Source organism: Cajanus cajan, chromosome 3, assembly GCF_000230855.2.
Source record: "Cajanus cajan strain Asha chromosome 3, NIPB_CcT2T_4, whole genome shotgun sequence".
NCBI classification, from domain to species: Eukaryota; Viridiplantae; Streptophyta; class Magnoliopsida; order Fabales; family Fabaceae; genus Cajanus; species Cajanus cajan.
In genome coordinates this window covers 58,303,324-58,375,412 of record NC_138519.1, presented here as the reverse complement: position 1 = coordinate 58,375,412, position 72,089 = coordinate 58,303,324, and the positions used below count along the sequence as shown (strand labels likewise).

Sequence of the window (72,089 nt, the reverse complement as noted above, 5' to 3'; positions counted from 1 at the left end):
AATAAGCGATTAAGCCCAAATCAACAATTAAAATAAGTATAAAAAGATAAATAATTAAGGGAAAATAATGACTCATCACATGTCTAACAATTCACCATGCCATGTCCATATTGTGTGGTTTTTAGAAGCTCATCACACAAAATGTACTCTCATATAATGTTTATTGACTACCTTTGCAATATGAAAAAATTCACACAAGGATAGTAGAACCTTCCATTACTGTTTGTAACATTCATTTGTGCAAACTAAAGACACTCTTCCACTCCATTCTTTAATTCAACACTTGTGTGTAAGCAATTCATCTAGCTTCATGACTACATGTGTTCGTCTAACATAAATCATGTTAACCTCACTTTTTAATACAAGGTGTGACCTTACCCATTCAAAAAGATAATTCTATATACTTGATTAATACATAAAGGTAAAGTCTCATACATTAAATTTGACAAAATTTTGGCAACATTTCATATTGGTCTTTAAGTACACAAAATGAAAATGGTGACTTCAATTCCACCATAGTCAAGTATGGACCCAAAGGACAACAAGAAATGTAGTTAATTGAAATCTTATCAAATTTAAAATGAGACTTAACCTCTATATATTAATCAACTATAAAAGTATATATCTTCCCAAACTTTTCAAACAAACAATCCAAGATTCAATACAATGATTATACATTAAATGTGTAACCATTGTATTCAATCTCAAATGGAAAACTAAGGTTCACTCAAATTCTATCAATTAATATTCCTAAAAACTATAAAGTATGTTAAATAAACCCAAGTCATGTTATAGGTTTATTTAACTATGTACATTGGGTGTACACATATAACATTTTTAAATTTTGTTAAATTAATCAAACATACTCTAATAGAGCAATATAAAAGTCAACTATAACTACTAAAGAGGATCTCAAATGAGTCCCCAAAATGGCCCATTACTTTGTAACAAAATAACCACATTAATCACCAAAACAACTTTACTATAGACACCAAAAAAAATCCTCATACAACTACCCCATTATAATCCCAAACCAACACATTTTATGAACTAACAAATTAGCACATTGCATAAAGACACAATTTCAAAAAAATTATGCACCTAAACCATATCAACAACATCTCAACAACACTTTGCATCCCAACAAAAATCATAAACACAAAAAAAAAACTCAAAAAATAGGACAACACAGAGTTCTCAATCAAATAGTACCAACAATACCAACTTCTTGTCAACAATACATGGCAACACAAATCTTGAGTACCAAAATACAAGAACAAACATGAAAGCAAGACAATGGCTAAATAAAAAGGCCTAAATGGAGCAAGTAATGGTTGAACAAACCTGAATAGAGGGACAACATCATTAGATGACCTTTCGGGCAGCTAGCCCCACTATACTTGGGGATGTTGGGGACTTTAAACTTCGAAGGGAATTGTATGTCCTATACTAGGCACATCTCGGCAGCTTCCTTAACATCAAAGTTATGGCCTTCGATGACCCTCAACCTCTCCTCTAGAGCATTCAGATGATCTCTAGAGTTTTCCTCGACATTGTTGGTGTTGTTGCCATCGTGTTGCATTTTGGTTATAGCCTCGAACATCTTGGCCATTTGTTCTTTGATTTGTGTGAGCTCCTCAAAGAGCTGGTGATTTCTTTCCTTTAGGGCCCCCATTGCTCTTTCCTTTTGAGCTCTTGTGAGAACGGAGTGTTGAAAAGCCACCTTCAGGGAATATATTTTATTAGACCTGTATGAATGAATGGATGAACACAGAAAAGTTTCTAACAAAGACTAAATTTCGAAGAAACCTTTGTTTCTTAAAAAATAAAGGTGATTCATTACACTCAAAGTGGATGTTCCTTTTCGTAATAATTTACAATGTGACAAAGGTTACATTAACTAAGGCCTATCAGCCTTTGTTAGAATTTTTTTATGGTGACCTTAAATGAGTTATTTAAAAAAATGCATGAGATGCATGTCTCTCACTGATTTTATTTTTTTCACACTAGGTTTTTTCCCTCATGATAATGCATTTCATTTCGGTATTTTGAGTGTTTTCTTTATTTTAAGGGAATTATTCAAAACATCAAACAATGTACACAAACAAATGCACAAGCATATGCTCAATCAATGTACACCCATGAACAGTCATGTTCATTTCCTTGGGTTGAGGTCCCTGCAAAGAAAAATGTATAGTGTAAAGTGGTTCTAATTGTTCTCACTGGTCTCAAAGGCCCTCGAGGTGCCCCCATTATAAGGACTTGGTATCTTTGTTGTTGTCAACTGGTAGACGTCGATGGCCTGTCCAAGTATCAAGCTAGAGTAACTCGTTATTACCTTGAGCGTGATTTTTTACCACGACCTGTTGGTAGCTAAAACCTTTTTTATGGCCGACTATATATCAACCACTCCCTATGGTCATAACTCTTTTGCCTCTGGGTATAGAAGGAATTGTTGTGTGCAAAGGTTGTATATAGGGATGGAAATGGGACGGGTCAGGTACGAGTTTCATGATACCTGTCCCCGTCCTCGTCCCTGCAACTCAAACCCATCCTTGTACCCGTACCCGTCGGGTATTTAATTTTTGTCCCCATCCCCGTCCCTATCGGGTATCGGGTATACCCGTACCCGTAAAAAATTATTATTTTTTTTTTTACAAAAAAAAGTACACAATATTTTTAAATTATTTTTTCATTATATTATAATTATAATTAAATTATTTCTCTATCTCATATTTTAATCAAAATATTTCTTAATAATTAAATAACTATAAAATGTTTCACATTATAATAAATAATTACACATAATAAAATATTAATTTTTTTTAACATAATTCAATCGGGGACGGGGATGGGTACGGGGCGGGTATGTATATACTCGTACCCATACCCGTACCTGTACACGGGTATGGGTTTATTTGTCATCCCTAGTTGTATACAATTTATTTTCAATCAAGTGTGGAAATTTAAGCAAACATGTAGTTATTAATGTCACATTAAAAAATAGATATTCACAAATGATGCAAAAAGGGTAGAATTTTGATTAATCTTGTTTTGCTAAATTTGTGAGAAAATGGGTCTGACCCCCTTTTAGCTTCTCCAGCAGAGTCACCATCTGTCGGAACCCAAAAACTTTTGACCTTGCCAACATACAGTTTGGATCTCCAATTTGAAAATCTCATCAGCTTTAGACTACCCAAAAATCATATTGATAGTCCATCTAATGGTTTTGAAAAGAGTTTAAAGGAGTCGTCATTGATAGTCTATATAAAATATCAGAAAAAGAAAAGGCTTTCGAAAAAATCAATTTTGGCCATCATAGCCAGTCAGGTTTGGTGGTCAATTACGTGTGAGGAAGGTGTTAAGCACCCCAAAATGCCCAAATCCGGTACCTTATGACAAATTTAGCATAATAATAGCATAATTAAATTCTACCCCTTTTACTTATTAAGCATAAAATGATTTAGTTGTCTACATTATTCCCAATATACAATATACATTCTACTTTATTATCTACTTGATTCCTACTCTATTGCATACAAGAAAAATGATAAATAAAGTGGTAAATAATATAAAAGAATTCGGGAACCTCAGAAGCGAGCTTCTATAACCCTTATTGTAAATCAACACAGTGACACTTTTTAGCAGTCTCTTCACTCTAGAAGAACCTCACTACCACTCAAAATTCTCAAGGAGGGGGAAGGAATCTAGTGTGTGGAAAAATGATCCCCTAGCATGTTTTTATAGGCATCCAGGGAAGGAGAACGACTGTTCCCTACACTGGAACGACCGTTCCAATGTTGGGAACAGTCGTTCCCCTTCCCTACCCAAGTATTTTATGCCAAATCCATCTTTTACCTTCTTTAGAAACCAAACAATTTACAATTTGTTTGTCTATGTCATCTAAATTAATCTCATATAGATTGTTCTTTCTACAAGCAGTAAAAAGCATAGATTCATCATTTTGTTTGATTATGCATGAATCGTTGTCCAAAGATACAATATATCCACTATGACAAAATTGACTTATGTAAAGAAAATTATACTTTGATCATTTCTCCCACCATGTGTTATGAGTAGCCATTGTCTTGGTACTAGTGTGAATCGTTCCTTTTTCACACCAAGGATATATGTAACAAAAATTATTTCAGACCTTAGTACCAAAAAAAATTTTGGTCTTTTTTTTTGTTAGTACCCTTGACCTTGGACTTTCTTCTCTATTTCTATTTCCTTTTGCATCTACTAGGATGATGATTACCTTTTTTTGTAAATGTTGAGAGAAAAGTCTTAGATCTGGTGGATGATGTCTTTGACTCCATTATATCAAACTCAAGACCAATTTTGTCAAATGACAATCTTCTATGCTTTAGAAGCATATTTGTTTTAGAAGATCCATCCATAAACTTTGCATGATTCTTTCTGAGTTGTATATTTTCATCTTGCAACGTTGTAACCTCAAGTGGCTCATTGCTTATGCTTTCATGTTTGAGAGTCTGAATCTCTTTCGTAGTGTCCATTAGATCATTCTTAAGTTTTTCATTTTCTATTTACAATAATGTGCACTTTTCTTTAAACTTTTTGTACTCAAGAGTGACCATGTGAGAGTTTTCCAAAAGATTTTTAGACATTTCCTTCATCAGAACTTTTAATAAAACAAGAATTAGAGTTGTATTCTACCTCCAATTTTGTTTTGTCTACATCTTCCATGAGACAAATGTTAACATTTTCATCGTCTGAATTATTGTTGCTGCTATCAAGATCTTCATAGGTGTCCATCAAACTCTTCTTGACCTTTTTCTTATTAGTCCATTACTTTCTAACTGTAGGGCATTTAACCTTTATGTGTTTAGGTTTTTTGTACTCATAGTAGATGACTTCTCTGCTTTGTTCTTGGATAAGTATTTTGAACCCTTTTTTTTGTGAAAGCTCCTCAATCTTCCTTTCTTTCTAAGTATGTTCTTAAACTTCTTGGAAATGAGAGATATCTCATCATCCCTTAAGTTTTCAGAACCATCATCTGAGTTTTTATACTCATACAACCTTTAGAGCTTTTCCCTTATCCCTTTTCATACTAGTTTCACTAGTCCTTACAACAACAAAATCATTAGCCTTCAAATGATCCCTATTGTTCATATTGACTTCATGAAATCTCAAGGCTCTTAGGAGCTCATCCAATGTAAGAGTTTTGAGGTCACAAAATTCTAATATATCGGTGGCCTTTGGTTCCTAAATCTTTGAAAGACTATCCAAGATCTTAAGATTGTTTTGATCTTTAGAGAACTCAGTTCCCAAGGATTTTAGCCCCTTTAGAATAATTTGAAATCTTTCAAACATTTCATCAATGGTTTCGTTATCCTATATAAAAAGAACTCATAATGTCTCTAAATAGTAGTAGTTTGTTTGAGCCCTACATCTTTAGTGCCTTTATGAGTTATCCTAATGGCTTCCCACATCTCTTTTGTTGTCTTACAACTGTAGAACTTGTTGTACTCTATTCTTGACATAGAGAAAGCTAAGATATATGTTGCCTTTGTGTTGAGTTGCAAGATGTTGTACTTTTCCTACGTGCACCCATTTTCTAGCTTGGTTATAGGAACATCACCACTGGTGATGATCTTCCAAAGATTATATTGGGTAAACTTGATGAACATCTTCATCATATCTTTCCAAAAAGGGCAGTCTTCTTTATTAAAGGTTAATGGCCTTGTAAAAGAAGTTCCTTTAGGTAGGTATTGACCTTCATTACTTCTCATCTTAGGATCTTTTCCTTTAGTACGATTAGATGCTTAACCTCGTCAACAATTGAGCTTTGATACAAAACTATGAAGAAAAAAAAGACACTAGAAGAGAGTTTGAATAGTATCAATCAAAAACTCAATATTGTTTGAAACAATGAAGTAGTACCAAAAACCTTACAAGTGTAGACGAATAGTTAAAAACAAAGAACACAGTGATTTTATATTAGTTTGTCTCAACCATTGAGACTATATCTAGTTCTTGGTCAACCTGATCAAGTTCCACCATCTTTTAAACAGATACAAGTATTCTTTCACAAGTCATTTCTAGCTCAACCTAAGTATTTTGTGACTTGCCTCATCAAGCAACTATTCAAGTTTCTTTGAACAACAAAGTTTTCCTAGGATTTGATAACCAAGTATTCTTTACAACAAAGCCTCTTCAAGCTTCAACAAACAAGTATTCTTTACAATCAAGCCTCTTAAGGCTTTAAGCAATAATACAAAGTTAAAGTTATGAATCACTTGTTGTTTCATCTTACTATCAAGACATGATACAACCAACTTAAGTACAAAGCTTTTTACAAATAGAATGAATATGAATTTTTACAATGATTGTTCTCTCTTCTTTTTGAATCTTCAAACTTCTTTATATAGGTGTTTTATAACGATAATTGTTGTGAATCCTTGAGCATCTCTCACATGCTTGCTTCGTTTGTCTTCATCTTTCTTCCTTGTAAAAAGAGGTATTTGTTAGCACATTAAATATGAGCATTAAATGTGTTTGACCAAATTTTCACTTCTTATCTGATAAAGAGGTTATGATGGAAGAACTTTGGAGGGGGCCGGATTGATGTAGCTTCCTTCAAGTCTCTCCCTAGATCTTTGGCTCCTAGAATCCTTCCAATGCTTGTGTAAGGCTCCAATGGAGGGAGGAACCTCACGGCCACCTTAAGATGGTGGAGAAGCCTCTCAAGAATGCGCCACTCTTGGTGAAGGGATAAGCATTCTTCAACCCGCCACACTTGTCTTTGGAAAAAGTGATAAGAGATTGGTTTTGCACAAAGAGGTTTAGGACCTTTGGGAGGAGAGAAATCTGATCTCTAATCTGAATACTCAATTCTCATTAATGCCAAAAGTGTCATACAAGTGAAAATTTGAGGCTATATAGGCGTGGCCACCTAGGGGTTAAGCTAGACTAGATCATGGTTCACTAGGAACCATGGTTGGGTCCGTCCAACTTAGGGAGCAAGAAAAGGCTAGACCATGGTTCACTAAGAACCATGGTTGAGCCTTCCTAAACCGCCTTGTGTAGGAGAGAAAAGAGGTCCAAGCATTTGGCCAAGTGTGCACCAATGTGAACACAAGGTGTGAACACAAAGGTGTGGACGGTTTTGATTGGTTTCATTTAACTCCACCCGGTTTGAAAATGGTTCATTTGGTTTAGTTAGGTTCATTCAATGTGAATGGAACCTAGCTAAATCAAATCTATGAAAAATTAGGAGTTAAATGAGTCCAATATGTAAAACCTTTATCCTAAGACCACATTTGGCTAAAATGCTAGGAGCACACTTTAGTCTACTAATGCCACTCCTATGCCTACTTCTAGAAAGAAAAAGGTGCCTCCAAAATACAAAGGCAAAACAATCCTATACAAAGTCTACTATATACAATATATACAATGGGACTACTCAAGATACTACTAAGGAGAAAAGTACACAATGCTCATGGTGAGCAAGGGTCTAAGAAGCACCTCCTCCTTAGATGTCTCTTCTAGCTTCCTTACCATGGACCTTGTCAAAGGTCCAATGGCCTTCATGTATTCCTCTTCCTTGGATGGTCCTCCATCATACCCTCCTTCTTGGGAAGGATCTGTCCTCAGATCTACCTCTTCATCATCCATGTTAGCATTCCCTGAAAAAGGCATAAGATCACAAACATTAAATGTACTACTAACACCATAATCAGAAGGTAAATCTATTTTGTAGGCATTTTCATTTATTCTTTGGAGTACTTTGAATGGACCATCTCCTCTCGGACTTAGTTTAGACTTCCTTTGAGTAGGAAATCTTTCCTTTCGCAAATGAAGCCAAACTAAGTCTCCTTCCTCAAAAATAATTTGTTTTCTCCCTTTGTTGTTGTATTCCATATATTTTTGAGTTTGTTTTTCTATGTGGTCTTTAACCTTCTCATGGAGTTTTCTTATAAAATCAGCCTTAGAAACTCCTTCTTTGTGAACATAAGAAGAAGTACTAGGCAAAGGAAGTATATCCAAAGGTGTGAGAGGGTTAAAGCCATAAACAACCTCAAAAGGAGAAAGATTGGTAGTCTTGTGGACTACCCTATTATATGCAAACTCTATATGAGGAAGATGTTCATCCCAAGACTTCTTGTTGTTCTTTAAAATGACCCTCAATAGAGTAGATAAGGATCTATTTACTACTTCAGTTTGCCCATCGGTTTGTGGGTGACAAGTAGTAGAAAATAGAAGTTGAGTTCCTAGTTTTTCCCAAAGTGTTTTCCAAAAGTGACTAAGGAACTTAACATCCCTATCCGAGACTATTGTTTTAGGGATTCCATGTAATCTCACAACTTCTTTAAAGAATAGTCTTGAGATATGGCTAGCATCATCTACCTTGTGGCATGGAATAAAGTGAGCCATCTTTGAAAATCGGTCCACTACCACAAAGATAGAATCATGACCCCTTTGGGTTCTTGGGAGACCAAGTACAAAATCCATGCTAATGTCTTCCCAAGGGGTGCTAGCTATAGGTAGAGGTGTATAGAGTCCATCAGGCATAACTCTTGATTTAGCTTGTAAACAAGCTATGCATTTTGAGCAATGCCTTTGGACATCTATTCTCATGTGTGGCCAATAAAATTTTTCTTTTACAAAACTTAGAGTTTTATCAACTCCAAAATGGCCCATGAGACCTCCTTCATGACTTTCCTTTACTAAGAGCTTTCGAATGGATCCTTTGGGTATGCAAATCTTTCCCATTTTATACAAGTACCCATCATTGATGTAGAATCCATCAAAGGCCCTTTTAAGACATTGCTTGTAAGTGGACTGAAAATCTAGATCATTTTCATACAATTCCCTAATGTTGTCAAATCCAAGAATTTGGGAACTCAAGGTAGTAAGTAATGTGTATCTTCTAGAAAGGGCATCGGCCACCACATTACTTTTTCCCTTCTTGTACTTGATCACATATGGAAATTGCTCTAAATATTCTACCCACTTAGCATGTCTCTTATTTAACTTACCTTGCCCTCTCAAATACTTTAGTGACTCATGATCGGTATGAATGATGAAGTCTTTAGTCACTAAATAATGCTCCCAAGTTTTGAGGGCTCTTATAAGAGCATAGAGCTCTTTATCATAGGTGGGGTAATTCAAGGTGGGACCTCTAAGTTTTTCACTAAAATAAGCAATGGGGTGGCCACCTTGAAGTAGGACCGCACCTATCCCTAAACCACTTGCATCACATTCTAGCTCAAAAGTTTGAGAAAAGTTTGGAAGAGCTAGAATAGGTGCATGTGTAAGTTGGTCTTTTAAGTTATGAAAAGCCTTCTCTTGCTTCTCCCCCCATACAAAAGGCACATCCTTCTTGACCAACTCATTAAGAGGAGATGCTATGGTGGAGAAGTCTTTAACAAACCTCCTATAGAAGCTTGCTAAACCATGGAAACTCCTAATGTCTCCCACATTCTTAGGGGTAGGCCACTCTTGGATGGCTCTAACCTTCTCGGGGTCCACCTTAACCCCCTCCTTGCTAACTATAAACCCTAAGAAATTCACACTTTCTTGGCAAAATATGCATTTTTCTAAGTTAGCATAGAGATGGTTTTCCCTAAGAAGAAGCAAGACATTTCTAAGGTGTTCTAGGTGTTCTTTAAGGCTTTTACTATAGATTAGGATATCATCAAAATAAACAACTACAAACCTACCTATACAATCCCTTAAGATATGGTTCATTAACCTCATAAAGGTGCTAGGAGCATTGGTCAAACCAAAAGGCATGACTAACCATTCATATAATCCAAACTTGGTTTTAAAAGCGGTTTTCCATTCATCTCCTTCCTTGATCCTTATTTGATGATAACCACTCTTAAGATCAATTTTAGAAAATATGAGTGCTCCATGCAACTCATCTAGCATGTCATCTAACCTAGGGATTGGATGCCTATACTTAATGGTTATATTATTTATAGCTCGACAATCCGTGCACATTCTCCAAGTCCCATCTTTCTTTGGAACTAAAAGAACCGGCACAGCACAAGGGCTTAAGCTCTTTTGAACCCATCCCTTCTTCATCAAATCTTCAACTTGGGTCTCTATTTCTTTTGTTTCTTGGGGGTTGGTCCTATAGGCGGGCCTATTGGGTAGGCTTGCCCCGGGAACCAAATCAATTTGATGTTCTATTCCCCTTAAAGGAGGAAGCCCACTTGGAACTTCTTTGGGAAATAGGTCATCAAATTCCTTTAAAAGGTTTTGAACCCCCTTTGGTAGAGACTCAAATCCAAAATTTGTGGCAGCAAGTGTCTCTTTAGCATAGAGAAGGAAAAGAGGTTGATCAACTAGGAGACATTGTTTAATGGAATGATTTATAGAAAATTGACTCCTAGGAACAACTACCTTGGAAGGGACACTTCCTTCCAACTCTATAACCTTCTCTTCCTCTTTTTCACAACTTAAGAGGTTTTTTTTTTCTTTTCTCTCTCTTTTTTTTCTTCCTCAATTTTCTTTTTCATGGCCACTTGATCTTCTAACACTTGGGAAGGTGTAAGAGGGATCAAGGTATGCTTTTTACCTAGATGGACTAGGCGGATCTTATTGGTGACACCATCATGGATGGCTTGTCTATCATGTTGCCACGGTCTACCAAGTAAAATATGACTTGCATCCATGGGAATGATATCACATAAAATTTCATCTTTGTACTTCCCAATGGAAAAGGGCACATTTACTTGATCTTTGACTTCTATAGGTCCATCCTCATTAAGCCACTGGAGTTTGTAAGATTTAGGATGGGCTATAGTAGTCAAGTTAAGCTTATCAACTAACCTTTGGCTTACAAAATTGTTACAAGAGCCACTATCAACAATGAGAGAACATGTTTTCTTGAAAATCTTGCATCTAGAATGAAAGAGATTCTCTCGTTGTGATTGGTCTTGTTCCTTAAGTTGGTTAGTCAACAATCTATGGGCAATTAATAGATCACCCTCACATGGTGCTTCCTCACTAGAACTATGGCTTTCGTCTTCTTCACTTGAGGAGGATGAAGAAGATGAAGTGCTCTCCTCACTTAGGATCTCATTGCCCCTAATGATCATGGTTTTTTTTGTAGGGCATTGGGAAGCTATGTGTCCCCTTCCTAAGCACTTAAAACATTTTATGGAGCTAGTCCTAGTATCATGGGACGGTCTTTCCTTAGGTTTCTCTTTTAGTGACTTATCCTTTGAATAGGAGGGGGTACCCTCCTTCTTGAAGTCTTTCTTAGGGTAGGGGGTAGTTTCCTTCCTAAAACTAGGTTTTCTTTTTAATTGTTGTTCTACCCTCACACAAAGTTGAACTAGTTCATTTAGGTCTCTATAGGGCAATAGCTCAACTTTATCCCTAATCTCTAGGTTTAAGCCACTTTGAAACCTGGCTATGGTGGTTCTTTCTTCCTCCCTAATTCCCGCTCTCATCATAAGCAACTCCATTTGTTGCCTATATTCCTCAACACTCAAATTTCTTTGTTGGAGTCTTTGGAGCTTGTCCATTAACTCCCTCTCAAAGTATGGAGGAATGTGCCTTCTCCTCAAGGCACTCCTTAGCTCATTCCAATATTGGATTGGAGGCTCATGATGAATTTGTTTTTCTCTAACTAGGGAAGTCCACCAATACATGGCATACCCTTGAAAGCTAAGAGTAGCCATGGGAACCTTTCGGTCTTCACCTACATTGTGGCAAGTGAAGAGTTGTTCAACCTTCATCTCCCAATCTAAATAGTCATCCACACTATCCTTGCCATGGAAGGGAGGAAGGTCAAACCTAGGTTCTTTAGGAGTTGTTTCATGCTTAGGCCTATGGTGCCTAGGGGGTCTTTGGTAGTAACCATCATCATGATGACTACTATGCAACCCTTCACTTGTTAGTGAATGTGTGTGCGAGTGATAGCCTTTGGGCCTAGAAGGTCCATGACCCTCATGGCCGTGGGGTTTGCTAGTCTCACCCACAACAAGTTTATTTAACAACTCTCTAATTGTTTCATTGTTTTTTTCATTTTCTAGTTCTTTTTTTCTAATGTATTTCTTAAGTTCCCTAAGTTCTTCCTTAGTACTCTTATGGCTCTTAGGGGAGTGATGACCATGCACACTACTATTATGAGAATGATCACTCATTTTTGCAAGGTAAAAGGTTTTCACAAGTCTTTGAAAATTGCAAAGTGAGTGATAAAAGTTTTCACAAAAGCTTGTAGTTGTTTTTTTTTTTTTTTTTTTTTTTTTTTGGTGTAGTACTAAGTACTTAGAGGTCTAAGTATACAAGTTGCACTATCAAGGGAGGTGAGCTACAAGGAGCCACTTAAAAACCAAGCCTCTTCAAGTGGAAATTACTAAACCCCTTTGTACTTTTCTTACAAAACAAAGTTCCATACAAGACAAGTAAAGTAGTGTGTGTGTGTGCACGAAACCCCTAGTAGGCAATAGAAGCCTTCTAAACGAACCTAGGAGCTAAACAATTAAAATGAAAGCAAATAAAGCATATACTAGTCGCTTATCCTAAGGTGAAAGTCCAAGTAGCACCTAAGGCTTTTTGGGACACTTTCACCAACCTAGAAATCCGGTTTATGAAAGCTAAAACTAAATCTAGCCGGTTCCTAGTGGAAGCCCAAGGTGGCACTTAAAGCCTTTGGGGACCCTTCCACAAGCACTAATCGAGGCTAATAGAAATTAAGTAGGACTATTTAGGAGGTGGGGGAGCTTACTTAATGTCCAAACAGCCACCCCTAAATGCAAGTTGAATACAAAGAAAATTGACACAAAACTATTCAAGCTAAGTGATGAAATTACAACTCAAATAAGCAATACAAAACAAAAGTTCTTCTTGGCCACTCTTCCACCAAAATAGCTGGACAGTTTGGGACAGCCTCTAGTCCAGGGATGTGCCCCAAATTGGCTGGAATCAAATCCTTTTCAAGGTCTTACAAACAGCCACAAAATTGCCACTAAGGCCGCCACCAAAAGGCACCAAAGCCGCCACCAAACTCCACTCAAAACCGCCACCACTTTGCACCAGAATGTACCTGAAAATTCAAGCAAGTCTTGGCTGCAAAATGAGCAAACAAGTTAGCCTCCAAAAAGGTGTTTCACTCAGCAGTTTGTACCTCAATCCTCCTTCAAGGCTAAGCTCCTTTGAGGTCAACCAATATGCCTCAATTATACCTTCCTTCCAAGTGTAATAGATTGAACAAGGCTTATAGTTTCACCAAGTTTAGCAAGCAACACAAGAGAGGAAAGAAGCCAAAGAAGTAAAACTGAAAAGCACAATTTAGGATAGGCAAAACTCTCATGGGAATTGATGTGACAAACAAAGAGAGCCAAAGAAGACACAAAGCAACAAATAAGGCTAATTTCAAGGCTAGCACTCAAAAGAATTGCCTAAGAATGGCACTAGATTTGATTACAAAAACCAAAATAAAATTTTGTGCAATGCTATGATGATTTAAAAGTTCTTTTCAGCCACTGTAAAGAGAAGGAAACCGCATGAAAAATTCACACAAATTCACTAGGCCAAGTGCTACAAAATTGTCAAATTTTCAGCTTGAATTTTTCTAGTTTCTTTTCTTTTGCTTTCTTTTTCTTTTTCTTTGCTTTTTGAAATCTTTTTCTTTCTTTTCTTTCCTTTAAACACAGAATATTAAGCACTGGACAGAGGCCAATTACATCAAAAAGGTTTCCAAAACAAGTGGAGAAAAGGAGAGAAAGAAGAGAAGAAAATACTAGTGCACTTTTAGACCAAAATTTTCAACACTTTTGTGACTAGTTTTTATTCAATTTTGTCACTTCTTTTAGCACACTTAATAGGCGTTTTCTATGCACTTCTTTCTCAATTTTTCTTTAATCAAAGCAAGCACAAGACACACCACAGAATTGCTGGTCATATATTGCTATGAAACTAATAGCAAAGAATTTCACAAAAATGACTCTAGAACATGTTAGGTCTAATAACATGCATAGGAATTAATTGGTGAGCACTCTAAGAATGATTTAATCATGCAACCAGCAATGACACATTCAAGAACAGGCTTTCATTGAACAAGATTGAAAAAGAAAAATGGGACAACACGGATGCAATGACAAAAAAAGAACTACACATGACAACTAAGACAAAACTAGTAGATTACAAAAAGAAAAAGCATGCGTTCTTGTTTCTTTCTTGAACTTTCTTTTAAGACCGAATACCATAGGAATTCAAAAGAAGATAAAAACAATCCTAATTCATATAGAAAGACAAACAAAGAGTACCTACAGCACATACCAAGATTGATTCACAAGAATTATCAAAAATGAACCAAGAAAAGCAAGACAATGTGAGTGAATTCTATAGATTTATAAATGTGACTCAAGAATCACTCCAAGAACATACCAAGACTCAAAAAGGAAAAAGAAGACAAGGAGAACAGCAACAAGACTCTACCAAGATGATTCAAGACATGCAAAAGAAAAGAAAGAAAGCAAGGGAATCGGATTACTTGGAGTCCTAGCTCATGATACCAAATGATGGAAGAACTTTGGAGGGGGCCGGATTGATGTAGCTTCCTTCAAGTCTCTCCCTAGATCTTTGGCTCCTAGAATCCTTCCAATGCTTGTGTAAGGCTCCAATGGAGGGAGGAACCTCACGGCCACCTTAAGATGGTGGAGAAGCCTCTCAAGAATGCGCCACTCTTGGTGAAGGGATAAGCATTCTTCAACCCGCCACACTTGTCTTTGGAAAAAGTGATAAGAGATTGGTTTTGCACAAAGAGGTTTAGGACCTTTGGGAGGAGAGAAATCTGATCTCTAATCTGAATACTCAATTCTCATTAATGCCAAAAGTGTCATACAAGTGAAAATTTGAGGCTATATAGGCGTGGCCACCTAGGGGTTAAGCTAGACTAGATCATGGTTCACTAGGAACCATGGTTGGGTCCGTCCAACTTAGGGAGCAAGAAAAGGCTAGACCATGGTTCACTAAGAACCATGGTTGAGCCTTCCTAAACCGCCTTGTGTAGGAGAGAAAAGAGGTCCAAGCATTTGGCCAAGTGTGCACCAATGTGAACACAAGGTGTGAACACAAAGGTGTGGACGGTTTTGATTGGTTTCATTTAACTCCACCCGGTTTGAAAATGGTTCATTTGGTTTAGTTAGGTTCATTCAATGTGAATGGAACCTAGCTAAATCAAATCTATGAAAAATTAGGAGTTAAATGAGTCCAATATGTAAAACCTTTATCCTAAGACCACATTTGGCTAAAATGCTAGGAGCACACTTTAGTCTACTAATGCCACTCCTATGCCTACTTCTAGAAAGAAAAAGGTGCCTCCAAAATACAAAGGCAAAACAATCCTATACAAAGTCTACTATATACAATATATACAATGGGACTACTCAAGATACTACTAAGGAGAAAAGTACACAATGCTCATGGTGAGCAAGGGTCTAAGAAGCACCTCCTCCTTAGATGTCTCTTCTAGCTTCCTTACCATGGACCTTGTCAAAGGTCCAATGGCCTTCATGTATTCCTCTTCCTTGGATGGTCCTCCATCAGGTTACTTATAACCTTTATGATACCAAACAAAAGGAACTATTGTGCATGATAGTCATAAATGACTTTTTTTGAGACTTTGCATGCTTTGAGGGATTTTCTTATCCTTTATCTAAAGTAAAACATGTTTTCATTCCTTTTTGAAGTGTGAGCCCAAATCAGTTTTTTATTCCTTTTGATCTGTTAAGGAATAACGTAAATAAATATGATTTGGATATCATACAATATAAATGATATATATTAAATGATTTTGCTTACAGGCAAAGTAGTTTTTCTAAGAGACTAAATGTCATCATAACCAATTGTCTATATTGATTCGTCTTATAGTATGATCTAAAAATCTTTTCTCTGAAAAACATCTATGTTTTTTATCATTAAAACTTATATTTTGAGGGATTCAAAATCGTCTTTTGATCTAATAATTTCATTATTGTATAACACATTATCATCATCTCACATTTCATCATTCACTAGTGTCTCAAATGTCAAACACAACACTCTTATGTCAAATATCAACATTTCATATCACATCATGCATATTATCTAATATCACATATGAATTTCTCATTCCAATTTCATATCATGCACATTACCTAAAACCATCTCATATCTCAAACCTGGACAAAAACTTAAACACAAGGTTTTACAAATGTAATTCCATGCCTTACTCATAACTTATTCACAAATATCCCTCTTTCATACTTTATCTTTCTTAACTATTGGCATAAGCAACTCCTATTATTTCAAATATTAAACATTTAACTCATTAACTACCTCCTCATATCTTAACCTTCTACGACATTGTAGGGTTTAAAAAACACGATATTGTATACTTATGATATCAATTTGATCTAAATTTTAGTAGAAGTGAGACAATTATCTATGACTTATATATTAACTTCAAGAATTAATTATGTCATCTACTATTTTTAAAAATTACAAAACTATAGTGTTTCAACCTAATTATAAAATTTTGACTTTTGCTCACTAATTTTGATCATATTGTGTTATAAACATATTTTTTGGGTGATTTCAATGATATTGGAAGTCTAACATCTAGGGCTAAAACATTCGTCAAGCTTACAAAACCTAATTCAGCTATTTAAGTCTCCTCACAATGCTTACAAAGTACACAAATTATATTTCATGCACAAAACATGAGGTTCATCTTATAACTCACATACACTACTAGAAAAATTAATATTTGTGACGAATTTTGTGACGGAAAAAATAGCATCGCAAATAGTGACGGATTTTGTGAGGGATTTTTAAGTTTTGTGATGGACAAGAATTTAATGACTTTTGTGACGGATTTTGTGACGGAATATATTCCGTCTCTAAAAATCCGTCACAAATTTCGTCACTGAATCAAAAAAAAAATATTTGTGACGGATTTTGTGACGGAAAAATTTCCGTCTCTAAAAATCCGTCACAAATTTCATCACTAAATTAAAAAAAATGTTTGTGACGGATTTTGTGACGGAATGAACTTCGTCTCTAAAAAATCCGTCACAAATTCCGTCACTAAAATGAAAAAATTTAGTGACGGATTTTTCCCTCTCAAAATTCCGTCACAAATAGGTAAAAATATTTTGTGAAAAAATTTGTGACAAATTGTTCCCTCTCAAAATATTAAATTTTATTTATGAAACTTTTATATTTAAGAATTATGCATAATTAAAGAAAATATGTTAATTTTTTTTAAAAAAAATGATAAAATTAAGAATATTTTATTTCATTAAAGGACTGAAAAATTATAAAATTCATTTAATTAAATAAAAAAATTGTCAATTTTAAACATAAAAGACTAAGACATTCATTAAAAATATTTTAAAAAAAACTTGTGAAAAAAAATATTAATTTAATTTTGGCTTAATTATATTTTTGATCCCTCAAGTATTGTAATTGTGCAATTTTGATCCCTAAGATTTTAATTGGATAATTTTAGTCCCTAAAGAATTGTAACTGTGCAATTTTAGTCCTTTAATTTTTAATTGAACAATTTTAGTCTCTCAAAAATCATAATTGTGCAATTTGAATCTGTCTCATTAAAAATTTAATAATTTTAAATTTTTAATATATATATATAATAATTTAAAATTATACCATTATTTGCTTATTTAAGTTAACATATACTATAATTTTTATTAATGTAACAAATGATATATATTTATTGTTACTAAATAAATAAAATTTATATATTATTAATAATTTAATATTGCTAATAAATTAATATCAATAATATTTTTAGTATATTTATAGATAAATTGATAATTTGATAAATATAACTTAGTATATATTAATATACTTTTACAAAAATATAAATATAGTAGATAAGATATGTATATTTATATTTTTGTAAAATTATATTAATATATAATAAGTTATATTTATCAAATTATTAGTTTATGTATAAATATACTAATAATATTATTGATATTAATTTATGAATAATATTATAAAAATATAATATATATGAATATGAATAAAAAAACTAAGAAAACATAATATCTTGAAACCCTTCATTGAGTCATATCAGAATATTTATTATAATTTTAATTATGATTTTTATAATCTTTTGATTTAATACTGGATTTCTTTCGATTATAATATTTTAATGTATTTTATTTGAAGTATCAGTTAAAATATTTTATTATCTTTTCATTTTAATTTATTGTAAAATAATTAGAATATTTAATTTAGTATCATAAAAAAAATAATCATTTTAAGATTTAATTTATTTAATTTCATTATTTATTATAATACTTTTATTTATTGTATTGATAATTTTTTTTAATTAAAATATATTTTAAAATTTTAGTTAATTCATTATCATTCACTTATTTTATTAAAAAGTGATCAAATATAATTTATTTTCAATTAATTTAATAAAATAAAAACTTTAAAATATATATTTAAAATCTGTAACAATTTCATAAATACTAATATTTAATTAATTTTAATATAGACTAAATTTAATATTAGAAAATTTATTGTGATTTTAGTTATAATTTTTATTATGTTTTGATTTAATATTGGATTTCTTTTGATTATAAAACATAGTAAATAAATGAGTGATGAGTATCCTCGATTTGTTTTGATTTGTTTCTAGATTTGTTTTGATTTCAATTTCAATGTTTACTTAAATGAGTGATGAGTATCCTCGATTTCCATATTTCTTTTAGAACTAGGCTATAAATATAACAAAAAATTTAGAATTAGATTGATTTTCTGGATTTTATCTTCTGAATTTATTTATCTTGATTTTGTTTTCAATTTTTATATAATCGGGTGATAAATATGAATAAAAAATTATATATAGTTAGCTTTAATTTTTCTAAATTTATGTGTTGTTATATATATATATATATATATATATATATATATCATAATTTTTCTATAATTTATGATATATTATATATATATACATACTAAATCAATTATTCATCTTTCGATATAAGATTGATTTCTTTTGGTTATGATATTTTAATATATTTTATTTAAAATATCAATTAACATATTTTATTATTATTATTATTTAATTTATTGTAAAATAATTAAAATATTTAATTTAACATCATTTAAAAAATAACCATTATAAAATTTATTTTTTTTAGTTTAATTATTTATTATAATACTTTTTAGTTACCGTATTAACCAAAAACTTATTTTTAATTAAAATATATTTTTGAATTTTAGTTAATTCATTATCATTCACTCACTTTATTAAAAAGTGATAAAATTTAATTAATTTAATAAAATAAAAACTTTAAAATAAATATCTAAAATCTTTAACAATTTCTTAAATACAAATATTTAATTAATTAATTTTAATATATACTAAATTTAATATTAGGAAATTTATAAATATTTTAGTTATAATTTTTATTATCTTTTGAATTAATATTGGATTTCTTTTGATTATGAAAGATAGTAAATAAAATTTAAAATCTGAATGAGTTTGTTTGATAAAAATATTTAATTAATTTTAATATAATAAATTTAATATCAAAATATTTACCTAGATTTGAGTTATGATTTTTATAATGTTTTGATTTAATATTGGATTTTATTTATTATAAAACATAATAAATAAAATCTAAAATCTGTTAAACGAATCCACACTCCCTCTTGCCCTAGCAGACCTCTTTCTCTTCTCTGTTAAACCAATCCACACTCCCTCGCCGGCCACCACAGCTCCTTCTCTGTTTAACCATTATAACAGTTCCTCACCCGACCACCACACCTCTTATACTAATAATACTAATAATAAAGAAGATTGTTTCATTTGGTGTCCACATATTTCTTTACTTATTTTATTCTTAATTGGTATTTCAGTGTGTGTATTACACATGCTAAATATTTACCATATATAACATAAATTTATAATAAATTATATATACCAATCAATATTAGATTTGAATATGTAAAACATAATAAATAAAACCTAAAATCTATAGCAATTTCTTTGATACAAATATGTAATTAATTTTAATATATAATAAATTTAATATCAGAATATTTATTATAAATTTAGTTATGATTTATATAATCTTTTGATTTAATATTAAATTTCTTTTGATTATAATATTTTAATGTATTTTATTTGAAATATCAGTTAATATATTTTATTATATTTTTATTTTAATTTATTATAAAATAATTAGAACATTTAATTTAACATTATGAAAAAAATAACTATTATAATCTCCTCTAATTAAAAAATATTTTTCCACTTAAATGTTTTTTCTCTAAAAGATAAAACAAAAAGAAATTAGTATGTGACTCTACAAGTACTTCCCTCTCAAAAGATAAAAAAATCTTTTCATTTCCCTCTTAAAAGAATCAGAAAAAGAAATCCCTAAACCCTCTTTATCAATCTTTTCATTTCCCTCTTAAAAGAATCAGAAAAAGACCCTCTTTATCAGTACATGGCTCCTTAATGTTTCCTAAATCCTGTGATGATTCCTGTGCCTCCAAAGTGAACCCTAAATCCCGTTTGCATCATTTTGATTCCTTTTGACGCTTAAGATTCCGGTGAGGGTGAGGGAGGACGAACGAGAATGCCCGTTACGTGACTGAAACGTGTCTCGACACCGACTGGATGGGCCGCGAGGTCTACGGAGGAACGGTTGGGGACCAAAATTGCACAATTGTAATCTAAAATTACCCAATTAAAATCTTAGGGATCAAAATTGCACAATTGCAATACTTGAAAGATCAAAAATACAATTAAGCATATAATTTTTTAGCTAAAAAAGTTAAAAATGAATGTGTAATTAGAAAAGTTTAAAATATTTATTTTTTAATTTAATAATTTAATTATAATATAATAAATTTTAAAAAAACTTATAAATTAAAGTAAAGAAATCAGAAGTGTCAATTTATTTTTCTAAGTTATTGATTTGTTATTTTTTAGTTTAGTTGTTTATTGAAAAATGTCTTTCTAATGTCATAATTTTATAATTTTAAAGTGTAAATTTTTAGTTAAAAAATTAAAAGTTTCTTATTTTATGTTAATAAAATAATATCTTTTAATTTCTTTATTTTTATGTTTAAAAACAAACTATAAATTAATGTAATTTAGATTTAAAAGTGATTAGGATAATTTACAAGTTTTTAATAATTTTTTTTAACTTTAATTGCTTCTAAATGAAGGAAAAAAAAGTAAGAAAACAAGATATCTTGAAACCCTTCATTGAGTCATATCAGAATATTTAATATAATTTTAATTATGATTTTTATAATCTTTTGATTTAATACTGAATTTCTTTTGATTATAATATTTTAATATATTTTATTTGAAGTATCAGTTAAGATATTTTATTATCTTTTCATTTTAATTTATTGTAAAATAATTAGAATATTTAATTTAGTATCATAAAAAAATAATCATTTTAAGATTTCATTTATTTAATTTCATTATTTATTATAAAACTTTTAGTTATTGTATTGATAATTTTTTTAATTAAAATATATTTCAAAATTTTAGTTAATTCATTATCATTCACTTATTTTATTAAAAAGTGATCAAATATAATTTATTTTCAATTAATTTAATAAAATAAAAACTTTAAAATATATATTTAAAATCTGCAACAATTTCTTAGATACTAATATTTAATTAATTTTAATATAGACTAAATTTAATATTAAAAAATTTATTGTGATTTTAGTTATAATTTTTATTATGTTTTGATTTAATATTGGATTTCTTTTGATTATAAAACATAGTAAATAAAATCTAAAATCTGTATCAATATCTTTGATAAAAATATTTAATTAATTTTTAGTTTCCCTCTAAAACCATAGGTAAAATTGGAGAAGATCAGCAGCGGTGTGCCTGTAACCCATCCCTGACAGCAGATTGCCACTGCTTCACCTCTGGCTGGAACGCCACTACCTTCTCTACCCATTGGTACGACTCATTCACTATCTTTCCATCCCAGCCGGCTTCCCTAGAACAAGACATTAGCAGTTAGCAGTTAGCAATGTGGAGAAAAATATTTGGGCACTCTAGGTGAAATTTGCTTCTTCAAAGGTAAAGTTAATAAAATTTCCCTAAAGCATAAACAATTCCACTTAATTAGAAATAATAAATGAATCCCTAAACATTAAGAGATCCCTGTGGAGAGAGTTAGCTATCAAATATAAAAATTAAAAATTAAAAATAAAATTTATAAAACTATAAGAAAAATAAAATAATAATCATGGATGAAGTATAAGAGATGAGTTAATAAAAATGAAAAATAAAATGTAGAAAAGATAAGATATTTTACACACTTCCTCTCCCGCTCAGATCCTCTCTCGCGTCTTCCCCAAAACCCTAACCCTAACCCCCTTCCTCTCCCGCTCCCTCTCCCTCTCCGTCACCGCTTCTCCCTCCCTCTCCGCCCTCTCCTTCCTCCACCGCATCTCCCTCGCGGCCTCCCCCTCCCTCCGCTGCCTCCTCCTCCCTCCGCTGCTTCTTGATCTTAACTTGGGCATAACTCCCCCTTCTTACACTGACGGTCAAATCAAGAACACACCCAACAATGGGAGTGGTTTGAAGGTTCCGCACGGCTGGGACCAAATACCCGCCGACTCCTTCAGTCTCAAGATGACCAAGCAGATGCGCGTCACGCACCAGGAGAATCCCCACTGCCAACTCGTCTCCTTCGACCGCGACTGCGCCAACGCCTTCCAGCACTACGTCAACGACACCCTCGCCTTCGCAGGAGGTAAGCAAAGTTCACTCTCCAAATTCCATTTTGATACTTCACCTGCTCCCACACTCCACACTCTTTCACAATCATTCGCTGATATGCGAGATTGAAAGAAATGAGCGAGAGTTAAAGTGAGATTAACATTTGCGATTTGATTGTGTTTTAGGGTTTCCAGTCCCGAGGCTGATTTGAATTGGTTTGAGAAGGAGAATTCTGAATCTGTGCAGAGCGTGCGGGTTGCTGTCAACATTCGGCCTTTGATCACGTCAAAGCTTATGGTCGGGTGCACAGCTTGCATCTCTGTCGTCCCTGGTGAACCTCAGGTGTGTTTTCCATTTGGATTTGAATGCTCTGTTCATGTTGTATGTTGCATTTGCTCTTACTCACTCAATTTATGTGATGTTTTTGGATTTAGTGTATGTTGGAATTTGTAAGCATGTGCGAAATTGTTGTGTAGGTGCAAATTGGGTCACACGCTTTCACTTATGACTATGTTTATGGTAGTACGGGATCTCGGTCGTCTGTAATATACGATGATTGGGTAGCTCCACTTGTAGATGCGCTTTTCAATGGCTACAATGCAATCGTTCTTGGAACAAAATGTATGAAGGCTTCTTCTTAGGATAAATCCTCTGATGTTCGCAAGGCAACAGAGGCTTGCATCAATGAGATACTTAGAGTTAGTGGACATGACATGGTATGTGTATGAGAAAATACTGGTTTCTTCCCTTGTTTCATTAAAATTCACGTGATGCCAAGATTCTTGGAATTGTTTATTTGTTTAGATTTAAAAGATAGTTAAAGACATTAATGGACCAGCACTGACACTACTTCTTGAGAAGTTGAAACCATATGGAGCTTTTCAAGGTACATTCTCTTTGGCTCATTCTTCTCTGTGAATCATTGTAAATTTGTGCTTATCTTTTCCTCTCCAATGTTTGTGTCAGAGTCCTTTGAGTCAGCTAGAACAGTTTCGGTGAATGCAACATCAAAATCAAAGGTTGGGAAATCAACTGCCAATGGTGTTTCAAAACATGGAAATAGAGTTGTATCTTTGGTATGTTGATTAATTTTTTAGTTAGTTACTTTTATATTAGTTTGGATTTCTAACTATTTGTTTCATCATCTCAAAAGAGAGCTGTGGCAATAAAGGGCGTCAAGTCTGAATTAATATCTGTTCATGATATAGCGGTCCAGTCTCAAGCCTTGTTAAATATCAAGGATTGTAATAAGGTATTGTTTTCTGAAGTTGGGTATACCAAACATTGCTTAAAATCTTAAAAATAAGTGTGGTTGGACTATCATCTGGATTTCCTTACATGCAGGAAGATAGAGAGAGAATGGTGGTTCGAAGGTTTAAGTTTGAGGACTCACGTATTGAGCAGATTCAAGATCTTGAGGTGGAACTGTTTATTGGAGAATAATCATGCATAACTCAAGCTTTCTATAATTATTGAATTATAATAAATGTGTCTATAATTTTCAGAATGATATGATGAAGTACTTTTCAATGACTGCCCCACGTGTAGTGCATCAGTCTAATTTTGCTGCAACTGGAACTTTCATAGCTCGGTTAGGATTTAATTGCCTTCACTTAACAATTTTTACTCTTTTTTATTTGACAAATTAAATTAAAGAGAAAAAAATAAATGTGTTGATATATGCCTTTGCATATAGCTGTTAGGTATGGAAAATGATGCACAAGTAATAGTCCAGGCCCCTGGCATATACTGCTATGGCATTCTCCCTGTTTTTTTGTTGGAAGTTTTCTTTTGACCAATAAAGATATAGGTTATATCGGAATAGTTTAATTATTTTTTTGGCTTGGATTTCTATGAGTAGGGATAAATTGTTTGCTTATATTTGACACGTATTTCTGTTTCTATATATAGATAATTTGGGTTAAAACCGATTTTTAAATTACTTGATTTCTTAAAATACCAAGGATAGCATGCTAATTTGACAATATGTCAGTTTGATCCTAATTTAATATATATGCTTTACAAATGTAAAATGCTTGATATTATGGACCAATTGCCTTACTATTGTACCGTGCAATGTTTATTGTGCATTGCCTTAATATTAGACACAAGTGTTTTTGTTTACGAATGTGTTATGCACAACAGGTTGGTTTTATTATATTTGTACTTGTATTTACAAATTCATTGCAAGTTGATAGGTTTATTGGCAATTTAGATCTTTGTGGGCGACAAGTCCAAAAGCCATGTAGAACATCCTTTGGTTTCCTTGTGGTGCTGCCACATGCTGAAAGTGATGAAGCTGCTGGATGTGAAAAAGATTTTGGCCACTATGGCTCTTTTGGTGCAAAAATAAGCATGTGTATAACCTAAATTGACAGTGAGCTTTTTTGATAAATTAATAATTTTTTATTGCTGCTTTTAAGTTATAGCTCAACCTCAACCTGATGACCTTTGTTGCAATGTGAATGGCTTTAATCTGCTTCAGATCGTTTTAATTTTTGTACTGTTTTTCTTTCTTCATTCTTTTATGCGATAGTGAATGACTTTAATCTTCATTCTTAGGATTGGTTTCCACTTTTTATTATATTTCTCTTGCTTATTTTAGTAAAACCAGGAGTCTTATAATAAATAGGGGCTAATGCTTTGTCTTTTTTATTACATCAAGTCAATATCAATTTCAAATCTAGCTTTTGATCCTTCCCTACCTAAAGTTTCAACATGGTATTGAAGTAGTACCATACTTCTTGACTTTTCCCATTGCAATTTTGCTTCCAGGTTCCCTGAAAATTAAAACCTAGAAATTTATTGTGATGATGTCGTCATCTCCATGATTCTTATTTTTTTCTTTCTACTTGTTGTCTTGTTGCTCTCCTGCAGCTACTGTGATATTCGAAATTGATTTACATATAAATTCTCTCAATTTCTACAATTATTTTGCACCGTAGTCAATTTTGATTATGTAATAGAATGATACTACATAACAGGCTAGAACTAGACCTCCAATAAATTTAATGGATCTAATAGTCTCATATTTCTTAGCTTGCTTTATTTATTGTCTTCAGATCTTGGACGAAGCACACAGCAGCCCTTGGTTGCATGTGCAGCTGGACCTGGTCTTGCAGAAGAATGTGCAACTTTGGTATAGTTATAAATTGCTTCTGCAAAGATGTATTGTTATGTGTTTGATGTATCATATTGATAACATTTGAAATTATTAATTTAGTGATTACTAACTATATCTTCAATAAAGGTTTGGATTTCTTGTGAGAGATAATAGTTTGGCTGGGAGATTGAGCTAAGATGTCAGCATTGTATCATTATTGTGTTTCAACAATTCATAGAATGTCATGCCAGGAAAAGTAGCTTTCTGGAAATGAAATATGAATATGATGATAAAATTGATATCACATATCTTTATTGTTGACAGGGTGGATGTAGAACAGGGATGGCCAAAGTTACCAATGCCTATGACCTTCCTGCAAGGTTTGTATATTCCCCCCTGTCACTATGCAATCATGGTTTATTTTTTTGCCTCCTTTCTAGGAGAAAAGATACTTAGAATGTCTTTTAGTCAGTGCTGTTGCATTGATATTTGATGCAAAGGTGCATTCTCATGCTAACTTTGATCCCTTTTGAGTTATAGTTGTATCGACATGGGATTTGTATATTATACACAAATGTAGATGTGTGTGTATAATTGGACAATTGTAAACAGCATGTTTTCTCTTTTCTATTTTTTCCCCTGTATTTGAATTTTTGTATGATTTGATTTGGAACATGTTGCCTCTATTAATTGTATGTTTGGTAGATAGGTATAAGGTCATCACTATATAAGCAATCTAGCTTAGTAAAATTAGGTTGCTTCATGTGTATTGTTTGAAGGGGTTTCTTTGCCTAAATGTGTGCCTTGTGGATTTTGATCTCTAAATGATGAAAAGTATCATGGCTATGGATATACTCCAATGAAGCTTTATTGTCATAGTTACACTGATAGAGGTCATTCATTATTTTTCATGTGTTGTCTTGCCGATTAAGCACATCATTAATCTTGGGAACTCTTCTTGATGTCTGTATTGTTCTTTTATCTTCATTTTAAATGATATCATGCATTTTCATAAAAAAGACTTGATATTTTTGTTTTGATTGAAATTTTTTCAATAATAGGCTCTGGTAATCGATTACAAGAAATGGGTAATCGATTACCAGAGAACCTTTTAATAAGTAAATTTCGAACATATGATGTCTGGTAATCGATTACATGTATAGGTAATCGATTACCAGACTCTTAAAAACAATGGTTTCCTCAGATTTAGGCATCAACAGTTAGTGAGGGATTCATCCCAGTTTGTGACGGATTTAATCCCTCACAAATTGCGAGGGATTTAATCCCTCGCAAATTGTGATGGATTCTACTTAATTAAAGTCATCACAGTTTGTGACGGATTTAATCCCTCACAAATTGCGAGGGATTTAATCCCTTGCAAATTGTGACGGATTCTACTTAGTTAGAGTCATCACAGTTTGTGACGGATTTAATCCCTCACAAATTGCGAGGGATTTAATCCCTCACAAATTGCGACGGATTTTTATTAATTTCTAAACATTTATGGTTACAAATTAGTGATGGAAATTATATTGTTTGTGACGCCTTAATTCCGTCACTAATTGTGACGGAGAAAATAATCCGTCACTAAATATTTTGTGACGCCAAATTTTGTGACGGAATCATTTCCGTCACAAATTCCGTCACTAACTGATTTGTGACGGATTTTTTGAAGTTTAGTGACGGATTTTTTCCCTCTCTAATTTTAATTTTTCTAGTAGTGATAACTCTGTCATTTTTTAACATTTTTATGTAATTCTTTAGTCTAAATTATAATCCCAAATGTCTTATTTCTAACCTAACAATCGAAACTCAATTTGGTTAATTATAGATGGAAAAATAGCATAAATATCAAGCTATGTTTATACTATAATTTTCAGAACAAAACACAACTCACACTCAAATCCATTTCTCTCGATCCAACCGGTAAAAACATATATTAAATTATAAAATTGCTTTGTTATACCATCAATTACTTGAGTTCAACATTAATTTCAAAACATGTTCTCACAAATTCATTAGTACTAGGGGTCTACAGTATAATTAATTCATCCTAATCTCTAATTCTTCCTATCAAAATTTGATTATCCTATAATTTGTTTTACATTAATCCTTAGATTTTTCTCGAAAACTCATAGGCAATCATAAATTCAAAAATAGACAATCCCACATATTAGAATCAGAATCATAATATATAATATCACAATCAGAACATGAGAGAATCTAAAAAAAGCATACATTTATAGTTACAATCAAATTTTGAGATTACTCCATCATGCATTAAACACAAACAAACGAAATTAAGGTTCTCATTGGAGCGAGGTTCTCATTTTCCCTTACCTCAAAAAATGTAAGATGTGAAAGAAAATATGCACAAATGTTTATTGATGCCAAAGTGATTGTAAAGCATTGAAGAAGGATCAAGGTTGAGCTAAAACAAGTTGATGCAAGAACAAGATCTCAAGTGTTACATAGATAAGTCTTGTCAACTTAGCTAAGAATGTAAAAGAATCTTTTAGAATTGCAAGTATGCTTGGCCTTGAGAATAAGTTTTCAAAAATCTTAAATTAATCTCTTTAAATTTAAGCAAGTTTTAAATATTTTGAAAGTAAGTAAAAATATTTTCAAAAGACTTAACAAAAGTTTTAAAGAATAGTTCAAATCATTTCTTAAAAGAGATTTGTGAAAGAAATTATTGATGTGAAGTTTTATACATAAAAGTTTTTGAAACAATGCAAAAATATGTTCTGGTAATCCATTACCAGACCTTGTAATCCATTACCAGAATAAGGAAACTTCAAAGTTCATATTCTGAATACAAAATGTGTTCTAGTAATCGATTACCAGACCTTGTAATCGATTACCACAAGATGAAACTTCAAAAATTTGAAATTAAATGATACAACGTTTCAAACATTTTGAACTTACAAACCGTTGTAATCGATTACCAAGTCTTGTAATTGATTACCAGAGTATCTTTTCTGAAAAATTATAAAGAGTTACAACTCTTTATGAAAAGACATAATCTAAGAAATAATTGTTTATAAATACCTATAATTTTTCAGAAATAGGTTACGAACTCTATTATGAAAAAGTCATGTACAAAAACATCTTGGCCAAATTCATTTGCATTATTCTAAAAGAGTTCATTAAGATCATAAAAGTGTATATCTACTCTTAAAAAAGAGTTATTCTGTAATTCTAAATTGATTATTGGATCTGTGAAGGAGAAAAAGTTTTTCTCCTTGTTAGTTTTTGAATCCCAACACAAGGAAAGAGAGTTCCAAGGTGTTGGAGGATTCAAGTCTTGTAAGGTTTACAAGAATAGTGAAAATCTCAGGTGAGAGACTTGAGGACTGAATGTAGTCGACAGGATTGGCCAAACTAGTATAAATTGAGTTTGCAATTCTTTTTTTCCTACACTTTTAATTACTTGTTATTAATTGTGATTGAGTAGTTTGCATTATCATTCATTCTTTACATATAAATTTATCTAAGGAATTGAATTTGTAAGAAAGTAATTCGGAAAAGTTTTATAAGAGAAAAATTTGGAAAACTTAATTCACCCCCCTCTTAAGTTATACGAGGCTATTTGACTAACATTAGATGTTGGGTGTGAATCTCCAAGTTCATCTCTGGTTGCCTCTGATTCTCTCTCCTTTTTAGACCACAAGAATACATGTTAATTATTAGAGACAACTCTAGTCTAACTAATCTATATATAGCAAAACTCTAAAAATCCTAACCCGCATTTCACTTTTTAGTAAAAATCATTTTAGCTATAGTTAATGACTCATCTCTTATAATTAAATAATAATACATAATAAATAATTAATTAATTTTAATAATATTCTTTTTTTAGATAAAAAAATAAAATATTCTCAATTATCCACCCCTAAATCATATCCATTCTGATTAGATAATTATTTAACCCCTAAACCCCTAAATATTTCTTCAATTAAATAATATCATAATATATCATTAAAATATGTTTAAATAAATAAAATATATATTTATCTCTAATAATTAATATAATAAATAATTTCACAAACTTTTCTTTAATTAATAAAATACTCATAATTATTTAAAAGCCTTTAATACATTTGTAAACCTATTTAATTAATTAAAATATCCTTTTAATAATTTTAAAAAGTTTAGGATGTTACATATTACTTAATACATGCTTTAAATTTTGTTAATAACTTTAATACGTTAATTATTTGTGAAGGATTTTAAAATGAGTGCAACAATTAATATAAAAAATATAAATGGGTGTTGATATTTTTGTTAAAAAAATGTGTTTGAGATGAGTAGAAAAATAATATAAAAAATTATCTTGAATTTAGTTGAATTTAGTATTATTAAGATTAAGATTTTTTAGATTACAAAAGATATTTTATTTTAAAAAAATATCATGAATTTATATAATTAATATATATATATATATATTAAATATGAACTTTTATCTTGTGTGTAAATATTTTTAGGTATTTTTATTTGACAAGAGAGAGTTTGTAAGAATTATTTTAACTTCTTATCTAATTCAATTTTTTATTTGTCATAATTATTTAAGAATTAAATATTAATATTTTTAAATAAATTATCAATAAATAAAAATGATATTGTCTTATAATCTAAATTATTTAGAATAAATCTAAAATATAATTTATATAATTACAAATATTTATTATACAAATATTAAATATAATTTATATATTAAAACATAATATTTTCTTATATATAATTTATTATAAATTTTAATTATATTAATTAACTTGTTTGTCCTAAAATACTGATAATCTTTCTTAAAAAAGTAACATAGATATTAAATTATCCAAAATAATGGTAATAAATTATTTACTTTAATTTTCACTTACTTTTGACTTAAGATTATTTTAAATTAAGGATTTCCTGTTCAAAAAATGAAAGCAAAAAAAAAGGAACTAAAGAAAAAAAGACGTCCGTCTTTTTCTCTTTCGGTCTTTTTCGGTCCTTATCTTAATCTTTCCATGGTCTTTATTGTTTTTCTTTTTACATTAGATAATATATTTATTTCTCAACAATGGATGAATACAGAAAATAAACTATAATTCCAGACAAATTTTAAATTCAATGTTTTAGAGGAATTCTGGACAAAAGAAAAAAACAAAATCATGGATAGACTCTTCTAAAGATATTAGTGTTGTGTTTTTAAAAAATTATATATTAATTTACTCTGTTTATCATAAAAATTAACATTAAATCTGTTATACTTTTTGCTTAATATTAGACTAGTAGATTAAAATAATATTATCTTTTATGCCTTAGCAATTGATTAGTAATTTTTAAGAGTTAAGGATAATTTTAATGCTTTTATTTGTAATCAAAGAATTAAAATATTTCGTTAACTTTTTCGAAAAGACCAAAATTATTGTAATCATTTATAAGTAAAGGAATGGATTGATACAACTTTCTTCACCACCAAAGGGGTCTTACCTACATCTTTAGTTGCGAGAGTATCATTATATTATTTTATTTTATGTGCTTTCGGTAAAGCAATATAACTTCTCTTTCTCTCCCAATAAATAGCATTTTCAAGATCTCATTCTTTTGAAGTCTCATGATTCAAATGAAAAAACGTAAATTCACTTAATAAGTGTTCAATCAATTTTTTTCTTTTACATATAAACTAATCATTAGCAAAGTTAATCAAATAACATAATTGCATAATAAAAAAAATGATCATTTTCAAGATGTATACAATCAGGAAGTATCCTCCGCAATGGACGGTTCTGATGTATGGGCAATCTGTTCCCTTGAAAAAAAAAAAAAAAATATATATATATATATATATATATATATATATATTATAAAATAAAAACATAACTGGACCAGTAGTTGATGTATCACTATCGAAGCATATCTCTTCCTTAGGAAAATCCCAAAACCCAAAACATTTGAAAAATTGAGAAGAAAGAATAAAGTGGGGAAACACTCTCTAGAAAAAGAGATGTCAAGCAAAGATAGCACATGGGATTTGAGTAAACTGAACACACCAGAAGCATAAGTGCATGTGGAGGAGAAGATTCATTAGCTATTTTTATTTTATATTTTACTTTTCTTTTCCCACTTGAATTTTGAAATTTCTTATTTTTAATTATAATTCTCCTAATGAGAGAAGTTTAGAGAGGATTTGAAAAAGAAAATGAAGAGGAACATGAATCCACCCAATGCCAATGGAGTTCCCAACTAATAAAGTCATGTGAAGCAGTGAGAGTTGCTTGTCTTTGGCTACATATCAAAGCAGCATTTTCATGGGACCCTATTGATGTCCCATCAACACATTACACAGATTCATTAATCTATCTGCCTTTTTGCTTAGCATCATTTACATTTTATTTACAACATTAATTGGGTTATACAATTTTCATGTATTTAAAACACATTCCTAATCTCAATTATAATTTTAATATTTATTCTCCTTATTATTTTCTTTACTTAATTTCCTTTATCAACTTCAATAGCCAACATGATACAACCATTAAAGTTGGGTTGGTGAAAATAAAAATAAATACATTAAGACTTAAGTTATTGTAATTAAAAACAAATGATATTGTAATAAGAGGGTTTATAGAAGACGTTATGAGAAGTAATATTTTCGATAAGGTTGTTGGTGATTTTGATCTATCAAAAAACTTGCCACACTCTGAACAAATCCAAATGGCCATACTTATTCGTTACATTTTTTTTCCTTTGAAGATGCATTTGTAATCATGGAAAGAAAATAAAAAAGTTTAAAAAAAAGTGACTAAAAAATCCACCTTGTATTCTCAAACTTTCCACAAGATTAAAAGTAAATTTAGATATACTTTTCAGCAAACACTAAAAAAAAAGTGACTAAAAAATCTAGAATGAATAATTTTTCTTCTTCATAAATTTAAAATAATTTATGCACTTTAACTTTTTAAAAAATTCTCTTATATATTTTTTCACAAATGAAACAATTAAAGAATTATGTGATTTTGTCGTTAAAAGATTCTAGCATAATTCTTTTAGTATAAACTATAAATTATGAAAGTAAAACTCTCATTTCAAATATTTAACACAATTTTATATTTATATATATATATATATATATATATAATTTGAACTTAAAATTATCGGTTAATAAGTCAAAATTCAATCATATTAATTGATCTATATGTTCATCGATATTTGAATGCATATGATTAGAAAGCTAGAATGAGTTAGAAATTAAGCTCATCTAATTTGAACCTACTTATCAAAAGTTATTAATTACATACCATTTTGGTAATTACAAAATGAGGATTAGGCTTGTATTTACTAAACATTATATATATATATATAGAGAGAGAAAAAAGATTTATTTACCCTAAAAACTCAATAGCTTATATTGTACATTAAATTTCAACGATCCAATTCTTAAACTAAAAGTTCTTTATATATAGATAAAATTTATAAATTTTTAAAAGATCTTAAAATATATAGTACTTCATTATATAAATTTAAATCAATGTATAAAATGTTTTAATTATAATCTGTCAATTTGAATTAATAAAACAAAGTATCAAATTATTTTTAATTTTTTAAAAAATTGTAAACTTGATTTATGCATTAAGAACTTTTAATTTAACAGTTAAATCATTCAAATTTGATATAAAACATGAGTTATTGAGTGAAGTAAATTTATCAAGACTTAAATGAATCATTTATCTCTCTCTTTCCCTCTTGCTCTTTCTCTCTCTATACACACACACAAAAAAAAAAAAAAATATATATATATATATATATATATTAATTTAATATAAAATTATATATATATATATATATATATATATATATAATCTAAAAGTAATAAACATTCAATCTAGTGGTGAGTTTTGAAAAATAATTATTTAATCAAACTATTAAATTATAACTTTATATTACATTATATATTTATGTCAAATTTTATTAAAATTGAACAATAATTTAAAAGTAATTAAATTACTAATATTTTTAATATATTCTAAAATATATTTATATTACTTAAATTTTGATTTATATTAATAAGGTATCAAATCATTTTAAATTAATATAAAATTTTGTATATAAGATCTAGGAGTAAGAAAATTTTAATCTAACACTAAATTTTGAAAAAAAATCATTTAATTAAAAATTATTAAATAGTGTAATAGTTATAAAAATTACATCGGTCATTTATACACGATGATTTTTATTTTTTTTTAAGATATACACAATGCAATGTAAAATTTACACTATTATGATTCTTACGTAAATAACGTTTCAATTCCTATACAGAAAACTTGCTGTAAATCCTATACAGCAATCAATTTTTATGTAGATTGTATTATTAATTATCTGAATTTATATTGGTGTCAAAATCACGGCATCAATTATAAATGTTGAATCAACTTATGTACTTATCGTAAAGTCCCGAAGTCGTTAAATCAAAGAAGAACTTATGGTCGTGCATGTATATGGCTGATTTAGCAAAATTGGGACCATTTGTTGGAAATTTAATTCCTTTCATGGGTCCTATGTGTCTGTAAACTTGCTGTTTGAAAATACAAGATATATAGATGATGATGAAGATGATGCATGACAAAACAATAACGGAAAAATAACAGTAGTAAAGTTGAATGTACTTTTTACTTGTTAAATATGTAGATGAAGCTTCATTGCCATATTGACACTATCAATTGATGTACACATTGGATGGCTACTGATTTCATCCCCATATGTATGAAAATTATAAAATAAAGCAATCATCAATAGAAAAATTGTACATGTCCTTTTCACTGTTTCATGTGAAATCCAATTCCCAAAATTAAAAATTAGAAAAAATCACACACAACTGCCCTAGCCTCTCTTGCAACTTGTAGTAGTGCCACTGCAGTTTCCATCAGAGTCAATAAATATTGTTGCTTGGACAGATGAATGTAATTTCCTGAACCATTAATATTTCTCTGCCCCTCTCTCTTATATAGCCAATGCCAAACCTTATATTTGCTATGAATCGACTTGAACCATTCGTCAAAAACTAAAAAACTTAAAAAATATCACCTTATATTACAACCAAAATGTTAAAATAAAAAAAAAATGGTCTCAGACCACAATTTCAGTGGTAACATCATTTTTTTTAGGGTTTTCATGACTATAATCGCAGCAACATTAGTCTCACTTGTCTTAAAAGATAACAATTTTTAGTATAATTACATGTATTTTGTTGTGGTATAAACAAGTCTCACATTGATTAAATAAGACAAAAAATAACAATTTATATAGCACAAACATACTTTAATGATAGAGAAATCTTTTAGGTGATAACCAAAAGCAAAACCGTGAGAACTTAGACTTAAAGTGGATAATATTTCATTATTGTGGAGTATGTTTGTGTAATAACCTTATAAAAATAATTCTCTAAAATATCTCTTTAGACAAATATCATAAAATAACCTCCAACATATTTTTTTATCTAAGATAATTATGTTCAAATTACAAAGTTTTTTTATCCAAGTTTTTAATACAGCTGCATACCCATAATTTAAAACCTTGATTACAGCACTAGCTTACTCACCATATATATTATCATACATGACATTAACAAATGGAGTGATGGTGAAATTGGCATGTAGTAGAGGAAATTAAGAAAATGGGTTGCACTTGCACAAAGCATAAACATGTAAACATACAAAGGATGTTTGGCATTGTTTGAAGAGATTTGAATTATTTTATTAAGCAATAGGATATATGATATGTGTATAATAAGGGGATGTAGTGCAGGCCATTTGGAAGGAAGTTGGCAGAAGGTATAGTGAGAGGAGGCAGTGGCAATGTGGCAAGTAGATGAAGATATATATGGTGGGGAAAAGGACAAAAAAGACCAGCTCTGGTGGGGTCATAATAACAAGATGCATCAACAGGCTTAGCTTGGCTTTTCAATCTCATCACATAGGTATACTCACAAATGCATGAGATAGGGGCTGGGTTGAAACTGATGCAATATTAAGGGATAATGGTTGATGCGAAAGAGCTTCGTCCTAATGCACGATACCTGTTGGTGGGTTAGGTGGCAAACCCTGCCCCTCTTCATTGGACCCATCCCCTAGATTCCTGCCACTTCTCTCTTTCACTTTCTCTTCTTACCCCTCAACTATATATCGATCCATTTCTTTTTATTCACAGTTATACCCAACTATTTTCTCCTTTCCCTTAAGTAACCTCCTTCTTCATAAAATTATATCCACATAAAAATGTTTGTAACCACACCGCCTACATTTTTTTAAAAAAATTTATAGATAGTGAAATTCAACTTTCACATTCTTTAGATGACATCAAACATAGTTTGTATCTATTAAAAAGAGATAGCTATCATTTATGGAAACACCAAATTCAATAATGTTAAACTAGGGAAATATATCGAAAAAATATTAAGTTTATGATATCTATTAAAAAGGTTTGATGGTGATAGTAGTTTTATATTAAAATCTAATTTTAATCCATCATAAATTATAAATTTGTTGATGACTTTTATGATAATTATTTTAAAAGATATAAATTATAATTTTTTATTGATTGGCTGTATAAAATATTTTATACTAAAGATAGATAAATATTAAATTCTTATCGAAGATTGTCACTTTTATTTATCTACTATCAAGTTCAATAATATTAAATATTATGAAAAATATATTAAAAATAATTCAAATATCACATCAACTAGAAATAATGTCAAGATTGAATGTAAAAGTTAGAGACAATAAAAATGAAATGGAATATAATTTTATGATATCAATCTATTAGAAATCGCATAGATATAATTTTTAGAGTTTAATAATTGTATATCATCGACAAAAAAATTAATAAAAAGATATTATCTATATGACTTGTGAAATAATTATTATAAAAATCAATAAATTTTTCATAAAAGATACAAGTAGTAATTGAATGATGATGTATGATTGTTTTACATTCTTATTACATAACCTTTTTTATAATCTAACATTTAAGGTTAGCTACTCTGAAACAATTAACAACTACCCCATCTACTGCACTATGTTTATGCTTTTATTATTGGAAGATCATGAGGGGCATTTCAGTTTTTAAAACTCTAAATTCACCCACCTCAAATTAAAGAACCGTATAATATATGAATCTCCATTTCGTGGCTTTTTCAAAGGAATCATGGACACGAAAAGCGTCTAGCTACCATTCCAATTCCTATAACTATATTTAAAGACAACCTTTCTTTGAAAAGAAAAACCCCACTGCCTGTCTCCTCAGTGAGAAACTAATTTATCAGTAGAAAAATAATGGCAAACAGTGATCTTAACATGCACACAATCCAATGAAATATTAGACAGGTTGATGCAGAGAAGCTAGCTTTCTTTTTCTACTTTCCAAAAATAATCCTTCTTTCTTTATTCTTTTTCCAAACGCTAAACGTCATTTTGACATCAAATAACCTCCACACATATATTTTTAAGTTTTGAAAGCCTAATTAATTGTTTTTCCCTTTCATGTACATATAATAGATAAAACCAATAGGACTTTTCTTTTTTTATTTAACAGCAGCAACTTAAATACAATATAAGTAAAAAAAAATAAAATCCAGGGATATATATTGAAGATGATATATAGATTCAAACATCTCACCCCTTGTCCCTCTCTTTCTCCCTTCTTTCTCCTCTCAACTTCCTTTTCCTTTTGAAATTATCACATAAGAGAACAAAAGGCTCTCCCTTAAACTGGTAAGGTATATAAGCCACCCTTCAGAGCAATTTGTCCATCTTCTTCAATTTCTTAGCAGAATATGTGGTGCATTAGACCATAGTCTTTGTCATCGTTGCTTCCACAACAACTTGGTCCAACCTTTCCAAATATTCACATAAGAGAACAAAATCGCCCTACCTAGAAACTGATATGCTATATAAGCCATCCTTTGGAGCAATTAATATGTCCACTCTCTTCAATTTAGCAGAAGGTGTTGTGTATTAGACCATAGTCTTTGTCATTGTTGTTTTACCACAACACAGTTTAACCTTTGAGAATCAGCAATCTTCTCTTGTTATATATCACACATGGTGATCAGAACATCATTCAGCTATTGAAGATCAGTGGCAGGGATAAACTAGCAATGATATGGCCTTCTTCCCAGCAAATTTCATGCTACAAACACCTCACCAAGATGACCATCAACCTCCACCTTCACTCAACTCAATTATAACTTCATGTGCACCTCAAGAGTACCATGGTAATCTCTTTAGACACAAGCACAAAACACCAACCTAGTGCAATATTATATTATGGGGCTAATAAAAATGTTGATGCAGGAGGAGCATCCTTTCTTGGCAAGAGATCTATGTCATTTTCAGGGATTGAACTTGGAGAAGAAGCCAATGCTGAGGAAGATTTATCTGATGATGGATCACAGGCAGGAGAGAAGAAAAGGAGGCTTAACATGGAACAAGTGAAGACACTTGAGAAGAGCTTTGAGTTGGGAAACAAGCTTGAACCTGAGAGGAAAATGCAGCTGGCAAGGGCTCTTGGATTGCAGCCTAGACAGATTGCTATATGGTTCCAGAACAGAAGGGCTAGGTGGAAGACCAAGCAGTTGGAGAAGGACTATGATCTTCTCAAAAGACAATATGAAACTATCAAGGCAGATAATGATGCACTTCAAGCTCAGAACCAAAAACTGCAGACTGAGGTTTGTAATTTTCTTCCTACTTGTTATAGTTTTTACTATTTCAATTGTGGTTTCATTCTTTTTAAAGCTTCTTATTATGTGAGAAGAGAACTCAGAAGAAAAGATAAAATTCTCAAACAAATATTTATGGAAAAAGAAAATTAAATTAATGAAAAAGGTAAAAGAAATCAAACTTCCTTTTCATAAATTAAGATTAAACTATGCACCTCATTATTTGAGATGCATGAATTAACTTTTTAACTTATCGGAGAAGATCGATGCATTTTACCTCCTTACCTCATTTTATTTGTTTCTCCGGGTTTCTCTGAGGAAAAATTTATTCAAACTAGTTCTAATTGATGAAGAAGTAGAGCGATGTTCAAGTTCTGACTGCTATGTCAGATTATTTTGATTCTGTACAATGAAGCTAAGTAATCATGATGTTTTTCTTTAATTATTATGCTTTTTATAAAAATAATATATCATGACTTTCAGAACCTTTTATTTCCCTTCACCAACTTCTGGAACTACTATGACAACTTTCTACAAAGCTGCTTTTTCCAATCATCTACAGTAACTTCATAAAGACCAGTTTCCACTCAATTACATATTGATCATGCATAGTTTCCTTGGTTTGGAAATAAACAATCATTTGGTTCATTTTGATATTGACACGTTTGTTTTAGTCTTCTTACACACACTTCATACTTCATGCCTAATTTCCTGCATGTTGTAACATTAATGCTATCTTGGATTAGTTAATTTCACTGCTGCCACTCACTGGTGCAGATATTGGCACTGAAAAGCAGAGAACCAACTGAATCCATCAACCTCAATAAAGAAACTGAGGGATCCAGCAGCAATAGAAGTGAGAACAGCTCAGAAATCAAGTTGGATATCTCAAGAACACCAGCTATTGATAGTCCTCTATCCACTCAGCAGAACAGCAGAACTCTCTTTCCACCTTCTGCTAGACCAACAGGAGTGGCTCAGCTTTTCCAAACTACTCCAAGGCCAGAAATTCAGTGCCAAAAGATTGATCACATGGTCAAAGAAGAGAGCCTAAGCAACATGTTTTGTGGCATTGATGATCAATCTGGCCTATGGCCTTGGTTGGAGCAGCAGCATTTCAATTGAAAGAGTGAGAGAGGGAGTTTCAGATTATTGCAATGTAGTTTTCCCTTTTCCGGATGAAAATGAAATCATCTAGAGCCTAGAGGGTGTCTTTGTCAATTGATCACCATACTTAATGAGTTATTATATTAAAACCCATGTTTTGGTAAACTTGATGTATAAAATAGGATATGTCAAGTAGAATTTTTCTGTTGGGGGCTTGATAATTTTTATATAAAAGAATAAAGGGTGGGGTTAGTCACCTTTTTCTTTTCAGTTAATTAATATGACTAGTTTTCTTGAAACTTTTAAGTAATGGGTCATGAAATTTTTTTTCCAATTAACTGTGAGACCGTGCTTGTTGGTGTCTGATTGCAGAGGGGCCACTAAAATAAAGGAAGATTCTCTGCTTACATTTTTACCAATTTTTTTAGTCCAATTAGCTTTGCTTGCTTTTGAATCAAACCTCTGTACTTTTAAGCAATACTTTTTTTTTCAAGTACTATGCATATTATTTTGTTTTCTCATATGTATTTTCCTTAAGAACAATCTACCCAAGACACTCTTAGACACTAAATTAATGTACACATTTTTTCAGTTTAATTTGAATCTTCACTTTATGGGAGACTAGCCTAGAGTGAACCCCCTAGTTACCATATATGAGGCTAAAGATGATGTAAAAAAAATTAAGGTGATTTCATTGATGCATGGGTGAAAAATGAAAATGAAGTGGATGTGGAGAAATAGTAGTAGGTAGTATTAAAAAAAGAAAGGGAATCAAACACACATTCCAAGAGGGGAAGAAGACAAGGAGATGGAAAGGGTGGGAAGAAAACAAGGAGAGTTGGAAATGGTCATTCTCGTGAATGAGACATTGTCGATTTTCTTGTTCATGACAAGGGAAGGAGCGGGAGTGGATAAGTGATGTAGTCCTTGCATTGCTACTCCATGTGTGATCACTGTCACCCACTTCTCTATGTTTTCACCTTCACTTCATTCTCTCTCTCCTTCTGTGTTTCTACACTTTTCCTTTTCCCCTTGTGTTCATAATGTGCCAATGATGGAAGTGGTCAAAATTTTCCACTCAAAAGAAACTAAATTGTATTATGCTTGTCTGTCACCACCACCTATTACTTTCTTTACCCCCCCATGTCTCTACGTCACAACAAAAAGCTACATGCAAAGAAACTGTAGAAGCTTCACCTCAGGTGAATCATGAATGTGCATGCACATACACTAAATTCAAAAAACAAAAAAAATTAAATTTTTATCTTTTGGATTAAATGTTTTCGGTATATCAACTTATGTCTATTTTCACTTTTAATGAATAATTTTATTTGATTTTAAATTCTTAAGATTTCCTTTTTTAACAAAAAATTCTTCACACCAAAGATCAAAATCTTAACCGAAGGAAAGGTTCAAGAACTAAGAGTAAAAATTGAAAAATGTTTAAAGACTAAAACTATAAAACAAAATGTTCAAAAACTAAAGGTGAAAATAGACAAACTTTTAAGGACAAAAACATATTTAATTCTTGTTTATTTTCTATTCTTTTTCACTCTTCTTTTACCCCTTCCTTAGTTTAATCTTGCCCGGTATTTTCAGAAATTTAATCTCATGGGAAACGTAGGCAGCATCATATCACATAATAGTTAATATTGGAGAGGAAATTTAAACCTTATTTTTAACATTTTTTTTTTGTTAAATATGTTTTCACACATTCTCATTTAGTCCCTCGGAAAAAAGAAACATTTTTTTATCTCTCATTAAGTGATATCTATTTCCATAAAAGAGGGATAAAAATTAAGAAATGATTTTTTTTTTGAAGGACGTGATTAACACGCATTTTAAAAACAAGAGTCTAAAATTTTTAAAGATTAATAGTGTGTTTGGATGAAAAATTTTATAAATTCAATAAATTTTAAATTATTGGCATTTGAATTACTTTGATTTTAATTTTTATCATTCTTAAAATATTTTATTTGGATAAGTCAATTTAAATTTCTTAAATTTTAAATTGTTATGTTGGGTATAATAATTCTACCATGGTAAAATTGATTTTAAAATTATATTTATATGCTAATATTTTTAAATTAAATTTTATAAAAATAAATACTAGGTAATTTTAAAAATTAATATTAAATAATATTTAATAATTTTAAAAATATTTTTAAAGAGATAAGATAAAATATATAAGTAAAATAAAAATATATGAGAATTTTTAAATTCTTACTTTTATTTTAGAGAATTTAAAATTTTACTATATATTTCAAAGAATTTCACAAATGCTGAATTTGAAATTCTTTATAAATTATTCATTCAAAGTATCTCATTTCAAAAAATTTAAAATTATTCAAATAAATAAATTATTTCATTTAAATTTCTTATTCGAACACATTATAAAATTGAAATTTTTGTATTCGTGAGCCTAGATATTTCGTTTCAGTCATGAAGAAGTCGTTGTACCCTGCATTGCTAATTAATTTGCCATATTTCGTGGTTGTCATCTCTTCCCATTTAATTTCTGTATTGTCTTGGCGAAAAAGACAGTTAATTCTGATTGAAAAGAAAACACTCAGATATTGTTTTACAGCTGTGTGGTTCATTCGTTCGTTCGTGGTTAACTGTTCAAATAGCCATGAGTAACTTTCTCGTTTAACTTTTTTTTTTTTTTTTCATCACAAATAACTAACTAATTAAACATTGATATCATATGACATCAATGCTCAAACTAATTAGTTACTGGAATGAAGAATACCGGGAGAACTTTAGGGGGGAGAAGATGCAAATTAAAACTAATGGTCCCATTTAATTTACCTTCAAAACAATAAGGTAAATTAAGTTTCTTTTTAAGTAGTAGTTTAGAACCTAACTCATTCTTATAAAATTAGTTTGTAAAATAAAATTGTACTCTATATACACTTTGTTAATCTTATCATTAGTCCGGTTGTTAACACACTCACATTAAAAGGTAAAATTTGTTTTATTAAACATCTACAAGTAGTCCAATAATAATTCGACAATGAATAGCCTAATAAGTCCAATAATACTCAATAATAACTAGAATAAACTCTAATATCATATTAAAAGTAATTTAAAATCTATCTTAATCTTACAAAACTAACTTATAAAATGAGGATTGTTACGATTAAAAACTTAGAATTTAAGTGAAGAAAAAAAAAATTGGTGCCATATAATTCTTCTAAACTTTTAATAACATGGTACATTTTTACTTAATATTATGTAATGCTAAGGAATAAACAGCATAGAACATATTTTCTAATTGATATACAAATCAGTATTTTTTGTTAAGATCCGATTGCAAGGAATGAGATCAACATGATACAAATCTAGTTTGTACTCTCAAATAAAAATAGTTAGTTTCTTGTGTTGTAATTCTCCCAAAGTTCTTATTATTTTTCTTGTGGTAGCTTGCAAATATGTCGATCCAAAGTTAATAGTTAGTTTCAATACTTGCTCATATTGAAACTTCCCATACGTAATTGATGGTGTCAACATGGTAACGGATATGACAACAAACCCTATTAGAGCAACCCCTAACCTTATCCACGGATTACATGATAAAATCGAGAATCTATTTCTATATTAAACAACGCATGTGACAACATCTGGATTGCTTAAAAAAAATCATTTATATATTAATGTATTGCGCTGTTATACTTATGGGATCATGTGAACATGATTTTTAAAATAGTTGGCAAATGGCTGAAGATTTTGGCATTTTGATGACAGTTTCTCAGAAGCCAACTATGATTTTTCAGCAAAGTTTTGTCAGTGGACATAATTAATAATTAACTAATGGTGGAATCACAAAAGATCGAGATTTAGTGGCCACGTGCTTGGTGTTCCTAATTGGAGATGTATGATAGGGTGGTTAGGGTTATTGTAAGTTGCAGAATAAGAGCATTCCCAGCATGTTTGGGGATATTAGTGTCCACAAAAAGTATGGAGAACATGTGACCCTTGAAATGTCAATTTGCAATAATTTTGTAATTATTGGTTTGCTTAATTGTATTTTTAGTAACTATTTTCTATTAATATATGATGTGATCGATATGATATTGCTCGAATTGAAAACTATGAATCTATTATTATTATAATGTGGATTCTGGGTCAACGGCTAGTTTAATAATAAGACCCTTTTGCCTTTGACATGCTGAAATTATACTAGGTTTTGAAGGAAGCTTTTCAAGGCCAAATTATCCACGAAAACGTAAGTTTTCATTTAAAGATTGGTGCTGTGCATGTGATGCCACTTTCTGATGAGCTAACTTGATTAATACTGTTCAATTTTCAAACATGAAACTATGCAAAGAAATGAAATTATGAAACCGTGATATTTTAAGGAACACATGGTGAGATTTTTTTTTTCCTCAAACAATTTACTTTGTTGTAATTATTCAATTAACTTCTGTATATGCGAGGAGTTTCTTGATACCCACCAAGGGAGGTGAAGTTGCCTCCATGGAAAAGGTGAGAATTTTCCTACAAACTCGTGACTATTTGTGCCAACTTACTTCTTTTATAAAAATAGTTCAATTTTTATAATTCAGTTCAGTTTTTATAGTTCAGTACAGTTCAACTTTACAACAGTTCAATTCAGTTCAGTTTTTTTTTAAACAATTCAGTTCAATTTTTTTACAAACAGTTCAGTTTTTTATAGTACAGTTCACCACCAGTTCAGTTCAGTTCAGTTCAGTTTAGATTTTTTTACTCACCCCTACTTACTTCCATTGGCTAAGTTGGCATGTTCGTAACACTTAAACCAATTACGATATTATATCAAACTAGTACGTACACTTGGTTAAATTTCGTACTATACTTTCCTCTACTTCATAAAATATGTTATGTACTTTTGTTTTAAATTTTAAAAATAAAATTATTTTTAATTAATATATATTCTTTTTATAACTTAAATATTTTTATTGTTTACTTTTATATATTTTTCATATCTTAATTTTATTTTAATATAGGTCACAAGTATCTTTAACTAAAGAAAATTCTATTTAAATTAGATAAGATCATTATTATAAACGACAAAGTTTTTCTTTTAAATATTCAACACAAGTGTATATTAAGGAGTCAGGACTCAAATTTTGGGTATTTAACATAAGTTTATATTCATGACTTGAATTCTAAACCACTAGTTAAGATGAAGCATCTTTGTACTAGTTGATCAACACATTCATCAATATTTAATCTTGATTATTTAACAATGTTACATATACAAGATAGAATCAGAGTATTCTAAAAACTTTAAATTATGTTCATATGCCATTTATAAATGTAAATATTTTAATTTATTTTTTTCAAATTTATTTGAATTTTAAAGTATCTATATAAATTTATTTGATTATTCTTTTTCAAACTATCTATCCATTAAGATAATACATAAATTTCAAGTACCTAAAATTATTAATTATGCTAATCGTTATGATAAAATAGTATTCTACTTAAAATATCTCTTTATTATTTTTTTTTATTAATCTTCTTTGAAATCTTAATTGTATTAAGATTATCTCTTTAAAGTTATCTTTTTAATCAAATTAAAACTCGAATTTAAGACCTTAAAACTTGAAGATTAACCGCAATATTAATTGGATCAATGAACATTAGTAAATATTTAAATGATATAACATAAATAGATAAGGTTATTTTACAAAAACTAATTAATTTTAAAAAAAAGTATTTTAAAAATTTCCATCACTCTCAAACTCGGTGAGAAGTAAATTGAAATGGAATGGGAAATATTGCAGGACCATTCACTCCCCTTGGACCTTAGAAGCTTAGACCCTAGACCTAGGACATTTATTTTGATGGTACATATTCATGGCTGTAATGAGTGCTCTGTTATCAACTCAACTTCCTTCTTAACTCTGCACTATCTACGGTTGGCTTGGGCTGTTCATTATGACTCGTGAGTGTAAGCTGTATGGGTTTTCAATTGGGTAAGGCACATCCATCCTTTGCACCTAGGTGGCCCAGGAAAGGGGAATGAAATAAGAAAAACAAAAGTGAGAAAAAAAAATTATTGACTTACTTGTGTTTTTTGTAACACCTTATTTTTATAAAACATAATATAGGTATTTTATTAATAATTTTGATATTTTATTTTTATTAATAAGAGTTGGTTAATATTTATTTTATTATTATTTGTTATATTTGTAATAATTAAATATTTTGAATTCAGTAATTATTGGTAATTATTTTATATGAATATATATTGTGAGATTTTATAATTAAAGGTTATATTATTTAATTATTTATAATAAAGGAACAGAACTTATTTTTGATAATCATGGTTCATGTGACACCCTTCTACCCCATAATAGATAAGTAACAACAATAAGAATAATTCAATAAATATAACATCAAGAAGGGTCCACATATTTTAATAAAAACTCATAGGTTCACAAGTCTTGAAATAAATAGAAATAATAATAATAATAATAATAAAGTTTTACTCTTAAAAGAAAATTATCAAGGTCTCTAAAGAAAAATGAAAGGGATCCAGAATTTACAAATATAAGGTGAATATAAAACTCCTAAAAATAAGTCTCCTCAAACGACAAATAACAATTCATAACTAAAGCATCCTAAATTCATGCCCCAATGTCACATCCTATCAGAGCAGAACCATTTCCCTTTAGAACTCAACACTATGAGTGCCTTCATCTTCACCTAAAAGAAAACCACATAAAAACAGGACGGTGAGAGATAGATAACATCATATATGAACATAGAGCTACCCAATTCCCACCCCACACCGTGCACCAAAATATCATCATTAACTATAAACAACAAATACATCTCATATAATTACCAAACATCATTTTTTTTTCAATCATACAAGCTTTCATACACATGCTCACTATATGCTCATACACATCTCCTCTCCTAAGAGTCTCAACTTGGCACTCCGCACAATGGGCGTACCTCGTCAATTCCCTTAGTTGTTGCCAATGCGGGCATACCGTTCTCACACCCTCCCAGGGCCGGTATGTTGCACGGTTAAACACCCAGCGGCCCGTGCAAAGGCAATCCACCCACCGTTAAACCCTCTGTGGCCAGTGAGCTGCGCAGTTAAACACCCAACGACCCACGCATGGAATGCCTCCCGTCATGGTCCCCCCTGTCTCAACCCCTCTCTGGGCCCAGGGTCCAATGCAATATAGCCACGTCTGGCTTCTCAAGCACCACATGCAACTCATAAGTCTCATGCAACTCATGCATCCCACGTAACTCATAATTAATGCATCTTCATTATATAACATCATCACATGTCAATAACAATCCATGCAATATCATCCTCACATGCTAGGTACCTATCATTAAGTTATCAACATCATAGATCACAAATTTCACATAATTCTTCACACACATCACAATATCTATGACATTCAGTTAATAATTTAACCATAACTCGAGATATACATATCCTTTCTAAGTGATCCCAACTCCATTAGAATCCTAACATCAATATCTACAACTTTCATGAAGAACACAAATCCTAATAAAGTCGTTTAGGTTACCATTCAGGGCTCACAAAAATTGATGTTGTGGTTCGCACACAGATTGGAAGGCTCAAATTGCAACTCACATAACTTGATCAAATATTAATATTTTTACACGATTCTTGTGTCTAAATGGTAGCCCCAGATGTCTAGTTTCTAACAAAACAAACGGCACTCGATTTGGATAACTACACAGAAAGATATCGCAAAATTACAAACGTATGTCGGGGTCCCGACGCCCGACGCCCAAAATTGGCGCTGAGCGCCCAAATCTCTGCCCAGACTCCCCTCTGTGAAATTAAACCTGCGTTTTACGAGTTCCAACAAGGTTTTTACCAATTTTCACTACTTCTACACCCCGTTGGTTCAGTTTAACTCCATTTATATTCTTCATACGTTCCAAATCAATCCATACACATCTCAAGCCTCAAAAATTGGTTTCCATTGGTTTTACAAAAAAAAATCTAAACTCTTCTTAACACATAAAATTCAAGTCATCAAATTTAAGGATAAAGAATTAACAAGAAAGCCCCAATGGAATTCAAAGACAATTCAAGAAATAAGTTCTTCCAAATGAATTAAGAATTTAGAACATCGATTGCACAGATAATCGTTCTGAATTTTAAATAGAGTTCCTAGAGGGACTTAGGGATTGCCCTCACTACCCGAACACCCCTATATTCACATATGAAGAAACTCATCTCCCCCGTACCTGGATGAGCAGAAGATGAATGGTCTTGGTGTGATCTAAGATCATTCCTGAGTACTCTTCCTTAGAGCTCTTTGTTTCTCCTCTTTTTTTCCCTAACCCTTCAGAACGCAAATGAGGCAGATAGGGTTAACACCACCTGACTCCTTTCTTAAAATTAATCCATTGGACTGGGTCAACCTAACCCATTTTCCTTCTCTTCTAACCCACTTCTAATTTTCCTCAAAATAATTAAATAAAATAAATACATGTATATTATAAAATATTTTTTCTCTATAATAATAATATATTTCTGACCCTAAATATAATAATATAATTTCAATAACAAAATATCATATAAAATCAACCTTCTCTTAAAACATATAAATATTTATTTAAAAATGCTAATAAAAATACTTATTTAATACGTACAAAATAATTGTCCAAAATAATAATTATTTAAAACGTACAAAATAATATTCCTCTATAATTATTAAAATAATTATGACCAAATACCATCTAATAATAATAATAATAACCTTTTTGAAAATTGGGGTGTTACAGTTCACATTTTTACTAAAGGGTTAAAGGGATGTTAAGTTTAAAAAAAAAAAAAAAAAAAAAAGAGAGAGAGAAAGTTGATTAGTTTTACATTTTACCTTTTTCTCACGTATGCGTTTACACTTTAGAACTCGGAGAACCGAAAGAAGGAGGAAACCACCCTAGAGTTAATCGTTCATCTTTTTCTACTCAACAAGGTAAGGGGGTGAGAAACCTCACTCTGGGTTTGGGAATGTATGTTGGGTAGTGGGATTAACCCTCTGTGTTTGTTATATGCTCATGTATGAGGGGTTTTCCCCAATTGTGTCTATTTCACCTGTTGTTTCTTGTATGTAATTAATTGTATGAATTGGTTGAATGAATGATTAATTTCAATTTTAGAATTGTAATTGTATGATTTGAGATCTTTGTGACTTCTTATGGGAATCCCTAAGGGAATGCATTGATAGTTGTAAGAGAGGATGATCGAAAGATGTAATTGTTTGAGTAAATTATAGTATTTTTAATGTTTATTGCATGATGTAGAACACTTTCACCGATTGTATGAATAGATTGAAGATTGGATGTAAAAACAAAAATTGCAAACTGTAGAGTTTCTGATCGTAGAAACCACACTAAGCGTCATTTCTAGCGCTAAGCATCAAGGTGACAGAAAGTTGATAATGTTGTCTGTGATCCTAAGGATAAGCGTGAGCCTGAGGCTTAGCCTGACCCACACTAAGCGTGAGATTCCACGCTTAGTGTGGCTCAACTAGAGAGTTAAAATCACACTCTAGAAGCCTTACGTTGAGGGTCCAATTTAGGGATGAACGCTAGTTGCTTTGTTATGTTTCTTTCTTTGGTGAATTTTATTGGTGCAATGTGAATCTTGTGTTACTTCTCTCTTGTGATCTATGATATGCAATGATGTGAATTTCTTGTGTTATTCAATGTTATCCTTTAATGAATATAATTGATGAGTATGTGATGTGAGAAAAATTGGTATGGTGAAACGACATGATAATGTTATATGATAATGAGACATGATAATATGATATGAGAATGCATAGAGTCTTGATTTACATGCATTATTTGCATAAATGTTTTTAAGGGTACAATATGGAATACACCGCTAGGAAAGGCCCCCTTGTGTAAAAGCTTGGGGATTAGTCCTTGGGGATAGCTTGGTTTATAAGTCTCAATCTCTCTCATTGTGTGCATGGGATGTATCTTGTGCGGCTTAGCTATCCTGACCAGACCTTGGTAGTATGTCCTTCTAATGAGAGTGTGCAAAGAGTGTGACCCGACATGTACTTCTAGACTACTCTACGTGTGTTGCTAGCGGCAATGCACCATGTGATGTTTTATTGGCGCTACATGCATGATAATATGTAGTCCATGTCCATTACATGTGCATTTTAATGTTATATGATAAATTGGATTTTATGTTTTGGATGAGTGGAATCTGATATTGTTGTTAATCTATCTATGCTACATATATATACATGTCTTGTTTGTGTTTGGCTATCTGGTGTGTATTCCTACACCGTGAGCCAAAGTGAGATATTTCTCACTTCTTTTTCTTTTGTGTTATTTTCCTTTGGTTGTTATACAAGTGATCATCAACATGAGACAGAGGATGTTGGTGATGAAGCTTAAGCTTCGGTGTTGGATTGCTCTGATAGGACATGTGACATTGGGGCGTAAATAAGATTAGATTAGAATGTTATTTCTATTAAATTATTTTGAAAAACTTAGCTTTATTCTCTTTTGTAATTTTTGCTGATAGTGTTATTTGTTTAAGTTATGGATGTGGTGCTCTCTATCTGAACACGTTTGGTATTTTAATAATGAAAGATTAAGTTACTCAGATTTTATTATGTGTTTATGGTATGTGGGGTAAAGGATGTCACATTTTTTATCCCTCTAGTATTAAAATAGTATAATTTTAGTTATTAAGCCTTTAATGAAATAATTTTAGTCTTTAAATATCGTAATTGTGTGATTTTGATCTCTTAAATTTTAATTGAACAATTTTGGTCTTTTAAATATCGCAATTATATAATTTTAGTCTATCAAGTAACATATTTATACAATTTTTGACCTATTTATGTTATATATATTATAATTCTCATTCATGTATTAAATAATATATGTATATATTATTATTACTAAAATTACTAATATATGTAACTTAAATAGATAAAAATTTATATAATTAGGATACTTGAGAAACTAAAATCATACAATTACAATATTTTAGAAACTAAAATTGTTCAATTGTTATGCTTAAAGGACTAAAACTGCTCAATTAAAATTTGAGGGACTAAAATTGTACAACTACTATATTTGGTGGACCATAACACATTTAAGCCAAATATATATATATAGAGAGAGAGAAGAATTCAAACGACACCGATCTAACTTTTACACTACTTAATAACTTTCAATTAAATGTAAATTTTATCGATTCAATCGCTAAATTATAATTTCATATAACCTTGTATATGTACATCAAATTTTGTTAAAATTGAATAATTTAAAAGTAATCAAAGTGTTAATATTTTAGTATATTTTGAAATGTATACATTAAGTCAATTTTGTTCTATATGAATGAGGTATCAAATTATCTTGGATTAATATAAAATTTTGTATATATGATAAATTCAATCTAATGGTAAGTTTTGAAAAAATTCATATTTAATTGAAAGTCATTGAGCGATGTAATAGTTGGTAAAAATTAATATATCATTTTTGTTGGAACCCTCCTCAATATGAGAAGGATTCAAACAATACCAATGTAACTTTTACCAACTATTACATCACTCAATAACTTTCAATCAAAGTAAATTTTGTTGATTCAATCATTGAATTATAACTTCATATCACCTTGCATATGTATATCAAATTTTGTTAAAATTGAACAACAATTTGAAGGAAATTAAATTGTTCATATTTTAATATATTTTGAAATGTATATATTGCGTCAATTTTGTTCTATAAAAATGATGTATCAAATCATCTTGAATTAATATAAAATTTGTTATATATGATTTAGGAGTAAGTAACTTTCAATTTAATAGTATGTTTTGAAAAATTCACATTTAATTGATATGTAGAGGAAGGTTCAAACGAGACTAATGTAACTTTTGCCAACTATTACACTACTCAATAACTTTATATTATATGTAAATTTTATCGATCCAACCATTGAAATATAATTTCATATTACCTTGTATGTTTATGTCAAATTTTGATCAACAAATTTCAAAGTAATCAAAGTGTTCATATTTTTGTATATTTTGAAATAAATATATTACGTCAATTTTGATTTATAAGAATAGAGTATCAAATTATTTTAGATTAATATAAAACTTTGTATATAAGATCTTGAAATAAGAAACTTTCAATATAAAATTATTGAACAATGTAATAATTACTAAAAAAAATTATATATATATATATATATATATATATATATATATATATATATATATCAAACTCTATTATTTCACCTTAAATAATAAATAAAAAGTAGCCTGATATTTTCAGTACATGTTAGTTGTTACCTATTTTTACTATTTGAGTCTGTTATGGAACTTTCAAGTGTAGTAATTCGGCATTCGCTATTGAATCAATATTCAAAAAGAATGAACTATATCTACATTAAAAAAAAATTGCATTAAAGTCTAATTCTTATTAACGATGCTTCCAAAATTTAAATCCCTTATATTTTTATCTTGTTTGAATTAAATATGTAACTTATTAATAATTTTTATATATTTTTTTTCAAATATTACTTGAATGATAAACGCCCCTTTTCAATAATTTTGGTGACCTAATCTCTCACACAATGATGTTAAGTTTATTATCAATTAATACTTTCTCCGTGCAATGGATGAACATATTTATTATATATAATATAATTAAAATTTATAATAAATTATTTATATAAATAAAAAATTATATTTAAATACATAAATTATATTAGTATTTTAATCTATGTAATGTATAGGTTAAATATTTATTATATAATTAAAATTTTTAATAAATTATATATATAAATTAATACTATATTTAAATATATAAATTATATTTAAAATTAGTATATATAAATATTTTTAAATATATAAATTATATTTTAGATTTATGATAAATAATGTTTATCTAGAAAAAAATTATTTTTATGGATTGATAATTTAATTTGAAATATTAATATTTAATTAATAAATAATTGTGATAAATAAAAATGAATTAGATAAAAATTTTAAAAACATCATTACAAATTCTCTTGTTGAATAAAAGTTCTTAAAAACACTGTCATGTAAGATAGAAGTTTATATTTAATATATAGGAGTTGATTCAAAATTAGTATACATATATATTTTTAAACATATAAATTATATTTTAGATTTATGATAAATAATTTATATTGTAACAAAAACAATATTTTTAGTATTGATAATTTATTTTAAAATATTAATATTTAATTCAAAAAATAATTATGTCAAATAAAAATACAATTAAATAAGAAGTTAAAAAAAATTCTTACAAACCCTCTCGTTGAAGGAGAAACTCATAAATATGCTCTCATGCAACATAGAAGAATGTGTTTAATATATAGAAGTTGATTTAATTTATAAATAATTATGATAAATAAAAATTAAATTAGATAAAAAAAATTATTAAAAAAAACTCTTTATAAACTCTCTCATTGAAGAATAATCCCTAAAAACACTCTTATGTAACATAAAGCTTCATGTTTAATATATAAGGGTCACGTAAATACAAGAGTTTAATTTGTGTTCACAATAAGTGTAAAATATTTATACACTATTAAACAATAAAAATTATTGTTAGTATAACTTTTTAAGTTATCTGTAACACCCCATTTTTTTTTTAAAAAGTTATTATTATTATTATTATTATAGAGGAAAAATATTTTATAATATACATGCATTTATTTTATTTAATTATTTTGGAAAAAAGAGAAGTGGGTTAGAAGAGAAGGAAAATGGGTTGGGTTGATCCAGCCCAATGGATTAATTTTAAGAAAGGGGTTAGGTAGAGTTAATTAACCATATCTACCTCATTTGGGTTCTCAAGGGTTAGGAAAGAAAAAGAGGAGAAACAAAAAGCTTTGAGGAGAAGCACTCAGGAAGAGATCAGGAACGACTTTCATTACATCAAGAGTATTCTAATTAACGCAACAGGGGGAAAAGGAGAGATTTATGTGTAGAGTCACATGGGAGAATGGGTGGAGAAGAGTTCCTGTGAAATTTTTAATAATTTTATAATTGTTTCTATTTGGAGAATTATTGGTATTATGAGATTTTGTATGTGTTTAGGATTATAAATATATGAAAAATTGTTAAAATTGATGTTTTGGGAGAGAGATTGTTTCATTGGAAATATGCCTGTGAGTTAGGGTTCGTAAGGGAATCTAGAACATGTGATTTTTGGTTAAATCATTGAATTATTGAATAGATTAAAAGTTTATTATTAATAAAAGCTCTGAAATCTACAATTATGGGGATGGATTCAAGGGATCGCATGTTGAATTTTCTGAGTTTCAGGTGTGGAGGCCCGTTGTCATCAAACGGCTGAGCCGTTTGAAAGGGCTGAGCCCTTTGGGGGCTGTATGAAAGGGAAGGATCCCTGGAGTCAAAGGGCTGACCTATTGGAAGGGGCTGAGCGCTTTGAAAGGGTTGAGCGCTTTTGAAGGGCTAAGCCCTTTGAGGGCCGCGTGGTAGAGGATAATTCCTGGAGGTAAATTGTTGAGCGCTTTGGAAGGCGCTGAGAGGTTTGGTTCTTTCCGAATTAGACTTTGATGTCTTCATAAAAGTTGTAGCCTTGGATGTTAGCTTTCCAATGGAATTTGAGTCACCTAAAAAGGAGGTCTAGAACTCCAACTATGACTATTTTAGTGAACAGGGGTCAAGTTGTCAGCATTAATTATATCTGTTATGGTTTTTGACATTTTTAGCTAAGTAGATGACTTTGTATGAATTTAATGTCTTCATAAGAATTGTAGATGATTTTCGTATGTTTCTTTTGAGATAGTTTTGAACTTATGTGGATGAGTATAACTCCTTGTGTGTTGTTTTCTTCGACAGTTGTCAAAGGGAGATGTATGTTGTTTTGATGTTCTAAGGTGTTATCATGTGAATTGAAAAGTTTTTTAAAGTAGTATGATACTAGGTTGTAGAGTTAGTTCATATATGTATAATGATGAAATGTTGATTGATGGTGAATTGCTTGAGTGGTATGTGAACCATTATTTTGTGTGGACTTATCTATATTGTGTATGTGATGTGGAATTGAGTTATGGACTATGGTATGATATCTTGGAAAAAATGTATACATATTGTATCTACCGTTTTAGTATTGAATTGATAGCATGATGTGACGAGTGGTATGTTATGGCTCAATTGTTTAATTAATTATGTTGTGAGTATGTTAGCATGAAATGAGATGTTGTGTTGAATGTGAATGTGATATGATTATGGTTCCTCACACTTATGCTAGTGTGGCACGACCTTGGGCAAGAGATGCTATAGGGGTAGCGTGAGCATGACATAGTGTGGGATGTGTGAGGCAATTAACACGTATGTCAGCGTGGCACGACCTTGGGCAAGAGATGCTACAAGGGTGGGGTGAGCATGGCATAGTGTTAATTGCAAGATTTGGGATGATTATGATGAAATGTGATTGTGTTTCCTCATGTAACGACCCGCTGTGGTCGTCACACTACGGAACAACACTACACAATACTCGAATATATACTAAAATAGTATAATAAATATTTACAACACAAGTTGCTAATCAAGCAACAAACAACAACTAATTATATACAAGAAAATATGATACTATAAGGTAGCCTACAAAAAAAATATCCATCTTCAGGCACCTCCTGTGGCTTTTAGCAGCTACCTCCTAGCCTATCCCTGTCCTGCTCCCATACCACATATGATCATTGCAGTCCAAACCACATGGAGACATGCAAGGGTAAGCTAGAGACAATAAAAAACTCATAATAATTTAATATGCAACATAACAACTATATAATCATCTTCACATTCGACACTTTAGACAAACAACATATATATACTATACATCTTAACATCATTTCAACTTACAACATAACAACACTATGATCATCCTCAACAAGGTCAACATACAACACAATCACAGCTTAACAACACAACAACAAATATACAACTCATATCAACAACAAATCAACTCATCAACAACTTATGCGTCGTCACGCATTTCGACTCAGAGATCTCCTACAACATGGTAAGTAGTCTAAGTGGCTAGGTCCTACCAAACCGACAACACAGCAAATTTGGATATCAATCCACAACGATAATGGTTTCTCAGACTTTGCCACTTAAACAAGGAAGTATAGTACTCGGTTAGGAACTAAGTTCCCGACTTCGTACTTTACTCAAATTAGCCACTTGTAATCGGTATAGGTCGACCTGACCCCTATATTGTGGTCGCTTTATAATCGGTATAGCTCGACCTTGCCTCTATACCGTGGTCGCTTTGTAATCTATCTCGACCTTGCCCCTATACCGTGGTCGCTTTATAATCAGTATAGCTCGACCTTGCCCCTATACTGTGGTCGCTTTATAATCGGTATAGCTCGACCTTGCCCCTATACCGTGGTCGCTTTATACACGTGTGCCTCGACCTTGCCCACACACGGGATCAACTAAGTCCTAGAGGAGAACAACACAATGACCACTCCAAGGGACAACTTTCCAAGGAGGGTTTTTCAACAAATTGGGCTCTTAGAGCACCACAACTATCTCAATCCACACAATGTGATGAGCAACTTCGAAAACATCTCCCCTAGTCCTAGTGATCAACAGCTTATCATCACAGCTTAATCAACTTACAAATTTTTAATTCTCAATTATACGTCTTTTTGGACAAGACTTAGTGAACAATTCCACTCATTCTTTGAACCACTGCAATATAATTGTTCTCTTTTTGATCCATTTTTTGTGCAGATATAGCTAACCCATAATTTAGCTAACAATACCCTAATACACCTCATTTTTTGTGCAGGTATTGAGCTAGAGAATTGGGGATTGAAGACTCATAGGATTGGAAAACTAAGGAGCTAAGGAGTAGAGAAGAGTGACTGCGCTGGGCGCAAGATGACCCGCGTCGGGCTTGAGAATAATAGAGTGCCTAACCTCTGCAAGTCATATCTGTGCCAGGCGCAAGACTACCAGCGCCGGGCGTGATCGAGACAGAGAGATTCACTCAAACTCTTTGGAAGACCTTGCGCCGGGCGTAAAAGGAAATTGTGTCGGGCGTGTCCTGAGGCAGATAGTACATTAACTTCTCTAGAAGACCTACGCCGGGCGCAAAGACTTATGCGTCGGACGCATAACCCTAATCTGACTCCCCAAGCTCGTATTTGAAGACATTTTCGAGGGCTTCTTCCTCATTCACACATTGGGCGCATTTTAGGAGCTGTGGAAGGGATTCCCGGAGCTTGGAGCCGTTCGTGTGTGGGTCTTTCCTTTGGTTCTTCATTCTCTCTTCATCTCTATTTTGTGTTTATCCTCATTGTTTTGAGTGGTTCTACCCATTATTTTGTGGGGTTAGATGTAACCAACGAATTCTATTGTAATCCTTACGTTTTCAATGATATATATATATACATGTTGTTCATTCATTGTTGTGTATGTTTCTATTCTTAATGCTTGCTTTGGATTGAATCTCCTTTGCATGATATAGGTCCATTGGGTGTTGGAAAATAACCATTGAAACTAGCTCTGAAACAAATGCCTAGTGGGAAATGTATCTAGGAATGGAGCTTGGCCCATTAGTAGTCTTAAACCCTAGCCCGTAATGCGGGTGTAGATATTGGGTACTCAAGGAATTGATATTCAATATCCGCACCTAGGCTCTTGCTCTAAGGGATTAGGTTTGAGTAAACTCATGGATTGACTTAGCAATGTATGTAACAAGAGATTAAGGATTCATTAGTCTGACGTTTGGTGAAATCTGACCCCATAATCTCAAAAAAATCATAATACCATTTCTATCATTTTCCACTCACAACCAAATATTTTTATAGTTAGCATTCCAGTAGTTATACTCTTCAATTAATCTTCACATGACAAACTACAAATTAGAATTATTCTTTAGTCACGAATAGTCAATAAATGTTTATTTTACCTACTAATCCCTGTGGATACGATAATTTTACTACTTGAACGGCCAGTATACTTGTCGTGTTTGAGACCGTTGATAGAATTAAACCGATTTAGAATTATAACAAAAGTATTTCAATGGAAATCTCAACAAGTTTTTGGCGTCGTTGCCGGGGATTAGCAAGGCAATTTAGTATTTATAGCTATTTGTGACTTGTTCCTTTACTTTCATTGTTAATTTCTATGTCAGTAAATGAATTCTTTGGGCTGACTTGTGCACTCTAGTCTTTTGTTTTCTCTTGTATGCAAGGTACTATTCAAACTAGAGGTACTACAGAGCTAATCCAGTTGGCCAACCAACCACTCAGATTCCTGAAGTCTTGGTCTCTGATATTCCTGAGTTCACTATGGAAGGTGAAGGTGGTGCTCACAATGAAAATCAAAACCGGAGGCGCACTATAGGTGATGCTTTCACCTACACTAGCCCGAGGGAGTTCTCTAGCATTGTGAGGCCTTCCATGAATGACAGACTAGCAGAAATAAAGCCTGCACTTCTACAGCTTATCAGCTCTCATCAATTTTCTGGCCTAGATCATGAAGACCCACATACTCATCTCTACACTTTCTATGAGTTGTGTGGTTCAGTTGGAGTTTCAGGGGCTGATGAAGAGGCACTGTTCATGAGGTTGTTTCCATTTTCTCTAAATGGGAAGGCTAAAGCTTGGCTTCATTCTCAGCCAAACCAAAGCCTGACCACTTGGAGGGATGTCGAGACTAAATTCTTAGCCAGGTTCTTTCCCCCGTCCAAGAACACTGAGGCCAGAACTGCTATTGCTACTTTTGCTCAAGGTGCGGATGAGCCATTATGTGAAGCATGGGAGAGGTACAAATCATTGTTGAGGAGGTGCCCTAATCATGGTTTTGAGGTGGAGCTTCAAGTGCAAACCTTTTGTAATGGGTTACAACCTCAAACCAAGATGATACTAGATGCTTCTTTTGGAGGGTCAGTCATGTTCCGAACTGCTGAAGAGGTTATCACAATCATTGAGTCCATGGCTTCCACTGATTTTAAGAGCCAGCATGGTAGAAGCTCTTCATACAAGAGGGGAGTTTTGGAGCTGAGTACTCAAGATGTAGTGTTAGCTCAAAACAAGATACTTTCCCAACAGATTGAAGCATTGAATCAACAAATGGACAAGCTACCTCAACAACTTCAAGCTATGCAATCTAATTCTCCTCCTATGCAACAAGTGTTATCGTGTGATTTTTGTGGAGGTGACCACCCTAATGGTTATTGTGCCGAATCATCCAATTCCCAAGGTGAAGAAGTGAATTACATGGAAAATCAAGGGCGGCAAAATTTCTCTCAACACCCCTATCCGCAAAATTCAAATAAGGGGTGGAGAAATAATTATGCTGGAAACAAGCCAGATATGAATGCTTCATCAAGTAGCAGGCCTCCACATCAACACCAAAACCCGCCTTTATATGAGAGAACCACCAAGTTGGAAGACACATTGCAACAATTCATGCAATTGTCTATGTCCAACCAAAAGAACACTGATGCTTCAATCAAAAATCTAGAGATACAGGTGGGGCAAATAGCAAAATAGTTAGCAGAGCATCAAAAGGGTTCTTTCTCAGCCAACACCGAGCAAAACCCGAAGGGGCACTTGAATGTAGTATCTACAAGGAGTGGTCGGGAATTTGGGGTGAAGGAGAGTGAGAAGAAGAATGAGAGCGAAGAAAAAATTGACACAGGTGTAGATGATGATGCTAGTGTTGATGAAGAGATCATCTTAGAGGGCCCAGGAGTAAGGAGAGGCAGTATGCTCGGTTCTTAGAGATTTTCAAGACCTTGCAGATTAACATTCTGTTCTCCGAGGCATTAGAGCAAATGCCTACTTATGCCAAGTTCATGAAGGAGCTCCTCACCAAGAAGGGAAAATATTTTGAAGAGGAGACCATCACATTGGAGGCGGGGTGTAGTGCGATTATTCAGAAGATGTTGCCAACAAAATCCAAGGACCCTAGTAGTTTCACTCTTCCAGTCACTATTGGGAGTTTAGCTATTGGGAAGGCTTTGCTTGATTTGGGGGCTAGCATCAATCTTATGCCCTTATCTATGCTTCAGAGGATTGGTGATTTGGAGGTGAAGCCCACTCGCATGACTTTGCAGTTGGCCGATCGATCTGTGAAGTATCCTCATGGCATAGTGGAGGATGTTCTGGTGAAGGTGGACCGTTTCTTGTTTCCCGCTGATTTTGTGGTGATGGATATAGAAGAGGACATTGATGTACCTCTCATTCTTGGCCAACCATTTATGAAGACTGCAAGAGTTCTAATTGATGTAGATGATGGGAAGCTCAAGGTGAGAGTGAATGATGAAGAAGTTAACTTTGATGTTTTTTATGCCATGCACTACCCCAAGGATAAGAGTAGTTGCTTCCGGGTTGATGTAATTGATGGCCTTATTGAAGATACTAGGAAGCATGTCTCTTTTTCCAACCCTTTGGAGAAAGTCTTAATTAATGTGGTTGAATATCTCCATGAAGAAGAAGATAGAGAGATTGAGGCATGTTTGAAGAGCCTTGACTCATATAAGGAGGTGACACCGGATTCAGTGCATATAGAGGATTTGAAGGAGGAAGGGGAGGTGATTACCCCTAAGCTTGAGTTGAAAATACTTCCTTCTCATCTCAAGTATGTGTTTCTAGAAGAAGGTGGAAGCAAACTGGTTATCATAAGTAGCTCTTTATCCACATTGGAGGAGGAGAAGCTTGTGAAAGTGTTGAAGTTCTATCAAGGGGCAATTGGTTGGTCTATTTCTGATCTCAAGGGAATTAGCCCAGCCTATTGCATGCATAAAATATTTATGGAGGATGAGTACAAACTGGTTGCTCAACCACAGAGGAGGCTTAATCCTGTGATGAAGGAGGTGGTGAAGAAGGAAGTGATTAAATTGCTGGATGCCGGTATAATCTACCCGATCTCTGATAGTGCATGGGTGAGCCCTGTACAAGTGGTTCCAAAGAAGGGTGGCATGACGGTGATTCAGAATGAGAAAAATGAGTTAATTCCTTCTAGAACGGTCACAGGGTGGAGAATGTGCATTGATTATCGGAAGCTCAATAAAGCTACGAGGAAGGATCATTTTCCACTCCCATTCATGGATCAGATGCTTGAGAGATTAGCTGGCCAAGCTTATTATTGCTTTCTTGATGGGTATTCAGGCTACAATCTGATTGTGGTTGATCCAGAAGATCAAGAGAAGACCGCTTTCACTTGTCCTTTTGGTGTCTTTGCTTATCGGAAGATGCCATTTGGACTGTGTAATGCTCCTGCAACATTTCAGAGATGTATGTTGGCTATATTCTCCGACCTGGTGGAGAAGAGCATTGAGGTTTTCATGGATGACTTCTCTGTGTTCGGATCTTCATTTGATGAGTGCCTAGCCAATCTTGAAGTGGTGCTTAGAAGATGCTTGGAGATCAACCTTATCCTCAACTGGGAGAAATGCCATTTCATGGTGACCGAGGGGATAGTTCTAGGGCACAAAATCTCTCACAAGGGCATTGAAGTTGACCCAGCCAAAGTGGAGGTAATAGAAAAACTTCCTCCACCCATCAATGTCAAAGGTATTAGGAGTTTCTTGGGGCATGCTGGCTTTTATAGGCGATTTATAAAGGACTTTTCAATGATAGCCAGACTCCTAAGTAATCTTCTAAACAAAGACACTCCTTTTTGTTTCAATGATTCTTGTCTGAAAGCTTTTGAAGCTTTGAAGGCTAGACTTACCTCTGCACCCATAATCACTGCGCCGGACTAGAAACTAGATTTTGAACTCATGTGTGATGCTAGTGATTATGCGGTTGGGGCAGTCTTAGGCCAAAGGAGGGCTAAAACTTTTCATGCCATTCACTATGCTAGCAAGGTTTTAAATGAGGCACAAATCAATTATGCCACCACTGAAAAAGAGTTGCTAGCCATAGTGTTTTCATCGAAAAAGTTTCGATCCTATTTGATTGGTGCCAAAGTGGTTGTGTTCACAGATCATGCAGCCATTAAGTATTTACCCACCAAGCCGGATTCCAAGCCAAGACTCATAAGGTGGATTCTCTTACTTCAAGAATTTGATTTGGAGATCAAAGACAAGAGTGGCAAGGAAAATCTGGTTGCTGACCACCTCTCAAGGCTTATAAATGATGAGGTGACCCTGAAGGAGAGGGAGATCCTGGAGGAGTTCCCTGATGAAAAAATTTTTATGGTGCAAGAGCGACCTTGGTTTGTTGACCTAGCAAACTTCAAGGCAGCTGGAGTCATACCTGAAGATTTCACATGGCACCAAAGGAAGAAGTTCCTCCGTGATGCTACCTATTATGTGTGGGATGACCCTCATTTGTTCAAGATTGGTTTAAACGGCCTGTTGAGGAGGTGTGTTTCAAGAGAAGAGGCCAAGAGTATTTTGTGGCACTGTCACAACTCTCCTTATGGAGGGCACTTCAATGGAGAAAGAACAGCTGCCAAGGTGCTTCAAGCTGGATTTTACTGGCCGACACTCTTCAAAGATGCCCACAGTCATGCCAAGCAATGTGACAGTTGTCAGAGGGATGGAGGAATCACAAGGAAGCGCGAGATGCCCTTACAGAACATGCAGGAAGTTGAGGTGTTCGATTGTTGGGGCATAGACTTTGTTGGACCACTGCCTTCTTCCTTCACAAATGAGTACATTCTTGTGGCAGTGGACTATGTCTCAAAATGGGTTGAAGCCATTGCTACACCCAAGGCGAATGGCAAAACAGTGGTGAAGTTCCTCAAGAAGCACATTTTCAGCTGATTTGGTACTCCCAGAGTACTTATCAGTGATGGAGGTTCACACTTCTGCAATGCTCAGTTGGAGAGGGCTCTAGAACACTATGGAGTCCATCATAAGGTTGCTACCGCCTATCACCCTCAAACAAATGGTCAAGCTGAGGTTTCTAACAGAGAGATCAAGAGGATTTTGGAGAAGACTGTATCATCTTCAAGGAAGGATTGGTCTACAAAGCTTGATGAAGCTCTATGGGCTTATAGAACTGCCTTCAAGTCTCCAATTGGTCTCACTCCCTTTCAATTGGTGTATGGGAAAGCTTGCCATCTTCCTGTAGAGCTGGAGCATAAAGCTTATTGGGCTTTGAAGATGTTGAACTTTGATCCTCTCAGTAGTGGTGAGAAGAGGAAGTTGGAGCTGCATGCTCTTGATGAACTGAGGCTCCAAGCCTATGAATCATCCAAGCTATACAAAGAAAAAGTCAAGAGCTATCATGATAGGAAGATTCTCAAGAGAGAGTTAGGGCAGGCCAGTCAGTGCTGTTGTTCAATTTTGAGGCTCAAGCTCTTCCCTGGAAAACTGAGATCTAAATGGTCTGGCCCTTTCAGAGTCAAGGAGGTGAAACCCTATGGTGCCATAGAAATTGAAGATCCTGAGGCACAAAGAAGCTGGGTTGTAAATGGATAGCGGCTGAAACCCTACTTGGGTGGAGAAATCGAAAGACTCTATTGTATCCTTTCTTTTAGAGACCCTTAAGGTCTCTTCTTGTCAGGCTCGGGACATTAAATAAGCGCTTCCTGGGAGGCAACCTAGAGATCTGAACTCTAATTTACGTGTTTTTCAGTTCCTCTGTGTTTTTAACTTTGATTGTTAATGTGTGCTATAATTGTATGTTATACTTGGTTATGGGACTTGTTTTGTGACTGTTTATGATGTTCTGTGATATGTGTGTTGTAGTGTGTTATATGTGTTTCGTGTTATGTGTTAATTGTGTGAAGCATGCTTGAGTAGGTAGATATAGGTTAAATATGTTAGGAGTGTGAGGAGTGAAAAATCTAGGTGAAATCTTCATAGAGTTGATCGCGCTGATATAGCCACGCCCGTGCCGAGCGCAATTTCTATTGCGCCCGACCCATCATTCAAAAGAGCCCTAGAACGACCACGCCGGGCGCATTTTCAGGCATGCCGGGCGCATTGAAAGCTAGAGGCTCCAGGGGGTAGCAAGCCCGATGCACTCATGAATGCGCCCAGCGCATTAATCACTGGAAGGTCTCAGCATTAATTACGCTGGGCGCGTATTTGCCAAGCCCGGCGCATTGAATGCTTGCACGTTAGTAACCCTAATTAATCCCGGCGCTACGCGGCAGCGCCCGGCGCGACACCAGAGTAGGGCAACCTTTGGACTTCTTCTGATATGGTGCCCGGCGCACGAATAGCACGCCCGGCGCGTCGTTTCAGGTTCCCCTTAATCACTCTCCCCTCTTCCCCACTCTCATTTCAACTTCCCCAACTCCCTCTCATCTTCCAAAACCGCTCAACCTCTCATCTCCCTTTTCCTCTCAACTCTCACAATCCCTTAACTTCCCACTCACTCGTTCTCTTCATCACTCTCTCAAATCTCTCAGCCTCTCATCTCCCAAAGCCTATCATCTCCCAAAATCCCTCATCTCTCATGCTCATATTCCACTCTCCACTCCCAACTCCTAACCCTCTCACAGGCTCTCTTTCTTTCACGCTCTCAACCCTCTTTTCTCCACTTTCCCTCATCTCCATCTTTCCAAGTCTCCCCCAAGGTCAGGCATTCGCGTTTCCTCCTCCCCTCCAAGAACTCTATATTCAAGTAGGTTTTCATTTGTGCGTTTGGTTTATTTTCGTTTCCAAGCATCTCTTTCTTGTTTTTTCTTGGTTTTGGTGTTAAAACTGTGGCCTAAGGCCTGCATTGGGGTTTTAGAACCAAAAAGATGAATTTTTTTCAACCCCTGTATGCACGCACGCTGGGCTCGACGAACTGCGCCCGGCGCGGTCTATTTTTTTTTAACTATTTTATTTGTGATGTTGGGCCCGGCGTGTGCTCGTGCGCCCAACATCATGAGCATCAGAGAGTCCCTGCTCTAGCTCACGCCTGGTGCAATTTTGTTTTGCGCCTAGTGCCAGGAGCTCTAGAGAGCTTCTTTTGTGAGTTGCGCCCGGCGCAATTCTCTTTTGCGCCTGGCATAATTGATTCCAGAGAATTCTCTATACTCTCTGCGCCCGACTCGTGCAGTCTTAAGCCTGGCGCCATACACCTCTGAACCCTTTGTTTTCTGTGTTTTAATTTTCCTTTTTTATGTTTTGGTGCTTTCTGTGTCTAGATTGTTATAGTTTAATTTGTTCCTTCATCTTCTGTTTAAACTTTGGTCTAAGGATAGCTTCCCTTGTGCTTAACTTGAACTGGTCATCCCTGTTTACCTTGTTATGCTCATATGTCTGCTTGGGATTTCTTGTTTTATGCTTTGCAGATGGCCTCTTCAAGCAAGTGCCCCCGTTCTGAGCAACTGGGTCAGCCTACCCGCAAGTCGAGTCGCCCCTATTCCAACCGATTCCTCACCAAACGGAACGAGAAACATTTTGAGTCCATTAGTGGCCAGAAGTTCATATTAGAGAGGCGGGTTGAGTTGGAGCCAAATGAGGCACCGGAGTTCCAAACTGAATTACATAGGCAGCGCTGGGATAAGCTCGGATCCTATCCACTCCCGGCCAACATAGTTGTGGTCAAGGAATTCTATGCCAATGCCCTGAGACCAGAGGAGGGCATTGTGCCATATAGCAGCTATGTCAGGGGTGTGCGAGTCCCCTATGATGCCAGGACGATTAATGAGTTTCTGGGGACTACGCTTGGGCCTGATGAGCAATGCGAGTACGGCAACTACTCGACAGAGACGATGGACCCTGCAGTGGTAGAGGCTGCCATCTGCATGCCTGGATTTGGGTTCCACAGGAACCGTTCTCAGCAGCCTCTCCACGTGAAGCGCTGGGAGCTCCTACCAGTAGTCCGGATTTGGTCTGCTTTGGTGCATGCCAACATCCTCCCCTGCTCACATGTCTCTGATCTTCACTGGACCAGGGCCATGTTGATGTACTGCATTATGACTGGGAGGACTGTGGATTTAGGCAGCATCATTTGTGTCGAGATCTCTGGTTGCGCCAACTCTACTCCTTCCTCCGCCCTTGGACATCCTTCGCTCATCACGCAATTATGCCAGCTCGCAGGTGTGGATGTCCACTCGCCTCCTTTTGAGGGTCCTGGCCAGGCGATTGACAGCAGATACATCTCTGCCTATTGCCAGGACCGTGCACCACCGGAAGTCCCTGCACCAGAGCCTATTCATGCTGCTGGGCCTTAGGAGGATGTGCACATGGATGATGCTCCTACCACAGGCCCTCCACTCACTCTCCAATCAGCGTTTTGACGCCCTAGAGGGTCGCATGGAGACCTTTATGCAAAGGCAGGAGGGCCGGATGGATGCCTTCATGCAGCAGCAGGCCTCCCTCCACCGCGAGCAACTGTTTATATTGGATGCATTCTGGAGCTTCACTTTGCACTCAGCTCCCGGCCACCAGTTCCCATCCACCGCTGATTACTATGCATATATTGGCTGGCCTGGGGACCAGGCTCCTTTCTTTGGGGGGATGGAGCTGATGCAGATGCTGCTGAGGAGGATGGAGCACCAGTTGTTGATGATGATGACCAGGCTCCGTAGTTGGATGCATATGGAGCCTGCCTTAGCCCATTTTTATTGTTCTTGCCATTTATTTTTCCATCTTTTATTTTCAATGGCTTAATTATTCATGTTTCAGAAAAGGGGATCATCTTGAGCTGTACGAGGAGAAAACAGAGGAGGGAAGAAACAGAACACTTTTGGAGCTCGTGGGGACGCGATTCTTCGAAGGATTTCTTTCTTCTTCCACCTTTCATCTTGTTATTGGGTGATTTCTTGTATTATGGAGAGCTAAGCTCTAAGGTTGGGATTGATGTAATTGTCAAACTCCTTTGTATTCCTCTTTGATTCATATATATATAATCTATTACTCTATGTCAGTGATTTGTTTATGTTCTTAATGTTTTGATAAACTGATCACTTATCTCTGATTTTGAGTTTAGAATTTGGTTGGGAAACGTTTTCTAACTCTAGACTTGGAACGAATCAGCTATTAGTTTTGAGAGCCAGGGATGGTCTTGAAATTAATAGTTGCAACAAGTTTTGATTCTTAATGTTGGATATTGAACTGAATGAAGTGAGGAATCATTCATTGAGTTAAATATCTCATAATTTCTTATGCCAAGGGATTGGGTTTGAATGAAAATAGAGAACTCAATGGCAATGAGTAATGGAATCTTTAGAAAGAATCAATAGGAATGCATAGGAGGGAGATTGATGAAGTCAAATCCCAACTGTTTCTCATATCTGTTTTTCCACAAATTAAATTATCTTTTGGTTACTTAAGTTGATCAATCATCCATATCAAAATTGAATGTGTAATTATCCAAATTTTACATCCATAAGCATCAATTAGTATAATAGAAATCATAGCCTATTACACAAGTCCCTGAGGTTCGACAACCTTTAAATTATACTACAGAGACTTGGGTGTGCTTGCCTATAAAAAAAAAATCCAACAAGTTTCTTGGCGTCGTTGTCGGGGACTTGTGTGAAGATAGTTTGTGATTTCTATTGTTCTAAGTTGTAGCTTGTTGTATATATTGCTTTGCTTTCATTTTGTAAATATATTCTTTACCTGTTGTTCTAACTTTTCTGTTTAAGTCAGTCTTTGCATGCGAGGAAAAACTCCAGCCGAGGAATTACATTTTGACCCTGAAATTGAAAGAACGGCAAGGAGGAACAACAATAGAACAAGAAGGCTTAGACAGTTAGAGAGAATCCAAAAACAACAGCAGGATCTTCTGAGTTCTTCAACTTCATCAAATCAACCATTCCTTGAATCAGAAATGGCTGAAGAGGGAACAGATGGACCAGCCAGGCCTCCTAGAAGGACCCTAGGTGATTATGCACAACAACATGGTCCTAGGCATTTCTCTAGCATTGCAGCTCCAAATACTTCTAGGGCCTTGGAGATGAAGCCTGTTTTCCTTACTTTGGTTAGCTCACAACAATTTGTTGGCCTTGATCATGAGGACCCATACTTACACCTTTCAAATTTCTATGAGTTATGTGGAACAATGGGAATACCTGAAGGTGATGAGGAAGCTGTATATTTGAGGTTGTTTCCATTCTCTTTAACAGGAAAAGCTAAAGTTTGGTTACAATCTCACCCAAATCAAAGTTTGACAAGCCAGGGTGATGTGGAAATCAAGTTTGCGAATAGATTTTATCCGTCATCCAAGTATATTAAGGCCAAATCAGAAATCACTACTTTCAGGCAAGGCGCAGATGAATCATTTTGTGAAGCCTGGGAGAGATTTAAGTCATTGCTCAGAAAATGTCATAACCACGGGTTTGAGGATATAGCTCAACTTAACTTCTTTGTGAATGGAATCAAGCCTGAGGTGAAGATGTTATTGGATGCAGCAGCTGGTGGCACCATGATGACTGTGAGTCCAGAGGAAGCCACTCAAATCATAGAATCTTTGGCATCTTCTGATCACCAAGAAGAGCATGGGAGACACCAATCTCATAAAAGAGGAGTTGATGGAGAAGATAGGAGGAGTGAATGTTGTTCTTCTCCTATTCTTCACCTAGGCTTGGATCTTCTTCAAGGAGCTTGAATCCGAAGATGGAGAACTCTAGAATGATGAAGGAACACGAGTGGAATGAGGTCTAGACTTGGATGGAAGCATCCAAGCTCAAGCATCAATGGAGAGCACACTTCAAAGAGAAGGATTCTAGGTGAATTCTTAAGGTTTTTGAAGTTGAACTCAAGGAGACTTTGAGAGGAAACTCGGCACTATGGCTCACAAATTTCATTAATCATTCAAAGTGAAAACAAAGTGAGAAGGAATTGGCTTAAGTATGCACCGAAATTATGACACTTAGGCGCCTAAGCTTAAGGTTCACAAAATGGCGCCTAAAGTTTGAATTCAAATTTGAAATTTGAATTCAAACTTTGGTGCACATGTGTAAGTCCGAAAATTTAGGTACCAAAGTGCATTTAGGTGTGATTTGAGAGTCATTTAGGGTTAATTTGAGTGGCACATGTTCAGCCACCCAAGGTGCTAAACATGTGACTCAAATGTAACTTAAATGACTTCCAAATTAAACCTAATTTAACCTAATTAGCATACTTTAGTATTCCTTGTATTTTCCTATTCTAATGACCTAATTACATTGGTCCAACAATTACAATGGAAAGGAAAAATTACAAGAATGAAAATGAGCCCAATATTGGGTACCAAAAGCCCAAAGGCCCATGAAGCCCAAAACTAGGCCCAACTAGCCTAAAACCTAAAATGCTACTCTATGTGGTCCAAAATACAAGACCAAAATATATGATACCTATACTAACATGATGTATACAAAACATATGAAAAATAGCTATAACAAACTATGGCCCATGAAAAGTTCAACTTGGGCCTTCCCAGGCCCATAAGGCCCATTGGGCCCTGGCTGGCCTAAACCTTCATGTCTAGCCAACTCCTCTTGGATCTTTGAGTATGTCACCTCTTGCATTCCAAAGCATGATTCCATCATCCCCTCCCTCTTGAAAAGGATTTGTTCTCAAATCTCGAGGATGAATGGAAGAAGAAAAATTAACACCTACATATAAAACATGCAAGGAATAAGAAATAACATGGTAAGAGAAAAGATCAGGGATCCTAAGAGGAGTCCTAGTATCTAACCTAAAGAAAGGTAAAATATTAGACTCTCTAGAAATAGGCTCCTCTTCTAAGCATAACCTAGAAGTAAAACCTAAAAATGTAAGAACACTATGACTAAGACAATGAAAAGACTGATTTTTAAACACTACAATATCTTGCCTAAAGTACCCTAAATGGTATCCTAGGCTTTTCCTAAAATATAAAGAAAATACTACTAAAAAACGTCCTAAACAATTTTGGATTTGATTGTTTATTAGATACTCATAGTCATATAATCTATTTTTGTCTTGTAGGGAAGGAAACATATTAAGTTCAAAAAAATAAGAACTTCCCATAAGATCAAACATAGAATATAGATTATTACAAGTTGTATCTACTAAACAATGTAAACCGAAAATTGGGTGCTTTATTAAATTTAAAGAAATACTTCCTTCCTTGTGCACCATCAAGGAAGTAGTATAAGGAGTAACACTAGGAATAGTCCACTCCTTCTTCACTATATCTCTAAGTTGAGAATTCTTGGTTTGAAATTTATTTTGTTTTTCATTCTCAACTCTAAGATAAGTGGCAGCATTAGGACAAGAGTCAAAACTTTTATGAATAAAGAAAGTTCTTTTCAAGTCTTGTGTGGTCATAAAATAACTCTCCTTGGTCACAAAGGTTTTAGTGGAATCCCCTTCTTCCACACTCTTTCCTTCTTTTCTTTCTTTATTTCTTTTTCTTTTCATTTGCTTTTGATCCTCAAACACTTGGGGTGGTGTTAAAGGATTAAAAACAATTTCCTTATTTTTATGAGTGAAGGTTATTTTGTTAGTAAGGCCATCATGTATAGTTTGTTTATCAAATTGCCATGGCCTACCAAGCAAAATATGACAAGCTTCCATAGGGATCACATCACATAAAACTTTGTCTTTATAATCCCTTATAGAAAACTTGACCTTCACTTGTTGATTCACCTCCAATTCCTCACCTTCATTGAGCCAATGAAGTTTATAAGGGTGAGGGTGAGGAATGGTGGTAAGGGCTAACTTGTTAACCAACCTTGTACTACAACAATTAGAACATGATCCACTATCAACAATGAGAGAACAAGTTCTTTTAGAAACTAAACATCTTGTGTGAAAGATGTTCTCTCTTTGAGATAGTGAAGTGGGACAAGGTTGGCTTCCAAGAAGCCTTTTGATCATAAGAAGATCACCATCCACAGGATACAACTTTTCAATTTTAGGATCTTCCTCACTAGTCTCACTACCACTTGAAGTGGTAGAACTAGATTCATCAAGACTACTATAAATGTCTTGTCCTCTCAAAATCATGACCTTTTTAGTTGGACATTGAGAAGCTATATGGCCTCTCCCAAGACATTTAAAGCATTTGATGTCACTAGTTTTACTACTAGAAGTGACAACATTTTTATCATTTTTTTTTTATTTCTTTTTCTTGACCCTTACTAGAGTTTTTAGAAGAGTCATATTGACTCTCTCTCTTGTAGTCATTCTTGATATAAGAGTTAGTTTGAGTTTTTCCTTTTCTCAAATTTTGTTGTTCCACCCTTATACAAAGTTGGACCAAATCATCAAGGTCCCTATAAGGGAGTAACTCAACTCTATCTCTTATATCAAAATTTAGACCACTTAAAAACCTAGCAATGGTCAATCTTTCCTCTTCCCTTATCCCAGCCCTCATGAGATACAACTCCATTTTTTGTCTATACTCCTCAACACTCATACCCTTTTGTTGGAGTCTTTGGAGCTTATCCATAAGTTCCCTACTATAATAAGAAGGAATATGCCTTCTTCTCATAACACTCCTCAACTCATTCCAATAAGTGATGGGAGGATCATTGTGAAGTCTTCTCTCTCTTTCCAAGGATGTCCACCAATACATGGCTTGTCCTTGAAAAGGGTGGCTAAAGGAACTTTTCTTTCCTCACCTACTTGATGACAAGTGAAGATTTGCTCCACTTTCATCTCCCAATCCAAGTAGGTGTCCACATTATCTTTTCCATGAAAGTAAGGGAGATCAACCCTTGATTCCCTCACTTTGTGTTCTTTAATGACTCTCCTAGGTGGGGGTTGATAGTAAGCATCCATTTGTATACTACCATCATTATTTTGACTTTGAGAATCATTGGAGCTCTTGGTTGAGCTCCTAGAAGAACCTTTTGGACTTTTATTTTTATTTAATCTTTTAAAAAGTTTTTCTTCTCGTTGCTTAATCTTTTGAATCTCTTGTTCTAGAGCCATGATTTGTACTTCCTTTTCAAGTTTTTATTTTTGTTTTTGAAGTATTTCATCATGCTTCCAAAGTTTTAGTGCCTCAACCTCCTTGACAATTCTTTTAAAACTTTTAGGAGATTCAAAGTCACTACTACTTTGAGAATGTTGACTCATGATTAAGCAATAAGATTTTATATGCTATGCAAAAAGTTATAAAATGTTTTTGGTATTTTCTAGGAATGAAAATAACACTTGGAAGTCTAAGTGTACAAGTTGCACTATCAAGGGAGGTGAGCTACAAAGAGCCACTTAATAACCAAGCCTTTTCAAGTGGAAATCACTAAACTCCTTTGTGGTACTTCCAATTCCCCAAAACTTTTCACAAAAATTTTGAATGCTTTTTCACAATTTGTTTGTTTTTGAGACTAAACTAAACGTGAGCAATTAAATCTACACAAGTCTAGACGAATTTAAGCAACTAAGTAAACACAATTAAAGTTCAAACACTTGAAGGAAGCAAGGATAATCAACTAGTCGGTTTGCCCTAGGTGGAAGCTTGAAACATATGAAATTTTCAAGCCACTTCCACTAGTACTACACGTGAGAATGCTAACAAGGAGTTAGATATACCTGACCAGCTTCTTAATACTCCCTCCAAGCTTTACAAATTGATTTTAAAATAC

General features: G+C 33.1%; 1 protein-coding gene, 1 long non-coding RNA gene and 1 other non-coding gene across 5 annotated transcripts; 2 read left to right on the top strand and 1 right to left on the bottom strand.

Moving 5' to 3' along the window:
- Window positions 1-22,272: 22,272 nt before the first annotated feature.
- Window positions 22,273-26,281, top strand: LOC145955806 (uncharacterized). 3 transcript variants are annotated; one of them, XR_014432503.1, is made up of 11 exons: window positions 22,273-22,748; window positions 22,900-23,056; window positions 23,191-23,430; window positions 23,519-23,600; window positions 23,681-23,790; window positions 23,868-23,966; window positions 24,059-24,133; window positions 24,220-24,305; window positions 24,930-25,091; window positions 25,777-25,853; window positions 26,142-26,281. It is a non-coding gene; the product is annotated as an uncharacterized LOC145955806 (long non-coding RNA). The 3 variants fall into 3 exon arrangements; XR_014432502.1 differs by lacking the exon at window positions 26,142-26,281 and having other exon boundaries at window positions 22,274-22,748; window positions 25,777-26,121; XR_014432501.1 differs by lacking the exon at window positions 24,930-25,091 and having other exon boundaries at window positions 22,275-22,748.
- Window positions 26,282-37,462: 11,181 nt separating this feature from the next.
- Window positions 37,463-39,902, top strand: LOC109793009 (homeobox-leucine zipper protein ATHB-13). Its single transcript, XM_020352471.3, has 3 exons — window positions 37,463-38,073; window positions 38,153-38,529; window positions 39,298-39,902. The coding sequence occupies exons 1-3, from the start codon at window positions 37,962-37,964 to the stop codon at window positions 39,643-39,645; spliced, it is 837 nt and encodes a 278-aa protein (XP_020208060.1). The 5' UTR covers window positions 37,463-37,961; the 3' UTR covers window positions 39,646-39,902.
- An 18,477-nt stretch (window positions 39,903-58,379) lies between these two features.
- On the bottom strand, window positions 58,380-58,485 carry LOC114915474 (small nucleolar RNA R71). The gene has a single exon (XR_003803512.2). It is a non-coding gene; the product is annotated as a small nucleolar RNA R71 (small nucleolar RNA).
- Between the last annotated feature and the right edge of the window lie 13,604 nt (window positions 58,486-72,089).

What these genes read in the sequence shown, in the direction of transcription:
- LOC109793009 (XM_020352471.3), top strand. Translation starts at nt 37,962, where the DNA reads ATGGCCTTCTTCCCAGCAAATTTCATGCTACAAACACCTCACCAAGAT. An exon ending in TGCACCTCAAGAGTACCATG is followed by an intron (nt 38,074 to 38,152) that starts GTAATCTCTTTA and finishes ATGTTGATGCAG; the next exon opens with GAGGAGCATCCTTTCTTGGC. An exon ending in ACCAAAAACTGCAGACTGAG is followed by an intron (nt 38,530 to 39,297) that starts GTTTGTAATTTT and finishes TCACTGGTGCAG; the next exon opens with ATATTGGCACTGAAAAGCAG.